The sequence below is a fragment of the Cavia porcellus genome, unplaced genomic scaffold, assembly GCF_034190915.1.
Source record: "Cavia porcellus strain 051 isolate PalLab524CR breed Dunkin Hartley unplaced genomic scaffold, mCavPor4.1 scaffold_5, whole genome shotgun sequence".
Classification (NCBI taxonomy): domain Eukaryota; kingdom Metazoa; phylum Chordata; class Mammalia; order Rodentia; family Caviidae; genus Cavia; species Cavia porcellus.
The window spans coordinates 105,888,754-105,960,842 of record NW_026947488.1 but is presented as its reverse complement, the minus strand read 5'-3'; the positions used below and the strand labels follow the sequence as shown (position 1 = coordinate 105,960,842).

Below are 72,089 nucleotides of genomic sequence, written 5' to 3'. Positions count from 1 at the left end.
GAGAGAAAACAAAAACCTCCTGACCACTGGAGTCTGGCTTTCTCTCTCATGGACTCGTGGCATGGGGGCATATAAGCATCCTAGGTTTGGAACCTTGAGGGGGCATTAGGGATGCACAAGTAGTCCATTGGTCTTTGTTTTGCACCATAGTTAAATTCCTAGGTGCAGGGAAGTTGGAGTCACAGGTAAATTCCTAGGGGTGGGGGAAGATAGGAGCTCCTTGGTTCTGCCTCACTGGCTACAGTGTCCTGTCTCAGCCAAAACTCTTTCAGTAACAGTACTGATTCTTGTGTATGTATGAAGCTAATTTAGCTCTTCAGTAATTCTCATGTTAAATGCCATGAAGACCCAATGGAAATTAATGCAGTGGGCTGTTGCTTCACTCTGTCAGTGTCAATGCAGTAAGTTTAATCCTAAGATTAAAAATAAATCTTCATATAAATTTCAAAACACAAATATGCATCAAAATACAACCAAGGTCCTAGAGACCTACAGACAGCTTTCAATAATATAATAGAAGCCTTCTAGAAACTGACAAAAATACACAGTTTTTCTAATGAAAAATTGTTCAAGCAGCCAATAATGTAGAAACTTTTCTGAACAAGTATAGGTGAATCTTCTCTTTAATAAGATATAATGTACTGCAATGCCAGTGTCTAGTTCTGGCTAAATAATACACTCAAACCAATTATTTTACATTTATAATGACTGATGTATACAATTTTAGATATTGCCAGGACTACAATCACTGTGATTTGTATTAATCACTTAAAACTGCAGGAGAAGGAGCAAATTTCAGATCTTATATAGTATAGTCATGTTAATTTGGCTCATGTTAATTGTATAGGGTAATGAAACTCTTTACCTACTATATGTGTGGTATGAGTTTGTGTTCTCTAAATTTAAAGAATGAATTTTAGGAATGATGGAGTTTAAGAATGGAACATATTTTTTGGGAGAAGGAAAGCTTCTGAGAGACAGAAGGGGTTCTGAGTGGGTTGCCAAAGACTCTGTCCTTTTGAGGAGCTTGTACAGGGTTAAACCATGAGGTCAGATGGGTCACAGGAGGGGAAAAATAAGGAATTTTCAAGATTAGCATAAGGCAGGATAAGACTGTGGTCAACCAATAAAGTAAATTGCTCAGGTAAAATTGATTAAATTGGAAACAAATGGGAGAACAAGTCACATACTAAGTGGGCCTATTTAAGAGCAGGGACACTTCCTGTAGGGGGTTGGGATGGTGATTGAGTTCCTCAGGGTGATCAGAGAACTATTTAGACTGCTGGTTCTTAGCACTTGGTTGTATTTCCTTGCCTTTTCTTTTGAGATTTAGCCTACAGCAGGAGGTGATTGTCTCTTCCAATGCTCCAAGGAATCTGAACTTACTTTCTGGCTCCATTGAGGGCCCAGCCCTGTTGTTACAGGCAGCTGAGTTAGTTAGAAATATACAGCCAGGGAGACATAATCAGGTCCTAGAAGTGGCCAGTGCAGAAGCCCAGACACCTTGTAGCAATGGGGGAGCAGATGCCTATTGTTATGGGCCAGGCCTCAAGACAAAATTTTTCTTTAAAAATGCAGATCAAGCAAGTAGATTCATGCAAAGATTTTGGAACATTTAGCAGATGCTTGATATTCAAATGGAAATAGGACAAATATAATCTTGCCCTGTTTGATGTCAAATGCACCAAGTTTGTTGGCTCACAACATTAAGGAATGAAGTTACAAACTAAAAGAAGTTCAAAAAGTTTTCTGGGAAAAAGAGAGAATAGCCCTGGATTTTCAGGAGTGCTCTTCAGTGTTTAAGTCACAGACCTATTGTCAGGGATCATTTATGCAGCAAAGTCACAATGTGGCTACAGCGTGAGTCCCAAACTACAATCAACCTATAAGCTTGTAGTGAGTGGCGTAACTAATATTATTTAACCTGGGAAGAAGTCACCCAGAAAAAGTATGTTGAAAGAGCAAAGGCATTTTGTGGGAACAATAGTCCGGTTGTTCTGGTCATTGAGTATGGTAATTGATGCCTATTTTGACTTCCTGGAGGTAGTAGTGGTAACTGTAGTACATTTCAAGCTATTCTTTTTCTCTTCAGAAGGCATGTAGACATGGTCACTGCATCTTCACCTTTATGTCTGGCTTTCTTCAGCTGAGCTTGTAGAGGGATTGTTGTGTTTCATTTTTTATGTTGACTCCTTTGAGGTTCCAATTCCTCTCTGACTGTACATCAATTTTTCTCTACTTTGACCTCTTGTAGTAAAATCACAATACCATTTGACTGGATAATGTGATGCTTATACATTTAATAAAATATTATTCAATAGAGGCCAGGGGTTTAGCTCAGCAGGCAGAAGCACCTGCCTGGGAAGTGCTAAGTTGTGAGTTTGATCCCCTGTACCTACAAAAAAAAAAAAAAAAAAAAAAAAAAAAAAAAAAAAAAAAACACCAGAGTTTTAAACTGCCGAGAAAGAAAATAGCTTCATTTGTGAAGATGTATATCAACAAGAGTTTTAATTAAATATGTCAATGATAAATTAAACATTGGTAATAGTCATATATAGAATCTGAAGATATTGGGCTGGGTTTTGAGCTTAGTGGTCAAAGCAATGTTCCAAAGCCTTTACATGAAGCCGTGCTTGCTCTGAGTTTAAGATTTTGATGGGTTTTTGGACCTCTTCATTCTACCAAATTGTAGATTTATTGGAGGAAGGAGGTCACTGTTGTGCTATAGCACAATAGGTACCATTCCTAACTCTGTATTTGTCACAGCTGCCAGGATTCCACTACATGGCCAGCTGTCCGCTGCAACCTCATTCCATAATTGCCAATTTAGATCAGCTTTCATTCAGCTCTATTATTTTTGTTTTCCTTTAGTAGTCTTTCTCTCTCCCTTTGTTTTTTACTTTTCTCATTTTTATTTTTTTGTTTTTAAAGATGTAGTCTCACTTTGTAGTTCTGGCTGGCCTTTCACTCACTGTGTCAGTAAAATATTATTGACAGGTTAGACTGTCCTTGAATACATGGCCATTCTCCTGTTTCTGCCTCCTTAATGCTGTGCAAAAGAGGTGGGCATCATAACACATGGTGTTGTCATTTTCTTCCCTTCTTTTCAGCATTATTCTTTCATTTCAGGGGCACTGACATTTAATCCAGAGGTTTGCTTCTGTCAGTAATCTTTCTGCACCTTGAGGTGAGTTTGTGAACAACAGTATTGGAATCCAAGCATCTAGAGGGCAAATTTGGAATTTAAATATTTGAGCTCAAAACCACTTTTATACAGACCTCCTTCCCCATTTCAGAATCTAAAGAATTGGCTCTGAACTGGAAAGTTAGGCATTTTTAAAAGAGAGAATCACAGAAGACATCCCATTGGAAATAATTTAGTAGAATCTTAAATTAATTTTTGGTTGACACTTGTATCCTGCTTCTTTTTCTAACAGGTTACTTTTTTACTTGGGTATAGCTCCTTTTGCTTTTCTCATGAAACTTATACCCTGAGTGATTTTTCATTTTCCTGGGTCAAATACAGGGCACTAGATAAATGCAGGGTGCAAAATGGCATCTGTTATGCCAGGCTACAATACAGCTGAGCTACAGTGCCAAGCCTCAATATTTTCTAGGGTCAAAAGCATATAACATTTGAATATTTTACTTTTTATGATGTTCATCCTTATAGTAAAGTGTGATCTATAGTCAGGACAAGCGAAGCTCACCAGGACTCTCATTGCTTTCCACTGGTCTTTTTCTCATCATCGTTAAATACAATACTCTCTGAATTCTTAATACTAATGCTCACATTTGATTCATATTCCTACCTGTGACATCTCCATTTTCTGCAGTAGTCTATCCTGGCATCCTGGGCTCATAAGAGATAGAAACACATCTTCTGATTCCCTACACTCCAATGATGATATGTGTTATATTGGACATTTTTCCCTTAAGGGAATGGCAGTTAATGAATACATGTGTATCTCATGACTGTTTCTTCAGGTTTCAAATAACACCAGAAATTCTTTCAAGTTTTATGTGCACACCTGTAATCCCAGAACTTGGGACGCTGAGGTAAGATAATCAGTGTGAATTGACTGGACTAGGGAGTGAATCCACAGTCAGCCTGAACTGCATGGGGAAATCCTGTCTCAAACAGAAAAAAATATCCTATTATTGCAGATATCCTTGGGAAGAAGAACTCAAAAGTTTGAAACTCTTAAGATCATACCTATTATGTTTCATCTGGTGAGTATAAGAGACCAGTAAAACTACCTTCAAGGGTATGGAGAAAATGCAAAAATTCTTATTACAAACTGTCATATAGATGTAATGCATTGCCCATCAAAATACCACTAGGACAGCTCACAAATGTAGAGAAAACATTTGTAAAATTCATCTGGAAACTGAAATGCTCTTGTTCGCCAAAGACATTGCTGGGCCACAAAGGCAAGTCAGGAAGCATCACAATTCCTGACTTGCTATTATACTAGAAAGGTACTATTAGAAAATCAGCATAGTTCTGGCACAAAACAGACCTGAGGATCAACCAAAACGACTAGAAGATGGAAATAGAACTACAAACACACTCTGCTACTTTGTTTTTGAAAAAGGAGCCAAACATGTTCATGGGAAGAGAGATAGCCTCTTCAATAAATGGTGCTGAAGAAAATGACTTTTCTCATACTGAAGACTTAAACTGGAGACATGTCTATCACTATGAAACAAGCAAAAGTCAAACTACATTAAAGATCTAAATATTAAAACAGAAAAACTAATGAGGCTTCATGAACAAAATACAAATTTTAAAGAATCAACCACCTGGACCCCATCTTATTAAAAAATATTTCTACATCAAAAGAAATCACTAACAGAGTGAAAAGACAATGCCCAGAATGGGCAAGGAATATCAATTTATGATAATCTGTTCAATATCCTTTTCCAAAGTACTATAATTTTCAATATGTAAGTCCTTACTTTCTTCGTTAGGTTCTTTCCAAGTATTTTGTTTTCTGGGAGGCTATCTGTAAAGGATGTGGTTTCTGTAACTTCTCTCTTGGTGAGTTTATTGATTGTGTATAGTAATGCTATTGATTTTTGATTGTCAACTATGTCTCCTGCTACATTATTGAATTTGGTTATTAATTCTAGGACTGTTTTGGTGGAGTCTTTCGTATCTTCTATTTAGAATATCTTTGAATAATGGTAGTTTAATTACTTTCTATTATATATTTATTCTTATTTCTCTCTTTTGTCTATTTGGTCTGCCTAATGTTTCCAGAGCTATATTGAATGGGAGTGGTCACAGTAGTGATCCATGTCCTTTAGATAACTGTAAAATGAAAGTTTTCAGTTATTCTCTATTTAGTATGATGCTGGAATTTTTTTTCTCTTTGGTTTTTTTTTTTATCTTTTTCTTTTTTATCGGTACTGGTGATTGAACTCACGACCACACAATTGCAAGGCAGGTGCTTATGCCACTGAGCTAAATGCCCAGCCATGTCACTGTTTGATTTTATCAGCTTGAGGTAAAGGTCATCTGTCGTTATTTACTGTAGGGTTTTTATCACAAATAGGTGCTTGACTTTATCAAAAGCTTATTGTGCATTTATTGAGATGATTACCATGTCACTTTTGTTTTAACTATATTGATATGACATTTAAATTTGTTGATTTGCATACTGAAACATCCCAGACTTCCTAGGATGAATCCAAATTGATCAGGTTTTAAAATCTTCTTGATGATTTGCTACATTCACTTAGCTAGTATATTGTTAAGGATTTTTGCATCTTGTTCATTAGGAAAACTGTCCTATAGTTTACTTTTTCTGGTTGTGTCTTTCTCTGGTGTTAGTATCAGGGTAATACTTGCCTCCAGAAATGAGTTAGGGAGGACAGCTTCTCTTTCAATGTCATTAAACAGCAATGGCCTTAAATTTTTTTCTACATTTATTGTAGAATTCAGCAGTAAATCCATCAGGACCTAGACTTTTTAATGTTGGTCATTTGCTTTTCTGTTGTCATTGTTTTTCTTTTTTTAATGTGCTTATGAGATAGGCCCTCATTATTCAGTTCAGGTTGGCCTTGGGCTCAGTTTGTAGTGTTGTTATTCTGAAACTCACAACAATCCTTGTACCTCAGCCTCCCACATTCTGAGATTACAGGATTGCACCACCATGCTCAGTAGCTGATAAATTTTTAATTAGATCTTCATCCTCATTTACTGATACTGTATTTTGTAGAATTTTTATATCTTCTTGATCAGCTTTGGCATTTCATATACTTCTAGGAATCAGTGCGTTTCTATATTTTCTAACCTATGAAAGTATAAGCTTTTCTAGTAGATATTGATGATCTTCTGAATTTTCAAAGGATCTGTAATTATTTTATTCTTCTGATTCCTCAGTGCATGGTTTTCCATCTTTAATTTTTTCTTTTATGATATGGTTGTCCAAGGGTTTATCAATTTTGTTTATTCTTTCAGTGAACCACCTCTTTGATTCATTAATTATTTGTATTGTTTTCTTGTTCTGCATTGCATGAATTTCTTGTCTGGTCTTATAATTTCCTCCCTTGTATGGGATTTGTGTTTGTCTTGCCATTCTTCTTCTGGAAGAATGAGATGCAAGATTACATTATTTGTTTGTGTTCTTTCTATTCCCTGATGTGAGATTTGACTACTATAAATTTCCCTATTTGGATTTCTTTCATTGAATCCCATAAGATACAGGATTTTGCATCTATGTTCTTGTTAGGTTGTAGGTATTTTTAAGTTTCTTCCTTTATTTTATGTGTCACCCATTGGTTGTCTAGAAGAGTGTTATTTAATTTCCACATAGTTAAGCAGTTTTTGCAACTACTTTTACCATTATTTCCCAATTTAAATGCATGCTTAAGAATACTAGCCTTAGGCTGCAAAGCCAATCAAGTAACACAAGGATTAAGTTGTTTTTAAACCTCCATTACTATCAACTCAGCATGTCTTCTAAACCAGTCAGATGGATGGTGGTGGGAGGAGGTGACTGTGGTGCTCATCTCCCAGCCAGTACAGTGGTTATCTCACAGGAAGTGTAAGTTACTTTATTATTTTTCTTCAGAGAACCAGAATAGCTTCCACAGAATCACAACATGGGCACATTGGCTAGTTTCCCCTACCATTCCCCATATGACATCCACCAGGTCACAGCAAGGGCCTATTAGCTATCTATTTCTCCTCTCAGGCCTGGGATGGCTTTGGATTGTTAATTTTTTTCTTCAGGATGACTTGGTGGAGACATATCATAAAATCTGCATATCTGTGTGTGTGTGTGTCCTACAGAAAATAATTCATATGTAGGTCATTGATTGGAGTGGAAATAATTGTCTTGAGGAAAGTTGTGTCATGTAAGCGGATTTCACATTGGTGAACCAAAAAATATGGTGGAATATAACAACTTTTGTATAAGTGAATTGTCTTAAACAGGTTTGATATTTGTTCCTGTCATCATCCAACAATACCAGATTTCAGTGCTGAGGCTTTAAAACAGATATGTTTTATGTTTCATGTTGGGCTCTTTTCCTAGAAACCAAGATGCCAAAAAGGTGTACCAAAAAGGCTCTAAGAAATGAGAAACACAGCATGGTCTTCAGGGCTGCAGGAGGATAGAGATCCTTGGCATAGCTCCTTACTATGCTAGCCAGCTGGCCAACCTCATGCAGGCAGGAGTTGAGTGGACAATGGAAGAAACCTGAACAGGATCTTGGGAGAGGTTCAAGAACCACTCCAAGCAACAGACGATGGTAATTGCAGAGAACTATCCCGCAAAAGTGTGTAGGTGGCCTCAGCTGTGGCCTATCTTGCCACTTGAAGCATCGCTTGATTCTCATTTCAATCATGCCTGTGCCACATCACAGCCCTGCATGAGTATTCAGCTTCAATGGCTCCAACATATCCCTCCTTTTTGTTTGGTTCATACACAGATGGGTGACCAGCTGAAGATGGAGAATTTGTGTTACAGCTCCCACTACTGCACAGTCCATCCATCCATAATGGTAGTCAGTTACCAGCATAGATAGCAATTGTCAGATGATGTTAGTGATACGAGATTCACCAACAGACAATATTCTAGAATTGCACTGTACCTCCCAAGTCCAGACTTTTCTGCAGAAGGTTCAAGAACAAGCTAACATAAGGAGTACAATAAGGACAATTGGTTCGTTACTTCCTATCAAGGACAGTTCTTATAACTATTCATAGCTCCTTATATCTCTTCTGTCAGTGTCCGCCACTTGGAAGAGTCATGGCCATTGCTTGACCATGTTGATTTCTGTGAAAACTTAGGAGATTTTTCTGGTGACTCATGACTCTCCTTAGGCACACCTTGCTTCAAAGGTCACTTTTCTCTGTGGTCTCATCATCTTCCTGATCAGAATACTATGTACTCACTGGTTATTTTCTGATGATGAAAGCAGGATTTCTTTTACATCCTGAGTCTCCTCCAAGCTTGAAGTGCTGTGGACAAAATATTGGCTAACCATTTAGCCCATCTGTGTCTCTCATTTTTGGTCCTAAACCTTAGCTGTTGGACATCCAGAAGAAAAGATTGATCACAATACAATACATTAGAGGCAGTAAGCTTAACATTACTATTTTATCTAAACATGAAACACCTTAGAACATTAAGTGAAATGTATTTTCTACTAGCCATGGATATTTTAACATTTGAATACCTACAGTGTTAACAATGACATATTTTACATAGTAAATCAGAAATCAGAACTGTACATATTATTGTATTATGACATCCTTGCAATAATCTGAATTTCTCTTTTGACATAAAATATCCATTTTAATCAAACACCCTTATCAAATACCCAAGAAATATCTTATGTATCATTGACCAATTTATTGACCTTTAGTGGAATGTGAATCTCACAAGTCTTTGGTATTAGGAGAGGTATGAACATGGGAAAAAAGTCTGCTACCATAACCAATCCCCATTTTACAATCTTGGAGGTCTATGCCTCCAGAAATATGAATATATCAAATACATCATCAATTAAACAACAATAACTGTCATAGCCATGTGAAACCTTTACATAGGCATCTTCAATCCAAAAAATATATTAATTCTTTGGATAGTGAACAATGTGAACATTTTGGAGTACATTTCATAACTTTAGTTAAGGTGTCTCCTATAAGACTATGGAGATCATTGAGGTCTTTGATCAGTAAACAAGCACTGTTTAAAAATGTTACCTGGCAGCTAGTTTATGATTTATCAAGCAGAGCCTTGTCCAGCAATCTCAGTCCTAAGGGACTTTGTTTATTCATCCTAATGATATCATTTCTAAATAATGAGACTATCAAGTCAATGATAAATAACAACACATTCCATTCATATACCCTGTCTTTGTGACATTCGGAACAGTTGGCAACAAAGATAAAAGCATACTTTATAAATTAACTGCCAAAATAAATATTTGATTATGTGATCCAGATATGGAAAAAGAGAAAGATTACTGAGCTCAAAATGAAAGGATCAGATGTTCACAGAGTGGACAAGTGGATAAACATAGACAGACAATCTGTGCAGATTCAAACAAACACAGAAATAAGCACAGAGCTTTTGGGGGTCCGTGAGAACCCTTTAAGTTCCTCAGAGGCCATTTGTGTACTTGTAGCATACCCCTTTGTTAAACTAGCTCATCTGTTACATCCCATGCTCCCAGTCCTGGAGAACCTGTACACCTCCAGCACTCAGGGTGTTCCCAGATGTTCTGGGACACTTGAGCGCTTCTGTATGGGCATAATTGATTTCTCCTTTACAGGTTTGAACAATCACTAGCTCAGCAACTCCCAGAAACTGCTTACAAACTGACTGAACAAACAGACAACTGATATATGGACAGACTGACAAACATAATATCAGAGTGAACTTGAGCATATCTTGAAGCCAAATTACAATACCTTCTTACAAAGTTAGAGTCTACAACTTGAATTAAACTGACTGATGTATTAATGACTAATTTATTGATCAATTTCTTGACCAGTCAGTTGAATTTTTTATAGTCCAAATAGTTGAGATCCTGTATAAAAGGAACTGAGGCTTGAATCAGGGAGAGCTGAAATGGAGGAATTATGACGTGGAACCTGTGGTGCCAATGCATTCATGCAGGCAAACACAATGAGCAGAAATGGACACAACACCCTGGCAATAACAAAGAAACATCCCCTCTTCCCCAGTTCAGCAGGGGCAAGAGCCTCTGTCCACAAGGGCCTGTGGGTGTTTTGTATAATACAAAAGGCTTTGTCAGAGCTATGTTCTGGTAAAACAAAAAGGTGGGGCTTTCTTTAGTGTTATCAAATGAGGGTAGATTACAAATTAATCTCAAGAGCAGCCTGAACTGCATATAGAAACACTGTGTTGAAAAGACCCTGCCCAAAAAAAGAGGGAACAGAATATTCAGTGCTTGATCAGTAATTATCGTATCACACAACAGGTAGGGCTTAATGACTACCTGTATGTAAAAGAAAAAAGAGGAGCATATTGAAGTCAAAGAGGAGCCTGTGAGATGTAAAACAGGGACATTAATTGTGAGCCTATTGCTAAAGGAGAGATAACAAGAGAAGATAAGTGTGGGATAGCATTATGTACAGATAAAGAGGCAGTAACTAAGTTAAGGACTTGGGATGAAAAAATTTGCAAAGCAAGGATAACACAGAGAGCTCACTGCATTGACAAGAGGTTTTTGCTGGTGAATACAGGTGTTTCCAAGTATTATAAAAACATATGTTACAGCTTTATGAAGGGGGGTTCCATCACTAAAGACAATGGGGGCACTATTTAAAGGGCTACTAACCAAATAAGTTTGAAGAGAAAAGGGAAGTAAGGTAAATAGAGACAAACAATGATCATGGAGCATATCAAAAGAAATGGAACCAACATAGACAGCCAAAGCCACTTCCAGAGGCCTTGATTTTTTTTTTTTTTTTGGTCCCCGGAATCAAACTCATAACTGTGCACTTGTAAGGCAGGCGCTCATGCCACTGAGCTAAATTCCCAGCCCTGAGGGAACAGCAGAGGGAACAGCAGAGGACAACAAAAAGGAAAAGTCAGCCTTGGTAAGTGGTAAGACAGTATTGATTAAATCAATTCCAAGGACTATCGGTGTTCCAGTACATCCTCAAGAGATGAGAAGGAATAGCACTGACAATGGGAAATAAAGCATTTCCAGGCGAGTGGAGTAAAATGAAACCGTCATCGCCAGTGTGCTGCAAACCTGAAAAGGAAAGGTTGTCAATGGTTACAGAGAGGCTTCAGCATTCATCTCCCAGGGGAATAGCAGGAGCCACCACAGTAGAGCCAAATGCTTGATTTCCATGAGTAACATGACAAGTTTTAGAGGAGACAAGGCAAGGCAATTAGTTGGGTTACAGATTAAAAAAATAGTTGAATGGGTAAGAGAGATCACAATTGAAGCAACAGTATGTCTGTATAACCTGCATCAATGATACCAAGGATAACAAAAGTGCCTCTTTTTTGATGCAGGTGAACAGGAAAGAACTGGCCAACTGTCCCAGGAGGTAAAGGATCATGAAAAAGTAGTAGGAATCTTCTAAAACATACCAGGGAATTCCAAGCTAGTGTCAGGTATCATAGACACATCTTTTCACCCATTTTTGTAGCCTTGGTTTGCATTTTTGTATGTTAGTTGCTTTTACAAGATAGAGGCTACTGCCTTTTTGTCCACCTGGCATTCAATAGCTTTATTTAATCTTCTATAAAAGCAAGGCAAGGTTCAGTGTCCTCCTGTTTAATGGTACTAAAAAACCTTGTGTGTCCACTGCTTCAGGGATTCTTTTTCAAGCTTTCAAAGCAATTTGAGGATAATAGCCTGAGGGTGACAATGAACATGTTGACAAATATCTGAAAAATCTCTCACCCCTCATAATTCAGCAGCTCCTATATATATATAGCAATCATTATTATTTATAGCTTGCATGTCCTCAGCACCAGTACATTCTTAGCCACACCTGATTTTGGGCTGGAGTGATAATAGTACACACTGAGACTTTCCAGTTCAAAAGGATTATTTCACAGTCATGAAGGATACCCTTAATAATGCCAATTACAAAAGTACTTTTAAATCCATATTCCTTGACAGCCATTTTAAACTCTTTATCTTTCTTGTTTTTGTTGTTTGGAACATGGGATTGAACTCACAACCTTGTGGGTGTCAGGCAGCCACTTAGGCCACTGAGATTACCCCCTGCAACTTTTAAATCTTTAAATAGAGTACTGCAAACTTTCAAAGTGGGGCTCTTTTCCTGTTGATACAAAACAGGTCAAGAAATTAATTTGCCATGTTGTTTACCTTCTTTCGCCATCTTTTGCCTGGGAGGTCCAAGAGGTGAATAGTTGCCCAGAGGGTTAACAGGGTTTGCATATTTTGGAGGCTGCCACAAGAGGTAGTGAGAAGCAGCACAAGTGAGGCATCCAGGAAAACCGGGAAGCCAACCATGTGCTGTCCCATGTGCCTGCCTGCCAAATGTCACAGCATCCACGCAAAGATACCAAATGTGCAAGACAGAGATCAGAGCTCAAGGCTCCTCAATGCAGCAGTTTACGTATGTTTTTCCCAATCTGCCACAATGACCACACCAACCTCAGAATAACAAGGAGAATGATCATGAATTTCCCACATGAGGTGTACCAAACTATCCTTGGAAGTAACATGGCGGACCTTCCTAAGGAATTGCACTTTGCATTATATTTCTGTTGCACTTCAGACACAGAATTCTCCATGATTTAATGGGTCAAGGGATTTTTTTCAAAGAAAATGAAGGATTTTCCAAAAAAAGTAAAATAGACATGCTTTGGGGGCTGTATTCCACCCCAGGAACTCAGCAAAAGTAAGTTACACTCTACATCAGACATCTCCACTGTAGAGTCCCTGTTCAGGCATCAAGATTTTGGGTTCCATTCCTGGATCCACAGCCCCTCAAACAGGTTCATGGGAAAGGCCCAAAACAATGAAACAAGTGACACAGTCTTTAGGACTGCAGGAGAAGTAAAAGTCTTGGCAGAGCTCATAAGTCTGCTAGCCACCTGGCTGAATGATGCTGGGTAGCAATATTTAATCAGAAACAGAAAGGAGTTTACTGGCAATGCAGGAAACCTGAGCAGGATATTGGGAGGGGTTCAAGGATCTGTCATAGCAACAAATGATGCTAATTTAGGGAAACTATTTTGCCCTATCTTTCTCCCTGTGATGTCTCCTCATTCTCAGTTTAGTCATGCCCAGGCCATGCCACAGGCTTGCATGTGTATTCAGCTTCAATGGCTCCAACATTTTTGCACATAATTATATCAATCACAAATGCACATCACTCAGGTCTCATTCATCACTGACACTTTCTCTCACTCCCAGACATGGCCTTTCAATTTTACTGAATACTGATAGACATTTGGCCTATCTCATCCCATTTATGCTTAGTCACCATGCTCAACAGAAGAGAATTTCTCAGTCTGAGCCATGAGATGCTGAGGACAGAGTAACACTTTTTTTTCATCAATACTGTCTCTCAGCATGCATAATATTTTTAGACCAAGTGAGCATGAAACTCATACAGGTGATAATAAGGAAAAATTAAAAGTGCAAGATTCTGTAAGAAAACGAGAAAAGGCAGTGTGAAACTCTTTAGCTCAACTCAAGAATAAAATTTCACTTTACCTAGAGTTGTTTGAATAACACAAATAGGTTAATGAGACAATTTTAATATAGTATTGATGGCAGAAACAGTAGTTCGAATCAAAGACGTGAGGGTCTGCTGAACATAGAGACATGGCATTGTTACACGCTGTGTAAATGTAAACCAAAAATGAGACGGGAGGCTCTGAGAAACCTATCCCTCTTGTGCTTGTAGAAGTCTAGTAACATGTTGCAGAACCACTTAGGTTCAAGGCCCATTCTAGATGGAAGAGGGAGAGCCTATAGTTGAATTTCCATGAGTTCAGATAGGTCTATAGAGTTGTAATAATCAATTATTGGGAACTCAGATTGTGCATCCTAAATTTTTTTCACATCAACAAAATCAGTAAAAGATTTGGGAGACTTGAAAATTATATTTTTTCAAAACAGAACAATTTAAGCAACACAGTATTTCACCACAAGACAACCTCCATATGTCAGTAGCTACCATAATTTCTTTCCTTGAAATACTTTGGTATACTTTCATATACAATAATATCAAACATAAAATAGTATAAAACCATTAAAGAGAATGAAATAATTACAGGGCATTCAAATAACAGAAAATGGAAAATTATTATCATATTATTTCATTATCCATAAAAGATTTGTTTATACTATCACACATAAAAAATCCAATAAGGTAAAAAGATGTAACCAATGGAAACAGAAGAACAAAAGCATGGCAGCACTTCAAAGCAAGATGATATTAAATTAGCAGTGGCTATTATAATGTCTTGTTTTCTTAAAAATAGCTGTTCATACCATCACAGATAATAAAATCAAACAACCCAGGATAAAACCATTCCAACTAATGAATGGGAACATTATAAGTCTCCAAAGCAATGTAATGGGTAATCATGATTACCATAAACTCTTGTTTACTCTTAACTGGTTCTTACATTAGGGAGAGTATTTATACATGTGAGTACAGTATTTACACATGTGAGTTTGATTTATTTCACGTATGAGTAAGGTTTCAAGTTGCATCCATTTATTTATAAATATCTCAATGTGATCATTCTTTATAGCTGAGTAGTACTCCATTGAATTAAAATACCACAGACTTTTATCCATTCCTCAGTTTTCGAACACTTAGGCTGTTTCCAAGATCCAGCTATTACACATTGTGCTGCTATAAAAATGGGTGTACATATATCACTGAGGTATGATGCTTTCAGTTCTTCTGGGAATATATCTAGAAGTGGAATTGCTGGCTCAAGTGGGACTTCCTATCCCATCTGTTTGAGAAATCTCCATACTGACCTCCATAATGTTTTGACCAGCCTAAACACCCAAGAACAGTGCAGGAGAGTTCCATTTTCCCCACAGCCTCCCCCGCATTTGTTGTTGGTAGTTTTCTGGATCCTGGCCATTCTTTCTGGAGTGAGATAGAATTCAGTGTGGTTTTATTTTGAATTTCTCTAATGAGTAATGATGAGGAACTTTTTTTCATGCATTTATTTGCCATTTGTATTTCTTCATCTGAGAATTATGCATTCATCTCAAATGCTATTTTTGGATTAGATCTTTGAATTTTGGCGCTCTGATTTTTTTAAATTCTTTGTATGTTTTAGACAGAAATCCTTTGTCTTAGGGATGGTTCACTAAGTTTTTTCCCAGTTTCTGTTTTTTTTTTTTTTTCACTATGCTGGAGATTTCTTTTGACATGCACAAACTTTTTTAATAAGATGTGATCCCAGTTATTGATTCTGGGAAGTATTTCCTGTGTGTTTTTGATTCTTGTTCATGAATTCTCTACCTACTCCTATGTCTTCACAATTGTACCCTATTTATCTTCCAACAGATTTAGTGTTTCTGTTATAATATTCATATCTTTGATCCAGTTACATTTTAGTTTAGTACACTTTGATAGGCATCAGTCTAGATTTAGTTTTTGGCCTATGGTGAGCCAGTTTTTCAAGCACAATTCATTAAAGAGACTGTGGTTCTTCCAGTGAACATATTTGGTCTCTTTATCAAAGATAAGGTGGTTGAGTTTGTTTTTAGTTGTGGTCGTATCTTCTAATTTATTCCACTGATATTTAGATCTGTTTTTATTTCAATACCATGTTGATTTTATTATAATTGCTTAGTAGTATAAGTTTGACTCAGGGATTTGTGATGCCTCTTGCCTTTTCTTTGCAGCTTAGAATTGTCTTTGCTATTCTAGGTCTCTTCTGGATCCAGATTAATTTTAGGAGTGATTTCTCTAGATCTATGAGGTATGTTGATGCTATATTCATTGGGATTGCAGTGAACCTGTATAACAGTTTTGAGAGGAAGGGCATTTTCCCAATATGTAGTCTTCCTAAGCATGAACAAGCGATGTCTTTACATTTTCTGAGATTCTCTTCAATTTCTTTTTCAGGATATTATAATTTACCTTATATAGATATTTTTTACTTCTTTTGTGAGACTAATTCCAAAGTATTTCATTTTGGGGGGGTGGTAATGTGAAGGGTGTGGTTTCTCCTATTCCTCTCTCAATGATTTTGTTGTTAGTGTATAGGAATGCTATTGATTTTTGAGTATTGACTTTGTATCCAGCTACTTCGCTGAATTTATTGTATCTAGGAGACTTCAAATGGAATTTTGAGGGTCTTCTATGAAGAGTATCATGTCATCTGCAAATAATAATAATTTAACTTCCTCCTTTCCTATCTTTCCCCCTTTAATTTAATTTCTGTCTATTATCTCATTGCTCTGGCTAGTACTTCCAGTACTATTCTGAATAGGAACAATGATGAGGACATCCTCTTCATTGTAGAGGAGATTGGAGAGTTGCTCTATGGGCTTTGGGGTGTATTATTCAGAGACAGATTCTCTGGGGACTGGCAGAGGAATCAGGCCCTTTTAGACATCAGGGCAGGAACCAGTTAGTACCATGAGTACATGAATATACATAGAGCTACACCATGCCCAGACACTTTTAAAGGCACTGACCATGATCCAATGACCAGGAAATATGTATCTACTCCCCTCTTGACCCTCCACAGTAGTGGGGGCTACCCTGAATGCAGATCATGTATCACTGACATTATGGTACATGAGACCCCCTCTTGGCTTCCCTAGACATGGATGCACAACAGTGGAAGAGGAGCCCAGAGGAAGCACAGAGTACTGGGTGGCAAGTCACTGCGCAATCTAACAAATGAGGAAAGGTGGAACAGGACACATCCCTCTGTCCCCTCACTTCTAACATGTTTATGGAAGACAACCCTTGTTCCATAGCAGACATTTTCCATCCCCCATGAAGGTAACATACCACTGGGGAGCACTAGACAGATGTGTGTACAGCTTTCCTGAAGAAGGGAGAGATGGTCACACCAGTGTCCACAGACTCTCCCATGGAGTCATCTGTCAGTGTCTCAGGGCTGGCAGGACCAGCACTGCTTCACTGGTGGTGGAGATAGAGTGAACTCAGCTCTCCACTGCTGGAGCAGCAAGCAGGTGTCAAGCTCAGCAGGTTGTCTTGGGTGAGCAGTTTGGGAGGGAGGATCAGACCTCACACTCAGCTCCCCTCACCTGTCTCCTCCAGAACCACAGCCCTGCTTCTTAGCTCTAAGCAGCAGCTGCAAACCCACATGGACCCTCCAATGCAAATCCACTTCCTGAGCTGGAGCACTGTGAACCCACTGAGGCAGAAACAAGGGTGAGAAGGACTGGGTATAGGCTTGAGGGTATGTGAGGAGGACAAAGCTAAGGGACCACCCTGCAACTCTGAGACACAGCAGTCAGTGGGTGGCTGCAGTGTGGGAAACTTCCTGATAGTGGATTTTTGCACAGAGCTGTCTCTTACAGGCACTAAGAAGTTTATTTGCTCTGCAAGGAACATGGGAAATTGATGATCTTTCCTCCTTTTGCTGTTGAAGGGTTGACTGGACACCAAGCTCAAGGACCAGCTGAAGAGTTTGTACCCTGATTCATCTCCAGTGCCTTCATCAGCTCTGGGACCACGGGAAGAGGCAGCACCAGGAAACCCATCTCTGTCAGCTCAGATGTATGATTAACAGTGGCTCCACAGCCATTGTCAGCTCCTCAACTCCACTGAGGCCAGCTCCTGCTGAAAACATGCTCCTCCACTATTTTTTTCCATTTTCTTGCACTTACCTCTATACTCTTTTTAAATATTATGGCATGAATTAATTTTAAACAAATTATAGGATTTCATTCATTTTAATTAAAATCCTCAGGGAAGTGGCACTATCACATTCTCAATGTGTACAGCCTTCATTTCTACCCAGTTCCCTAATGTTTCCCCCAACTCCATTCCCATTTGGACACCATTCCCTCTCTTCCCTGCCATCCCAGCCACCAGTAATCTTTCTGCCTCTGTGATTTATTACCCCAGGTTTTCACATCAGTGCATTACAGCTCTGTTTGGCCAAGCAGTACTGGAAGCGATTAACTGATATTTGTCTTTGATAAAGGGGACTATCCAAGATAGACTATAGGATATAAGAAAAAATTAAATACATTCATCTTTGAGGTTGGAATTACCTTTCCATTTGTTTTGTGAGATATGAGACAAACTCTTACAATTCAAAAGGGGATCTGCTCATATGTCCAACGAATGTATAAAATACACAGTATCCCACTGCAGACACATTTAGGGACACATCACTGAGATGTGCTGTGTCCCCATTTGACTTGAGGTTTTAAGGCAGGTGGGGAAGTGCAGTGAGGAGAAAATGGAGGGTCAGAGCAGAGCCCTTTCCCTCAGCTCCTATCAGACCTCTAAACAGATCCCTATACCTCGTTTAGCTAAGCATAGATGTTTCTTCCACATGGAGAGCTACACAACAACAACACAAAAAATAATAAAGAAAAAGCTGCATAACTTCTTAATTTTCCTTTCAAGATTGTTGTTTACAGCACTGATAGAAGCAGAAAGGACCTGGGACCCTCCCTACCCTGCAGGTAGATGGTGCGGGCACCAGTGTGGGCCAGGACAACCAGGGGAAGCTGCAGGGATGCTGAGCTAAGTCTCTCTGTGCCCACAGGGAAAGAGGCCAAGGAATCTGGTCATGAATTAACCATTGATGCAAGATTAATGTGTGTGAGGAAGGTCTCAGTTTTTACAATGAAATATCTCTGACATCAATGTGCATACACACAGAGATGTGTGTGAGGCAGAGTGACAGATGAGAGTGAGGCAGAGCCTGGGAGACTTGCCCATCAATTAATGAAGTGGAGCTGCAGAGGATGGATAATGTGAACGCTCTTCTTGGTTTTACTCTCAAAGCTCTTTATTGTACAATGACATCTTTGGGTGGGGAAGTGGCACAGGGAAGTAACAGGAACCTGGAGAAATAGATAAATATACCAAGATTTTCTTTTTTCTTTTTCTAAATATGGCATTTACAATAAGAGAGAATATATTAATGACATACAAATAGTTCTCCACTAGCAGAGTCATCCATGGGCTTGTCACTAGCAGACTCAGAAGACAGAAGGGTGAGGGAAGGGAAGGGAGGTCCATATAAAGGGGGAAATGGGGTTTAACCTTAGTTGAAAAAAATGTCACCTGAGACTCCTTACTTAAATCAAAGAGAGATGCCACCACTTCCCAGTGTGTAGGGGGGAGGATGGGGACACAGCACAGAGTACAATGCTGGGTTGGAAGAGGCACAGGGCTCAGCTGTGGGAGAGGGAATCACAGTATCCCTACAGGGCCACTATGTCTCTACTTTTTTTCCTGCAATTAAAAACTAACAAGAAAACAAGACAACTAACAGGTGAGAAGAGTCTCTGTAAAAGGAGCTACCAGAGACATGAACAACAGAACCATGTTAAATTTTTAAAAAGTATTTACATGTCAGCTGTTTGGACATTGGCTAGTTCTGTAGGAAATGTGGGAAGCCATGTACCACTCAGCTGCTCCACAGATATGAATGGTCTTGCTGTAGGATCTACTCATTAAAAATCCTTCTGTGTAGAAATATGAGGACTTAAGCTGAATACAGTCACTGAGATAATGGCATTGACACAGGAGAGGCACAATGTCTCCTCTTCTCCTGGAAAGGAAGAGAACTTGAAGATTGTGCCATTAGCAGCTCTGGGAATGTCTACCAGCCTCAGTACTCCTACAATGAGGTGTCAGGGTGGCCCCTCCCACAAGTCACAGACCACGGGTAAGGTGGAAGCAGGAGCGCGTGTGGAGCATGCTGTGCACGGTTGCTGGAGAGAACCCTGCCCTGGCACCATGCTCTCAGACTACGGATTTCACTATGTGTTTACATAAAATCCCATCATGATTTCAGGATGGGTGGCAGCCTCTTGTCTACTGGAAATTATTTTTCAAGTTTGGGCACAAAAAACCTTAGACAATGTGCTTAGCCAGTTGAGCAGAAATGACATTATTTGGAAAAATCTAGGAAACACATTTTGCAGTGGCAGATTCAAGCTACTGAAGCCCATATTTTGGGGATAAAAAGACATGAGTCAGGGTTTGCTGTACAAGATGCTGAGAGGCACAGTAATGTGCCCAAGTTCACATTCTGCTTCGTTTCACTCATTCTACCAAGCTGCAGAGTAGATTCTGAGCATCCAAGAACTTAAGGTTTGAACTGCAGTAGAAATCTGTAAAACTTCAGGGAAGTGGAGAGTAAAAACAAAAGAAAAGCTTTTTTGGCAAAATGCAGTTTTAAATATATGGTTAAATAAATTTAAAAAAACCCAAAATGGAAAAGAACAAAGAAGAAGAAAAGGTAATGTTAATGCTGTGTTTGTTCCAATGCTGCAGCCATAGTCAGAAAGGAGAGGAGTGAAATTTGCAGACTGAAAGGGTCACTGTGGTAAACGCACTTGGCCTAGGAGGCTGACGGTGTGTAGACACACTATGCGAGCAACACCCAGGCAGTATCAGGCACCTGGTGGAGGCGGACTTAGGACTGATGTGGCAGAGTCTTGGCTGCATCCTGGCAGCTCTGCCTTGTTGTCCCTGCAGGGCTGCAGCATGGATGTGGTGGGGGAGAGGAGTGTAAAGCAGGTGGTCCTGGGCTCCTCTGCACACTGCACACTCCGTGTTCAGCCTGGCAGCAGGAAGATTCAGGTCCTCCTCAGTGGTAAAAGAGACTCTGAAGAAAAACTCTTGTTGTCCTCTGAGAGTTATTGGCACAGGTGAACCAGTGCTTTCTAGGGTAGGAGGGCAGCGCCACCCCACCATGGAAGGGCTCTGCATGTGTTAAGGTTTTAAAAATTAGTCATAAATGATGTGTTGTTTTTCTGAATAACAAAACTCCTTATTTTATATATCTATAAGGTGACGTTTGAAGTTTCTGTACTGTGCATATCCTTCATTTTACATTAATGAAAATTAAGTCATCCGTTTTCACTCATCTGTTTGAGAAATTACATACTATTTTTTTCTTAACTAGGTTGGGTACAAGAGAAGAAATAGTGAGTTGGACACTAGCAATAATTCACTGGAAATTAAAAATTGAAAAACCACAAAAGCATCCCTCCGAGGATGAGTGGTCTGCCACAGACCAGCTCCTCTCTCCTGTCCTCACCTGCTGTGCTGGCCTGTGTCTCTTCACTGCTGGGTGGAGAGAGGGCCAGGCCACAAGCTCTCTGTCATCTCAAGTAAGACTGGGGAGATGGCCTAGGACATGGCCTTCTTTCAACATTTTTAGTGCCTGTAAGTTTATAATTCACTCAGCAGCTTTGCTGTCTTAGGTTCATGGCCTCTAACTTTTCACATCTTAACTCAGTAAGAATAGAATATGGGAAACTCTAAATCTCACTTTTTGTTATGAAGACTTAGCAGTGGATGTTCCAGGAAAAATGTATACATGTTGAATTTCATAGTGACAGATTTCACACCTGAAGTCTCCACACTGAGTTGGAGCCTGGAAGAGCAAGTCTACGGGGTGCTCAGATCCCTGTGGAGATCTGATGTCAGTGGAAAATGGTCCAGAGAGATGTAGAGGACACTGTGGCACCAGGGGTAAGAAAGGCCCAGGTCCAGGCCTCCTGATCCACAAGTCAGCTTCCAGCAAAACAGCATACACTGCACACTGGGCAGAGGAGGGCTGGTGTGGCCCTGCTCCCAGAACTCCTTCCTGAAGGCCCTAGGGCCCTTGGCTGACTCAGGGAAGCCCTGTACGAGGTCAGCCTGTTACAGAGCCCACCTTGACAGAATGTCTTCCACCCAGGTACAGATTTCAACTGCCGCATGTGGACTCACCACAGCTATGGAGCAGGACAGGTGTTTACAGGGAGCAAATAAGGAAATGGGGATACTGCAGGCAGGACAGAGTATGAAGCCTGAAATAAGATAGGGGCACCTGACCAGCTCTGGTTTCCTTCAGCAGTAAACTCCCAACAAGAACAGTATGAATTAAAGACTAAGTAACTGAAAGGAGTTACTGACAAAAATATATAAAATACAAAATAAATGGCTGCATCCCTAAGTAAAATGAGATGTGACCCTTAATGGGAATGTGGTCTCCTTTGGTGTCACTGACCCACACCCATAAGAACAAACACAATGATGAACAGAGCAAAAATGAATATAGGCAATGGGTCAACAATCAAAACTTATTGATAACAACAACAAAACCAGGATAAGGCAAATGACCCAGTGAATTTTTTCAAGTGTATAATAAAAAATAATCATTTTTGATTCTTCCAGGAAATTGAAGAGAAAAATCCAACACCAACTTCTTTTAGATGACAAAGTCACCCTGAGATTGAAGCCAGAAAATAATGTATTGAAAAATAAAATAAAATACAATAAATGAAAGCATCCCACTGACCAATATTCCTAATGAGCATGAGCAAAATTATTCAACTAAATACTTGTCAGCTAAATTTGCCAGCACATGCAAAAGTTAAGTACCACGATCAACACTCGGCTCAATCTCAGTGATGCAAGAACTGTCCCACTGTAAAAACCATTCAGTGTCACTTGTCACTATCACAGAATGAGACAGAAGTAACCTCTCAATAGATTTGGTAAAATAGCTTTGAAAAATACTGAGTTTCAACATTTTCTCATTGTACGAACTACCCACACACCATGTATTGGAAGAGTGGACCTCAGCACATCAAAGATCATGCATGAGAAGTCCATCCCAGACATTGTGCTCAGAGGCTGACAAGATGCAAAATTTTCTTCTCAGATCAGGATCCAGACATGGCTTGCAATGCCTTTCAATACAGTACTCCAAGTCCTATCCCTAGAATTTACTCAAGAATAAGAAATCAAAGGCTTCCATACCAGAAAGGAAGAATTAAGTATGTTCGCTGTTTCTGAGGACACAACCTTTCACAGAAGAAACTTATATCTCACTGAAAACTTTTTAGAACAAATTCACAAATCATATAGGGTGCAGGGTACAAGATCTGCATGTCTTAAACAATTCATATATATGTGCTTCAAACAAACTACAGCCTCAAATACAAAGAACACAATTCACTTCATCAAATAGAATTAACACTTAGGATAAACTTAAAGAAACTCACCTGTTGTTTAAAAGTTGTAGAAATTGATGCAATCAGTGAAATAGCACTAACAAAAGAAAACAAATAGCATGATGGTGGATAAAAATAACTCATGTTGTTATAATATATGTGCATCCCAGAGCAACCAGCCATTTCAAAGCATTCTTGTCAAAATACCACTGATATTTTCCTAGAAATCAAAAAAATCAATATCAAAATTCACAAAGAATCACAACATCCTCTAGCCATGTAAAGAACATTAAACTTAGAAGTACCAAAATCCCTGCTGTCAAGGTATATTTTAAAGTGACAGCAGTCCAAAAGGTCTTATACTGCAATAGGACTGCAGATTAAAATGACTAGCCCAGATACAAAAGAACTCATAGAATCACCAGGAATTTGGTATTGTATCTTCCTTCCATTCCTGTCCTTTCCTATATTTTCCTTTTCTTTTTCTTGTCAGGGACTCCCTCTGTCACTCTGGCCTGAGCTGAAATCAGAGTGTGTTGCAGGCTTGTCTGGAACTCCCAGGAATCCTGCTGCCTCGGTGGCCTGAATGCTGACATGACAGGCATTTTCACCAATCCCTGCGCAGCCAATGAGTTTTTAAGAAAACCATGATGAAACCACATCTGGTGGTGTGGCTTGTAAACTTACCACTCTGGAAGACTAAAACAGGAACATCATAAATTCAAGGAGAGACTCACCAACTTAGCAACTTATTAAGAAACTCCTCAAAAAAGCAAGACTTTTAAAAGTGGAAGGTAATGGAACTAAATACAAAACCTCTGTATTCAATTCTAGAAACTAAGTGTAAAACCAAAACCATAACCAAAACAAAAATTTTGGAAAGTAGGAGGGGAAGGCCAAAATGTTTTACCCTGGCCTGACCTTCTGGAGAGCAGTGGGCCCAAGTAGCTTTAATGTTCACATCTTTCTTGGGATTTGATGTCAGTCATCAATTGCCATGAGTGAATAGAGAAAAAGAGACTGTGCTTCAAGGATACCAAGCCTCAGTCCCCAAGCAGAAGACATTTGGAGTGATCTCCTGAATCCCAGGCTGACCACTGTTACTGTTAAAAAGCAGTGACTCTACTAATATTGTTAATGGGATTTTGAGTATTGCTCACTATGAAAGAAACTGTGGATTAGGAAGGTAGGAGATAGCTTAACTAGATGAATTCTTTCTACAAAGAGTATAAAGATCAAAGCCAAGTATTTTATTCCATGAATACACAAAATTACTGCCAATTGTCAATTCAGGATAATGTACACCTGTAATTCCAGCCCTCTGGGAGGGAGAGGAAGGATGAGGAAGGGTTTAACTCTAGCCTGGGAAACTCGGAGAACTGGTGTGACCATGTCTTAAAATCTTTTTTAAAAACTTACAAAAGTATGAAATTATTGTTCATTAAGAAATCCTGGAAATCACTGTGCAAGGTACATTAACCACTCTTATTCTACAATTATTTTATCTTTCCATAGGCATAAAGAGTATGTTTTATATGGTCCTTATTTTTATTTTAAAAATGTAGCAATCCCTTCATCAACTTCTGATTCTAAATATAAATTTAGGTGATGATAAACAGCAATGATCATATTCTCTTCATACTGAGCTATGCAAATCCTAAGAAGGTATATTCAGTAGCATATTTAGAGTCATCTCAGTAAAACATTCAAAAAAATTGAAACAATGCAAACCTGGTAACACATCAATGTCTACATGATGGTAAACCTTATTCTACGTGTGCTAACTAAAGTACACTTGCTAAAAAAACTCACATATGTTTTTATTCTGTATTCACAAGCAATTTTTGACTTTATATTTTTAATTGTTTTTTCTTATTCTTCCTTTCTCTCTTTCTTTCTATCATTCTTTGTTTGAGACAGGGTTCTGCTATGCAGTTGAGACTGGCCTTGATCTTCCCTTGTAGCCCTGGATGACCTCAAACTTACAACAATCCCCCTGCCTCAACCTCTGAGTACTGGACTGACAGGTATGTACCAACATCGCTGACTGTGTGTTCCTTTTTGAATTTTCTCCAAAAAATACTTACTCAGAGTTATGTGATATTCTTATATTTTCTCAGGATGATTATACAAAATCAAATCAGAAACCACAGAAAATACAGTTCAAAATCTTCACCAGCATATAACATAATGTAAAATAACATAGCATAACACAGTATACCATAATAAAACAAATCAAAATAAAATGAAAAGAAACCACCTAAGTCTGCTAAACAACTGCTTCCAATGATACTTTAAGAATTTCTAAGTTAGCCATAAACCAGCAATATGAATCAGTAATTTCACATTTAAGTAGTTTTTCTTTGAAAGTCTGCATTGACTGAAGCCCATGTATAAGAATGGTTATGGCAACTCGTTTTCACGGGTTGACCCAGAAGCAGAAGAAATTGCCATCACAAATTGGTGAAGGGTGCATGAACAAGTCAGAGCTGGTTTAGTTCAGCCCCCAAATGGCATGTGGTTGCAGCACACTGGGAGCCCAGCATGGAGACACTGCTTGGAGACCAACCAAAGAGCATTGTGCCTGATCAGCCTCAGGGCGATCACCTCTAGGAAAGGTAAACTACCTAGCAGGGACACAAAGCCCATGATCCGTTTGGGATGGGAGGACAGGAAGTTATACCTGTTGCTATGAGACAAGTTCCCCAGGAGGCATGTGCATGTGTCTTTCCTCAGCATGGGGTGATAATGTCCATGGGTTTGGAAAGCCACCCCTTGTAATCACTACCTGCTGACCCCCCCAAAGGATGTCAGAGTGCTGAGCACTACAGTGTGTGGCTGTTAAACATCTAAGGATAAGTAATCGTTCATATGCATGTGAGAGTAAAACTTGCTAGGAATCCTCCCCTGGACATATGGGGGTTATAACATGAAACCTTCACATACTTTGGGAAAATAATTATGGGTATTGTGGGAACTTCTCCATACTGTCTAATGGAATTGAAATGAAACTAACATGAAGCCAGGAAAGAATCTCATCCTAAAATTTGACAGATCTCTAAGTGAAACCTAATTCTCAATGAAAAGAACTTTTGGATGGAAATGTGCACTTGGCACCCAACCTGCCACATCTGAGGCATCCACATGTTTGTTGTATTAAAAATTTCAAAGTGAAGAAACTGTAAAACCACACACAATTTTCTAGTTTTTCACTTGCCATTTCTAAGGAACACAATAAAAGGAAAGTGGGCATCAGAGGGGGCAGTGCAGCTATGGACCCCAGCACATGACACAACTTCCTTGTCAACAGGTCTAAACAGAACTCTGAAGGCTCTGGTCACCAGGCACCTTGTTCTGGCAACAGCTGACCTTCACAGGCACTTGGTTCAAGAGAGTGACCAGTGAATATACTGTGGTGCTTTCCAAGGCCTTGAAGCCCCAGCCTCAAGATCCCACATGGGAAAACAACATGGGAATGAAGGAAAGGATGGTTCACTGGGCCAAGATGCTACAGGATGCTTACCAGGAACTGACCAAATATTTGTCAAGGGCAGCATAGGCTTCCCAAGAGACCAGAGACAAGAGGGAGCCCAGGACAGGTGTCTCTAGGCTCGGCCATTTGCCACTCAGAGACACCAAGTACAGGACAGGTACATTAAGGCCTGGCCAACTCTGTGAGTTCTCCTAAATATTTCCCATTCCAAATCATCAGTGAAAGGGCTCTGAGGACAGACAACAAGGGCAGATGCTCTGCAGAAGGGGAAGTTGCTGGGATGCATAAGCCTGTGCTCCTGTCAAGTTCCCACCTAATACAGGGCAGCCTCGAGGAGAAGGGCAGAGCTCATGTTTATCCACAGCCTCCAGAGTAATCTTTTGTCCTCCTGGGTAGACATCTGGTACAGATCTGTCTGTCTTTAAGGAACATAGGATATCTGGGTTCACAGGGTGAAACCTGTGGTGTCTGAGTCTCAGTCTTCCTGTTGGCAGCTGGGCACTGCCCCACCTGAGATGCATACAGGACATCAGCATGGAGATGGACCCTGGAACCTGTGTGCCACATTCCTGATCCAGACATGGTACCCACAGTAACAACATATATCGGCTCCGGTGCAGGCTGTGTGAGCAGAAGGGACTATATGGAGACCCACAGATGACTGAGAGGAACTTTGTGTCAGATCAATCCTTCCAGCACTTGCCTCACCCAGGGCTCTTCAAACACTGGGCCCATGGTCCTGCTCCAAAGGAATCTTGACTCCAAGTGCTCAACTACCATATACTCTCTACTCAGTCTCTACCTTGTCACAGGCAAGGTCACTGTACACATATCAGTAGAGCAGGAGAAAGGGGACAGGCAAAAGTCATTTCATTTCTTGTCATGATTGAATTCTGCCATTGCACCTTATTGTCAGTCCTGGGCCTGGTGTCCAAGGACAATCAGTGAGCTGTCTTTCCCCCGCTGTCTCCAGATCTTACACAGCATCACCTTGCTAGAGATGTGCTCGCCTCAAATGTCATCCACTCTGTCCATTTCTCTGGCACTTGTCTCATAGGAGTTTTCAGGCTCTGCAATTACTATTGCAGGAGCCTCTGGGCAAAATGAGCACAAAAAGAGATCAGTGAACACAGCTGCTCAGCCTCCCATGGCAATGGAAGAGGAACTTAATTCTTTCCTGGGAAATTTTCATCAGAAAACTGGGAATATTCTCTGTTGTCTCATTAATGGACCTCAACATCCAGAATGAGCCTCCTTTTCTCGTCTCTAAAATGGGGGCTTTTCTTAGGACTCATAGCATTTGTTCATGCATAGACTTCTTTTCAACCTCTCTATTGAGGTGATCTGAGCATTCTAGTATTCCTAAGTGTCCCTTGTGAAATGTAACTTTTAATATGAGGATTCCTTTTCTGCAAGGACCATCCTGTAAGTCCATTACCACGAGCCTCTATGGACCAATTGGAGTGTGGGCTTTGCTTCATTCCCAAACCTTCTTGAGATGCCACATGCAAGACACCAATTCCATATCCACCCACAGTCTCACCACATTCTCAGAAGTCAGGCAGCAGAGAGCCTGGCAGAGGTCTGTACAGGAACCATGGTGCAGGTAGATTGGCCTCACACAGCCTGAAGGAGCCTATGGAGCTGGCCTTCTGGATAGATCCATCAGATCTATCCAGATCCCTGGACTCCTCCAAGGATCACATCTCTACCCCACAAGCACCAAGGCTGAGAAGGGGAGTTCTCACCTTAGCAGCCCAGTGGGACTTGGCCACCTTTGGATTCAGGTCCTGGCCATATGCAAGGGCCTCAATCAACCCTAGTTTACAATGCTGAATGGGTGGGGTCTGAGTGGATTGAGACCTTAGGGTCACTAAGGATGAAATGGTGGCTCCATGCTCAGTGTGGCCTTGGCCCCATGAAGACCTACTGTGGAGGCTGTGATATTTCTGATGGATGATCTTCCATCTCATTCACTGACCAATACTTGGTGGTTGCAGTTCTATTCATTGGAAAGACTGGAGAGTAACTTTGTGGACTTCAGGGTTTGTTCAACACAGGAAATCTTAAGGACAGCAAATTTTCCATGGCTGTCAGATGTCATGGAAGAGCAGATATCTGTCATTAACTCACAAATGTACATGAAGACACACTGTGTGCAGACACTTTTCTAGGCATTGACCATAATCCTATAAGCACAGCCAGTGCAACCACTGCCCTTTTGAGTTTTGATGTTCTTTGGAAACCACAGAGTCACCCTAGACAGCAGAACAGATATTGCTCACCTCATGGCCATTGTTCTGGTCCCCAGGCCTCCCTAGATGTGGGGACAGACCATAAACAATGAGGTATAGAGGCTAAGAGAACTGGGCAATGTTTCACTGCCTGAGCTAGAGACTTCAGCGACACAGGACAGACACTGATTGATCCTTCACTTCTCAGATATTTATGGAGAGGCAGCCCTGAGCACTTGAGTGCAAAGACAGGGAAGATTCCACTCTCTGTGTTCACCACACTGAATTGCACTGGGGACAGGCGGGGAGAAACTGTGTTAGGATTCCCTGTACAAAGCAGAGGTGTGATTCAATTGAGCCAGAACTCCCACCCACTGAGACTTCTGTCAGCCTCTAAGAGCTCCTTGGGCTGTAACTGCCCAATTATGGCTGGGTGAGGATGGGGATGGATGTTGTACTGGACAGGAGGCCCATACACCTCTCTGTACAAGTGAGCTGTGCAGACATTGTGGCAGGAAAGGCCAGGCCTCTCACTCTGCTAGCTCCCTGTCTCCCCAGGTTTTCTGTGCTTGATGCCCCCTTGGAAATGTATGCCCATGTGGATCCTCAGGCTGAGCTTCTACTGGAACATCTGGAGCCTCCTGAACCACCAGGGACTGAGCCCTAAAATAAGTAGCCCTGGAGTGTGGGATGTGGGCTTTTGGGAGGTGATGGCCTTGGAACTGAACAAAGTGCCCATATTCTTGGTGACTCAGGAGCATGACACCCTCAGCAGCCAATGTGTGAATACAGTCAGGGAGGCTTTGCTGAGGCAGTATTGGTGCACATGGCTGCCCCTGACAGGCAGTGGGAAGGTTTTGCTCAGGAAGCCCAATGACAGTTGGTGATCTTTTCACTTCCTGCAACTACAGGGCCAGGTTAAGCCCATGCAGAAGTTTCACCTGCAGACCTTGTGCCAGCTTCACCTGCAACTCCCTCGCCAGCTGTGATCCCAGAGCAAGAGCCAGCACCTGGATTCCTTTTTCCAGCAGCTGGAGATCTATGCCTCCTGGTGCCTCCACTCAGGAGTCATCTCTTGAGGTCTACCTGTGGGCAGATCTTGACCCACACCTTCCATTCCCCTCTTTTCCAGATTTACTTATTACTGTATTCACTGCTACACTTATTTACCAGAGATATGTTAGTGATAGAACAAACAGAGAAAATTTAAGATTTTAATGTTGTTTAATATAATCAGCTTGCTGGCATTCAGTGCATTCTCAATTTGAAGCTAATTTCCCCAAGGTCCACTTCCAGAATATATTCTTCAAATGTTTACACAATGGTGTTTTATTTTCTTTCCCCTCTTGCACCATCCCAGCCAACTCAGATTGTATGTTCTCATAATTAACCTATATTACATTTCCCACATCAGTGCCATAAAGTTCAATTTGGCCAGAGAATGCTGGTAAAGACTTTCTAGGGTTAGAGTTAGGTTTAGGGTTTGGCTAGACTTTTAAGGTTAGGGTTGGGCTAAGCTCCCAAATATTGTATCATTACCCACTGTATCGGTCATAAAGAAAGGACAATCAAGACAAAGCAGCACCTTGTGTTGCCAATGTCTTAGTCCTGAGATGTGTGCTCAATGCACAAAACTTTGAGAACAGTCACCGGTTGTTGGATTGTACCACTGTGCACAAGATGGGGCCTAATTTCCATTCTATGCATCACATATGCAATGGACCTATCACCAATGTAATCAGCATACATGGTATGTAGGTACTAATAAAAATGTACAATAATCTGTAAGCAAAACACAAAGCAAGAAAATCTATTCATACATGTGAGAAAAAAAAGAGCAACTGATGAAAAACCTCACACAGGGAGGACACACTCTAACTGGCCAGCAGTCTGTCCTTCATGTAGATGCAAACTTGTAGAGCAAAGCATCAGCTGTCCTCAATCTACATCCTCAATAGTGGAATTTCTGGGGCTAATCTTCCTATCATAGCAATATGCACTATTATACTTTTGTCTATGCACTATCTAACAGAGACACATAGAGGACTAACTGTGCTGAGTACCAGAGATCTACAGAAGCAGCTCAATTTTGGGGAGACAAGTGAACCCACACTGCCAACAGCTGGTGTTGACTGAGTCATGGAACAGAAAGTGAAAACCAAACACAGTAAAGTCTTCTGGAGGAGCCCTCAGTCTGGCTCCCAAGTCCTGCCTTTGTAACTCAGCTCAGACCCCTGATTTCTAGCAAAGTGGTCAAAACTGCTGTCTCCTTTCTAGCCTCAGGATACAGGATACAGGCTCAAAAGTGGGTCTAACAGTAACAGCTGTTGGTGACCCTTGCCCCTTTGTAACAGCTGTATTTGAGGAGAAAGCCCCTTGTCTTCCTCCTCCTTCCTCCCCTGTCTCTCCCACTAAGTTTTGAAGGCTAAGCTGCTGCCCAGCTGTCTGGGAAGAGATGCTCAACAGGGCCTTCAACACACTTTTAGCAATATACTTTTATATGTGACATACCGTGTCACATACAGACAGTTTTCCAGTAAATTATCATGAGATGGAAAGATGTAGTAAAATGTGACAGTTAATTGGAAGGAGCCCTGCTTTATACACCAAGATACCCACATTAATGTGGTGGGGAAGGAAATGTTTGGGATTCTTGCCCCACTCCATGGCCACTCAAAACTCAGCTGCCCCATTACTGACCACACCCCACCACACGTGACTAAATTCTCATGTACACCAGGAGTTGAACACTAGATATTTCCCTCATGATCCAATGAGGATGAAAGTGAGAATACAGTAGTGCCTGGCAACTAGCTGGCCAGAGAAATAAAGGAGATGACAATGGCCATGGCCACCTTACCTGAGGGTCAGACACTGAGAGGTACATTATGCACATTTGAGCCTTGGGCCATCTCCTTTCCAGGTGCTGTCCACTCCTGAGGGGCCCAGAGATAAACCAATAACAGATGACAATTCCAGGCCTTATAACATGGTCATTTGGTCTTGGGACAGAACAGAGATGTACTGTAACATTTGGGAAGAATTTGTCCCCAGATACAGTTGTGCTTGGGCACCCTTATTTCCCTTCCTTCCAATGTGTGGTCCAGATTTCATGGTCCTGCTTCAAGGTCTGGTGCACACAGCTTTTGTTCCCTGGCCAGATCCAATTCTGCTCATCCTACAGGAGCTATTTCAAAGTTACTGTTTCTACTTGGATTGTGCCAGACAGGAGCATCTGCATTTGTCTCCCCACATATCCAGATACACATGCATCACATGGCAACTCACAGTTTAGATCAGCTCCTTAGATGCTCCAGAGATTGGAGTTTCCAGACTGACCTTGAGATGTCTATTCTAAGCACCATATTCTGAGAACTTCTTGAGCTGTGAGCCAACATTAAGGGCTTCTAGGAACCTCAATCCTAGGCCTTGGGCCAAGTGCAACACAGGTTTGATTAAGCTTGTTCTAGGTGATAACCAATACTTGTGGGAACAGGATTCTCTCTGGGACAAAAAAGGATGGAAGGGGCATAGAGTAGCTCCTAGGCCAGCCAGGGCTAGCACAAGCTCAGCTGTGTTATCTTAGACAAAGAACAGAATATAGAAGGAGGAGGGAGGGATGCATGAGAAATGAGGGAATGAAAGAAGGAAGATTAGGAAAAGGTCCCAAATTACTAAATGATGGACAGCTGACTTTGTTACCCACCATAACTTTTAGGTGACAGCAGACATCACTGACACTGGATTTTGGGCAGCTACACACGCATTGCCTCCTCCTGTGACTCCATTCAAACATCCAGTGAAGATTGGAGTGGACAAGGAAGGCCCTGGGTATACAGAGTCTCGTAGGGGAATGACAAAAGAATGACCTTGTGGGAGGATGTCCTGGGCATGTGGCAGTGGTACACACTCTGTGTTGCCTAACGTGGCTGCCATTCATAACCAGTGTCCACTGCCACCCTGACCCAACACCCCCAGGCAGCGATATCCCTAGCTATTCAAGAGGGCCATCCCTATATCCGGACAGACGCTGGGGTCCACACATATCTGAGAAGGGCTGCCCAACTCTATGGGTTCCATAGCACCTGATCCTGCCCTTGCTTTGTGCTCTCCCTCAAAGCACTCAGCTACAACGTGGTGCCACATATTAAGAACAGATGGCTTGCAGAGTACATGGGGAGCTGCTTTCAGGAGGGTTTGTGCTGGACATGGGTTCTTCCTACCATGGGTTAATACTGTGCCTGGTTTTAACACACTATGATACACAGGAAAAAATGAGTCTCCATGTGTTCAGGGATCAAAGGAGGCTAAGATATGCTGGCAAGTAGCTCCACCCATGTGAGAAAGGGGCCAATGGACCCTATTGTCCTGACCTACAGCCTGGGACTGACTCACCTCAGACCATGGTCTGACCAAGCTGCTTGAGAACTGCACGTCTGCTGCTAGGGGAGCTGTGTTCCACTTCCAGGTCAAAACATTTGGGAATATTAATGCCCTGTGAGGTACAGAGGAAGGATGGAAGTGGGGCAAATGTCCATCACAGGGCTTAGGAAGTGATCACCAAGACACAGGCATAAAACTGGGTCTACATTCTTAAGCTGTATCCCAACAGAGGATTGGGCTTTTGGATGTGATGATTGTCTTGGAACAGGGCACAGGGAGTTTAGTTTTGTGGGGTACTAAAGTGCCCTGTGTCTGTGGTATGATATTTTCTCAGAGTTAGGGAGGTGAGTGGGTATTTTAGTGGGTAAGATCCCCAGGGAGAAGAAACCACACAGAGCCAACATTAGCAACAGTAGTAAGCAAGCATTTTTATTATCCAGCCTGTATATATCAGTCATCCTCAGGCATTATTTCTTGCATACTGTCACAAGCCTGAGCACATTCATGGCTGTCTATGTTAACTCATGCTTATATAACTGTGTCCATGGTGTGCACATGCCAATCGGTTGGGTGAGGTCCATACAGGTCCTCATACCCTTTGATATTGAAACAATATGCAGTGGTTTTTCTCATTCCACCAACTCAAAAATCAGAGAAAATGTGCTTATTGTAAGTGACTCATAGGGTGGACTCACGTATGCAAAGAACACGACAGCAGTAAATGTACAGCATAATACCACTAATCCTACCGCAGTGCAGGTTATGGCCATGCAAAGCTAGGTGGATCCCAAGGATTCCCACCACTACATGAGCAGGTCCTGCTTCAAGGAATCAAAGGCACAAAACTCCAAGCCCATTACTTTTTTTTTCATTTTTTAATTTTTTTTATTTAAAGAAAGAAAACAAAATTAAAAGAAACAAAATACAAAAAAGCAAAATGGTATAGAATATAGAATTCCAAAAAATTAACATCATAAAATGACTAGTTGATACATTACTTATTGTTGTCTTAAAAATAGTTGTTAAAGTTACAAAAACAAAGCATAAAATGTCACTGAACACTGAAACATTGACAGTGCAAACCCTCCTATTCAGTGATCTAACAGAAATTTAGTAATATGGTCATCTATCTTACATACTATACATACCATTATATCCTTTAGAGCACTTTTCTTCCCTTTCTTTTTAATAATATCTATTATACTTTTTTGGGAACCATTACTTTGTCAGTTTTTATTATTTTTTACACTAGAGAGACAATGTGACATTTTCTAATGTGAGTCTTATTTATTTTACTAATGAGAATATTCTTGTTACCTTCATTTACCTATAAAGGCCCCAGGATCATCCTTTTCTATAGCTAAGTAGTATTCCATTGTGTAAAAATACAATTTTTTCATCCACTTGTTGTTGATGGGCAGTTTGGTTGTTTCCAAGATTTAACTATCACAACTGTGCTCCACATATGGGTGCACATATATCACTGTGACATGATATTTTCAATTTTTCTGGGAAAATACCCAGGAATGGAATAGCTGGATTAAATGAAACTTCCATCCTAGTTTTTTGAGGAATTTCCACATTGATTGTGATAGTGCTTTCACCAGTCTGCATTCCCACCAACAGTGGAGAAATTCCTTTTCCCCTCCATGTTCCCCAACATTTGTTTCCGTTTATTTTTGATGGCAGCCATTCTTCCCAGAGCAAGATGAAATCTCTGTGCTGTCTTAATTTGCATTTATCAAATGACAAGTTATGGTGAACATTTCTTCATATATTTGTTTGCCATTTGTATATCTTCATCTTAGAACTGTGTGCTCATCTCTGATGTTCATTTTTGGAAAGGGTCTTTGATGTTTTTCAATTCTTTATATGTTCTGCATTTAAGTCCTGTGTCTTATATCCAGATGCTTTCTCAATCTGTTAGGTTTATTTTTCCTCATTTGTCTGATTTCTTTTGAAGTATAAAAACATTTAGTAATATGACATCCCAGTTATTGATTCTTTGAAATATTTCCTATGCACTTTGTGTTTTATTCATGAATTTTTGGTCTACTCCTATATATCCAAGATTTCTACCTACCTTGCCCTCTAGTAGATTTTTTTTTAATATTTAGATCCTTGATCCACTTGGATGTAAGTTTAGTGTATGGTGATAGTTATGGGGCTAGTTTCAGTCTTTGGTATGTAAACTCAATGTTTCCAACAGAATTTATTAATGAGGTTATCTTTTTACAGTGAACACATTTAGCCCCTTTGACAAATGTAAGGTGGCTCTGTGTCTTTGTAGTAGTAGTGTTCACATCTTCTAATCTGTTCCATTGATCCTCAGGTCTATTTCTTTGCCAGTATCATGCTGATTTTATTACTGTGGCTTTGTAGTATAGTTTCAAGTCAGGAATTGAGATGCCTCCTGTCTTGCTCTTGTTGCCAAGAATTGTCTTTGTTATTCTAGTTTTCTTCTGTTATCAGATGAGTTTTAGAAATATTTTCTCTAGATATGTAAATATATTAATGTTGATTTGATTGGGATTGCATTGAATCTGTGTAACAGTTTTGGAAGTGTGTCCATTTTCTCAGTGTTGGTTCTTCCTAACCAACAGGAAGAAATATCCTTTCATTTTCTAAAATTCTCTTTAATCTCCATTTTCAGAGTAGTATAATTTTCAGCATATAGTTCTTTTACATTCTTAGTTGATTCCTAAGTATTACATTTTGTCAGATGCTACTATGAAAGGCTATATTTCCATAACTTTTCTCTCATGGAGTTTTTTGTTTGTGTGTAGGAATGCTATTGATTTTTGAGTGTTAACTTTGTATCCAACTGTGCTGCTGAATTTGTTTATTACCTCTAGTAGTCTTTCAATGGAGTTTTTGATGTCTTCTATGCAGAGTATCATGTTGTCTTCAAATAATGATAACTTAACGTCTTCTTTTCCTACTTTTTACTCGTTTTATTTCTCACTCTTGTCTGATTGCTCTGGCTAGTATTTCCAGAAGTATATTGAATAGGAGTGGTGATAGTGGACATCCTTGTCTTGTTCCTGATTTTAGTGTGAAGGCTTTCAGTTTTGTTCATTTAGTATAAAATTGGCTGTAGGTTTTTCATACATTGTCTTTATGAAATTGAGGTACATAGTGTCTATTCTGAATTACTGTAGGGCATTATCATGAACAGGTGTTGTATGTCTTTATTTTCCATTTGTATATCTTCATCTGAGAACTGAGTGCTGACCTCTGATGCCTACTTTGGAAAGGGTCTTTGAATTTGGGGGCTTGACATTTTTCAATTCTTTATATATTCGGCATAGGAGTCCTTTGTCTTATATCCAGATTCTTTCTGACTCTGTGGGGTTTTTTTCACTTTGTTTGATATATGTTTAAGTACAAAAACTTTTTAGTAATATGTTCCCAGTTGTTGATTCTTTAAAGTATTTCTTGTGTGGTTGTGTTTTATTCATGAATTCTCTGCCTACTCCTATGACTTCAGATTTCTACCTACCATGTCATCCAGTAAAATTTTGTATCTTTTTTAGTATTAAGATCCTTGAACCATTTTGACTTTAGTGTATGGTGATAAGTATCAGTCTAGTTTCAGTCTTTGGCATGTAAACTCAATGTTTCCAATAGCATTTATATATGAGGCTATCTTTTTCCAGTGAACATGTTTAGCCCCTTTGACAAATGTAAGGTGGCTCTGTGTCTTTGTAGTAGTGTTTGCATCTTCTAATCTGTTCCTTTGATCCTCATGTCTATTTCCTTGCCAATACCATGCTGATTTTATTACTGTGGCTTTGTAGTATAGTTTCAAGTGAGGAATTGAGATGCCTCCTGTCTTTCCATTGTTGCCCGGAAATGCTTTTGTTATTCTAGGTTTCTTCTGTTACCAGATGAATTTCAGAAATACTTTCTCTAGATCTGAAGGTAATGATATTTTGATTGGGATCGCATTGAATATGTATAACAGTTTTGGAAGTATGCCATTTTCACAAAATTGACTCTTCCTAACCAAGAGCAAGAAATATCCTTCCATTTTCCAATATCCTCTTGAGTCTCCATTATCAGAGTAGTATAATTTTCAGCATACAGGTGTTTTACATTCTTAGTTAGGTTGATTTCTAAGTATTTCATTTTTTTAGATGCTGTTGTGAAAGGCTACATTTCCATAATTTCTCTCTCATGGAGTTTTTTGTGTACAGGGATGTTATTGTTTTGTGAATATTGACTTTGTATCCAGCTATTCTGCTTAATTTGTTTAAATGGTTTGTTACCCCTGTAGTCTTTCAATTGAGATTTTGGGGTCTTCTATGTAGAGTATCATGCCATCTGCAAATAATGATAATTTAACTTCTTCTTTCCCTATTTTATTCCTTTTATTTCTCCCTCTTGTCTGATTGCTCTGGCTAATATTTCCAGAGCTATATTGACTAGGAGTGGTGGTAATGGATATCATTGTCTTGTTCCTGATTTTAGTGTGAAGCCTTTCAGTTTTTCTCCATTTAGTATAACATTGGATGTAGGTTTGTAATAAATGGTGTTTATGACATTGAGGAATATAGCATCTATTCAGAGTTACTGTAGGTTTTTTTTATCATGAACAGGTGTTGTATGTTATCAGAAGCTTTTTCTGCATGCATTGCGATGATTACATGATTTTTATTTTTGGCTCTGTTGATATGATGTATTATATTCACTGATTTGTGTATGTGGAACCATCCCTGCATTCCTGGAATAAATCCTACTTGGTTATGTTGTATAATCTTCTTGATGATTTGCTACATTCTACTTGCCTATATTTTATTGAGAATCTTTGCATCAATGTTTATTAGTGAGATTAGTCTATAGTTTGCTATTTGGTTGGACCGCTATTTGGTTTTGGTATCAGAGTGACACTTGCTTCCAAGAATGAGTTAGGGAGGACTGCTTCTCTTGCAGTTTCATTGAAGAGTTTAAGAAGTATTGGAGTCAGATCTTCTCTGAATATCTTATGGAATTCAGCCCTGAATCCAGCAGGATCTGGGCTTTTCTTTGTTGGTAAGTTTTTAATCATGCTTTTTATTAAAGTAGCTGATATTGGGTTATTCAAAATTGGTATATATTCTTGATTGAGCATTGATAGGTCACATGTTTCTAGAAATCTATTTCTTCTGTTTTCCACCCTATGTGAGTACAGATGCTCAAAGTAGGTGTTCATGGTGTTTAAATTTCCATGGCACATATAGTGATTTCTCTTTTCAGTCCTTATTGTGTGTGTTTTTGCTTGATAAGCTTGGCTAGAGTTTTATCAATTTTATTCTCTCAAAAAACCAATTCATTGATTCATTTACTCTTTATACTGTTTTTTTGTTTCAGTTTCATTAATTTCTTCTCTAATCTAGAAATTTCCACTCTTCTATGAAAGTTGGGTTTGATTTGCTCTTCCTTTTCTAGAAGCTTGAGATGTAGCATTAGGTTATTTATTTGTGTTCATTCCATTTTCTTGATGTGACTACTTATTACTATGTATTTCACACTTAGGACTGCTTTGTGTTCCATAGGTTGTGGTATGTCATTCTGCATTGTTATTGTATTATAAGTATGGTTTTATTTCTTCTTTAATTTCATCTGTAACCCATTGGTTGTTCAGAGGTTTTTATTTAGTATCCATGTATTTATGCACGTTATGCAGACTTTTCGCCACTGATTTCCAATTTTAGTGCACTATGGTCCCATAATATGCATGGGATAATTTCTCTCCAATTGCATTTACTTAAAAGTGTTTTATGGGATAATATACTGTCTATTTTGGAGAATATCCCATGTAGAGCTCTGAAGAATGTATGTTCTGATGTGGTTGAGTGCAATACTATGTAAACATCCACTAAGCCCATTCACTCACAGTATGATTCAGTTCTGTTATTTCTTTGCTGACTTTTTGTCTAGTTGATCTAACTCTTTGTGACAGTGGAGTGTTAAGGTTTCCTATTACAATGGTGTTCTTGTTTGTTTAGTTCTTCTTGTCCATTAGGATTTATCTTACATAGTTGGGTGCTTCTATATTTGGTGCATATATACTTATAATTGTTAGTACTTCCTGTTGTATTTTTCAATATACAAGTTTGTAGTGGCCTTTATTAATTCTTTTAATCATTTTAGGGTTGAAATTCACTTTGTCTGCACACAGAATAGCTACCCGTGCGTGCTCTTTTCTGGTTTCCTGTTGCATGGAAACAGTTTTCCATTCTTTGATTTTTAATCTGAGTTTCTTTTTGATTCAGATGTGTTTCTTTTATGCAGCATACTGTGGGATTCTATTTCTTGATCCATTCTGTCAACTTGTTTCTTTTGATGGGTGAGTTGAGCCCATTTACATTTATGGATATCACTGATATGTGCTGGCTTGAATTTGCCATATTGTGTTCCTGTTTTTGGCTTCCTGCTTTCCTCCGTTGTTTAGTTTTCTGTCCATCCTGGTGATTTCTTTCTGTTGTTCTGGAGATTGTGGTTATTTTTATCTCTATCTAACATGTCTTTCAGTATTCTTTCTAGGGTTGGTTTGGTGGACCTGAATTTCTTCAGTTGTTCTTTATCATGGATCTATCTTGTTTCTCCATTAAATTTGAATGAAAGTTTTGCTGTATATGTCATTCTGGGCTGAAAGTTGTTTTCTTGTAAGGCATGAAATACTTCACACCAAGCTGATCCTTAACTTGAAGACTTGTGCTGAAAATTTTGCTGTGATTCTAAGAAGCTTTCCTCGATAGATGAATTGTGTCTTTTTTTCTAACAGTTTTCAGTATTCTGTTTCTAAGCTGTGTGTCTCAATCTTAATTATTATATATCTGGGTGTAGATTTATGTTAGTTGTGACTGTTTGACAGTCTGTATGCATCACTTTTTTGTATATCAGACTTTTACAGCCTTTGAGAAATGTACTACTATTATTTCTCAGAATAGTTTAGTTACATCATTAGTATCAACTCCTGTACCTTCACTGATGTCTATTACTGTTATGTTTCTCTTCACATCATCTTGAAGCTACTGAATTGTTATTTCATGTTGCTCTGTTGTTTTTAGAAGTTCTACCCTATCATGATCACTATGTATGCACTGTCCTCAAGCTATCTTCATCTTCTTATGAATAGCTTTACCAGCTTTCAATAGATTTTTGTCTTGGATATCTCTTTGCACTTATTTCATGGATTCTGCTTATTTTCTACGTTATTCATTCAAAGTTTCAATCAATTTCCTATGCTCTTGTCTTTTTTAAATCTATTTCTTCTCTAGCTATGTTGTGCAACTAGTTTAATAAGGTTAGTATTTCTGTCTTTACATGGGACATTCTTTCTAATTTGATTTCCACTATGGCCTCATGGATTTCTGTCTTTACTTCAGTTGCTATCTTTCCAGAGATTTCTGGTATATGACTTTTAAGATCCTCTATTTCAGTGTTACCTATACTTGCCCCTGATTGACTAGATGTTTGAGATTGCATTTTGCCACTTCACCTTGTCATTTTCATCCTTGGGATACATATTTGGTCTTTCAATCCCAACACAGTGCGGATTTTAGAGTCCTATTGTGTGGTTGATGTTTGTGCAATTGCTGGGTACCAAAATGAAGAGGAGAGCCCATCACCTGAATTCCTCATGCAGGGCCTGTTTTGTGAGTCCTATATTCTTCCTGGACTAACTACCCTAAAAGAATAGATCTAGGCAAACTCTTAGTTCTTGCTATTGCTATGTCTTTAGGTTGTTGCAGGTCACCAGATCTCCCTGTCTATAGTGTTTGTGTCAGCTGAGGCCCTATTGTGGCACTGGGTGTTTTATAAGCTCTTTAATTTTTTTCCAAGTGAGGGGAGGCCTTATTGGTACACTCCTCATCTTGTCTGATGTTCTCTGTGTGGAGTGTTACTCACTCTCTTGCCAGGTTTGCCCAGGGCTTGTAGTTGGGGGGAGCTTCATTTCTGCTCCTATTTACCCACTGCAGACCTCTATTTTAGGGGCACACTCACCACACTAACTGGAGCCTGCTGACAGCTTCTGTTTGTGTGAAGGGTTCCTGAGTTTCTCATTGAGCCAGCATGGTAATACTCTGTAGTCCAAGGTTTTAGGAGAAAGGGTCAGAGCCTAAGGTCAACTGTAATACTAAGTCCAGGAGGTGGGGGAGTTTCTGACTGTGTGGACCTGAGTGGCATTCCAGTGTGTCCTTGGTTGTGAGGTTGTGGGGCAGACCCATGGTGGCAGTCCGGGAGTCTCAGGTGAACATCCATTTATTGTAAGGCCTCTTGGTCTTCTCTCTGTTGGTCAGAGATATAAATGCCATATTCTACATGAAAGACACTGCAAGTAACTTGTTGGGCTATGGTTCCCAAATCAAGGCTCATGTGCTTTTGCAAAACCAACTTTCACATTTGATAAGTTTCATCCATGAGCAACACCAGGCCTAGCAAGTAAAGTTAATGGTGTGGGCCTGCATTAACAAGGATTTAGGTCCATGATTTTTGTCCTTGGTAGCAACACAGCCACTAGAGGAAACCACTAGGCCATCTTTACAATATGGTGGTACCAATAGAACAGTTTCACAATATTGCAGTGTTTCCATAATAATGGGTTTGATGGCGTTGTGGATATATGGAAATACCCAGGTGGTGTCCTGGTCAGTGTAGGGATAGTTATTGCCAGCCCTAGCTGACACAGATTTAAGAGGCTTCCATAGTAAACCAATCAGTGGGCACCACCCTAATGAGCTTGCCACCCCAAATGTCTGCATCATTTTTCAGTGATACACAGTTACACAGGTGAAGACATATCCACACCACAATGGGGTGCCCCAATGCTGCATTTACCTGTTGAGCAAAAGTGGAGTTGAGTCTAGTTATGCTCCTTAGTTCCCTGTTATCCATCCTCAGACACTGTACATAACAGGCCCCAGTCCCTGTGGTGTGGTCATGCTCTCCATATCAGGACCTTGCTGGTCTAACATCAATGATCCCAGGCTGCTGCTGTCAACAAGTTTATCAAAGTCTGCTTATCTGCTCACAGGTTGTCCTTTTCACATTCTGTAGAACTTGTCACATAGAGGCAGTGCTGGCTAGAATAAATTTGGCACATCTGCTGTGGGCTCAACTTTGTGTATCAGCCCCATTTTCCCATAGCTATAACATCCATATTGGGACAGTTTGACTCACATTTTAATTCAACTGTCTCGCCAGCTCCCATATTCCAGGGCTATATAGATTGTATATGTGTATCATGGGTAGAGAGGAGCAGTCCCTCAAGTCCCCCTCCTTGGGCTAGGGGCTCCTCCACATCCACCTTCTGTCAAGTAGCAGGCGTGAGGGAACTCACAGAGACTGTCCTGGTCATGGGGCCTTACCCTCAGAAGGAGGCGGAGCTCCCTGGTTCATGCAGTGTGATTTCAGCAGGAGCCTGCAGTGATTCGAAGGCCTCGGTGGGATCCACATGTCTATCACTTCTGAAGGCCTTCAACATACTCTTGGAAGTCATATGGACCCTTCCCAGTCTGTACATGTCTCTTAACATTATCAGTAATCAGGTAAGTGAATATTCATCTCACAAGGAAAAACCCTGCTCATGTATTGAAGAGCACTAAGAGCCGACTTTGTTTCTTAGGTCAAAGTACACTGGTATTGGTGAGGAAGGAGACTCCTTTTGCATTGCTAGTGGTATATTCACTTCAGAAATCATTTTGGTAGTTAATTTAACAGTAGCACATCTGACTACCTTAACATTCTGTGCATCCATTCCTATGTCATGAAGAGAATTTCACAAGATATTCACATCAGCTTTGCTTTTATAACTGAAAACTACAATGTGAATATCCAATAACATCTAAATGAAGAAACAAACTACAGCAAGCTATGAATTGAAATTCTAATAAAAATATAAAAACACTGTGCAGTAACCTCGGAATGATTGATTGGTGAAAGAAGGCAGAGAGGACAGATTTTGTCCAGTCATTACATACATTTGCAAAATATTAAAAGATACAAGGCAGGTCAGTCTGTGCCTATCTGATACATGAGATAATACTCTATTCTAATAAGAGTTGCTGTGGATCAGGAATCCCGGAAGCTTTTCTGAGGCTGCTACCATAGTAGTTTGATACACAGAGCTACATACTCACCGGACATGCCCCTCGGGCAGGATTTGCTCTCAGGCTTTATCCTTTGTCTACAAGAAGGACTCAGGACAAAAGCCTAATGTCTCCTCTGTCTGATTTCTTTTTCTCACTCAAGGTTCATCAGCCTCTCCTCAGGGAAGCTGCAGAGATAGTAGTGACTTCTTTGGAGCCAGAGATCCAGAGATGAACCAAAAAAAAAAAAAAAAAAAAGAAAAGAAAGAAAGAAAAAAGAAAAAAAAAAAACCACCATACTGGGGAGAACAAAGGAAAAGATCAGGAGATTGGTCACAGTTATTTTGTGTGAACCTAAGTAGTACCATCACATAATCTGTGCCATATTCAGTTATTTAAGAGTGAGTCAGGAACTGAGGAGAGCGCTCATGATACTATACTTGCTTACCATGCATGAGGCCTTGGGCTCAATTTTAGCACTGCTAATGCAAAATTAAAATAATAATAACAATAAGCCATAAAGTTAGGACCATAGGGCTGGGGATTTAGCTCAGTGGCATAAGCACCTGCCTTGCAAGCAGGCAGTTTTGAGTTCGATCCCCAGTATCTATATAAAGGAAAAAGACAAAAAAAAAAGTTAGGACCATAATATAGGGAACAGGCTACTCACGATATCACAAGATGAACTTTCAGCTACTGAGTAGGAGCACAGGCCATAGGCCTGGTGGCTCACACAGGTGTAAATATAGGAGCTATAGACTTAGATATGGGGATGTAGCTCCATCCATAGTGCTTGCTCAGCCTGTGTGAATTCCTGATTTGAGTCCACAGCACCAATACATAGAAGAAATTGAGATGCTTAGGGAAAATACAGATGGCCCACATGGTCCACAAAGAAATCATGCAGGAAAATAGGGAAAATATAAATCAATGCATTTCCACACCCTCATGAAACCACCAGGGAAACATGTCCAGGTGATCAGTCTAATTTCTGTGACCACACAGCAGGAGCCAGCATTGTGTGCACTGTGTTCCACCTCCATCCTACCCTTTCCTGGATTTCACTTCTAATTCTGTGCTCTCTGTATATGTGACACCAGCCCAAAGATTTTACAAATGTTATCTCACATCACTGATCATGTTCCCAGGTGACAGATTCCAGAATGACCTCCATAGAGAACACTAACACATTGGGAAGCTCCTGAGAGGCATGGTGTCTTGTCTAGGTTGACATAAGAAACCAGAGAAACAAGTTTTATCCAAACCCCTGACTTTTGCATCAGAGCTGAGACCCTGCCTGCACTCCTGTTTTTTCTTAGCTGTGGGAAATATTTGCATCCTGCCAAGGGTCCATCACTTGGGTGAAGAAGCTGTTGTTTATTGTGAAGGACAATGGAGAGTCATTCTATGGGATTCCTTATTATCCAGAGCAGGAATTTTTGTGAGATATCATGGTCCACACAGAAATCATGCAGGAAGCTGCTGGGTGCATTTAATTATCAACTTACTAGGCTCTGATAGATATAATGACCAGATTAAACATAAACACGGTTGTCTTGTGCTTTAATGTTGTACAGGCCACACAGTCACCCTGGAGAGAATACCATGTAATACCCAAATTACTGTGAATGTGCCTAACTTCCTGGCTTCTGTACATGTGAACACATAATAGGGTAAATGAATTTCCTCTAAGGCACACAGAATGCCGTGATGCATCATTATACAAAGTGAAGATGGAGGAAAGGCCAGAAGAACCCACACTCTCTGTCCACTCACTTTGCACATATTTATAGTACAGCACCCCTATAGAGTGACCATGAGTTACGCTGCAGATACCACTTTTGCTCAGAGACAACAGGCCCCAAGGGTTGGAAAGGGAGGTATGTCAGGCTTCCCTGAAGAATGGAGGACAGGTGGTCTGAACACTATTAGGGACGTCTGTCAGCATGTGCAGACCATCTGGGCCAGCACTACCCCATTCAAGGCAAAGAAAAGGCTGGGGCAGGGCTCTGCAACTGCAGGAGTAGGTTGATGTCCAAATCTATAAGATGCCCAGTTGAGTTGGACCAACCTGAGCTCACTGAAAATGAGAACTGCAGTCAGGGGGTTTGGCCTGGGTCTGTGGCGTTCTAGGGAGTGCATGGGACACTTTACACAGACAAAGACTCCAAGATTTGGGGCCTTCTGCAACACTGAGACATGCAGAAGTGAGCGGGTCAAAGAGGAATGGGAAGCTTTCCTGGGGTGGATTAGTGCACAGAACTGACTGTGACAGGCACTGGGAAGTTCTAGGGCCTGCAAGGAACAAGGATAGTTGGTGATTTTTCTCTTTCTGCTGACACAGGGGAGTACCTGTGTCAGCATGGAGCTCAAGTCCCACATGCAGAGTTTATGCTTGATCCATCTCCAGTGACCTCACCAGTTTTGGGATCAAAGTGAAAACTATGGCCAGGCAGCCTGTGTTGAGAAATTCTAGAGCTGAGGCTTTTACTGGCTCCACAGCAAGCATCCTGAGCTCCACTTAGGGCCACTCCTACAAAGCACCTCCCTTTCCTTTCCCCTCTCCTTGTACTCCTTGTATTATTTTAAGTTTACATTTCCACAACTAAGTCTGTAATTCTTTTGCACATTAAATTCTAGTACAATATACCTTTAAAGATAAGATACCATTTGCTTCATCATGTTCAATTCAGTAGCATATAAGTACATCATCTATTTGTACAATTGCCACATCTGTTGATTTCTAGGTCTCTACTCAGTTTTGGACCCACCCATACCCCTGTCCTCTCCTGCTATACCCCACCCACCTCTGACCTTTTTCTCACTGCAATTTAGTACTCTGGGTCTTTAATAATCATTTATCAGATTATGTTCAGTCAAATTTTACTGGAAGACACTGGCTGCTGTTGCCCTTTGATAGAAGAGAAAACCCCAGGTAGACAATTCTATCAGGAAAATGTAGAGAACATTGTGTACCTAGTCATCTTTTTATTTTGGAAAATGTTCCCATGACTTCAGTGATAGGAGGGAGCTAGAAATGTCTGATTCATTGCATTTGAAAAACAGAAACAAGTATAATCTACAAACTACAGCAAGAAACCTTTCCTTACAAGACATAGTCAGACAGATAGTTTGTGATACAGGTGGAAAAGTGGTGTCATGAGTTCATTCTGTGAGAGATGAAAAATTCTTATAAATCAAAAGAGAATCAGCACAGGTGGCCAACAAGGGCAGAAAACACTGAGCCTCCAAAGCTGATTCATGCAGGCACACATCCCTGATATGTGCGATGTCTCCATCTGATGGCAGGTTTTAAGGCAGGTCCTGAACAGCACTGGGGAGAACTTGGTGGGCAGTGCAGAGCCCCATCTGGCAGCTCCCATCAGAGTGCTATGACTTACAGAGGTTTATCACTTACAGAGAGCTGCACAACTTTGAAAGATTTCTTTTCAGGAGTTTGATTCACAGCTGTTTGAAGCACAAAGGAACTGGGACTATCCTTATCTTCCATGTAAAGGGTGTGGGGCATCAGTGTGGGCCACAGGATGCAGGGAAAGTTGGGGGGATGCTGAGATTGGTCTCCCTGCGTCCACAGGAAAAGAAGCCAAGGAATCTGATCATGAAATAATACATGGGTGTGAGAATAATGATCTCGGTTTTCAAAGTGAAATGACTCTGACATTATGGGGTTCTGCCCTAGATCCCAGATCTCCCAAAATATTTTATGGTGGAGGTTAAATAAAAAGTGAGAAATTATATGATTTGTAGGCCTCCACTTTGGTGGTAAAGACAAAGGATTCTCTGTGTCAGTCCACTTATATTAGGACCAAGGACAAAGGGCAGAGAAACTGAGGAATGTACAACCAATGAGCAGGACCTTGGGAGTCACTTCAAGGATATCTCCAAGTAATGAATCAAGTCAATTCAGTAGCACTGTCTTATCATGAAGACATGGTAGAAGTGAGACTGTAGGAGTAATCTTTGCATCTGCAGTCTCTACCTAGTTAATTGGTGTTGGAGCCAGACTGTCCACAGCCTTATCTTGCCTTTTGAGGTATCTCAGGCCTCACAAGCCACTACAGGCCTCAGCCAGGACCTGTGATTCATAGAGGTTCACTTACTATGAATCAGTTCCTGTCTCCAGGCAAGGGGTCTGGGCCGAGGACAGATTGACAGCTAAACATAGAAAGCCAATTAGTAAAATTTAAATCCTGCTCAGAGCCGCTTCACCTCCTAGTGGTTTCCAACATGACATCAAGGTGCATCCACACATAGACATGTAAGAATCTATGTCCAAGAATGGTGTCTCAACACTGTAGTTACTTGTGGTTACCCTGGCTCAAAATAAAAAAGAATTTTAAAACAGAAGTTAGTCTAGTTCAGTGCAAGGCCCTTGTCATAGTTTATGTCTGTGGCCCCCAGGCCTCATGCGTTTCTATTACGCATTTTTGACTGGTTCATTGTTTATCCCTTGGACCAGGGGTGTGAGAGCTACACTGACCTAGGGGTGGAGCCAGGATGTGATTTAATGGCAGAAAGAAGGCCTGTCTTGCTCTTTTACCTGTTTCCTCCTTGCTGTTTGCAGCAGCCATGATCCTTGGCCCTGCCATGCCAGCCTGCCTTAAAGCAAAGTGAGTATGGACTGAAACTTCCAAAAATTGTAAGAAATAAACCTTTCCTTTCCCAACATTTGGCATCAGGTATTTTGTCTCATCAACAAGTATAAAGTAACTAAGACAGCCCTGCATTCAATTCCTAGAATTCAGTTAAGGAAAAAACAAACAAACAAACAAACAAAAAAACAAAAAACCTGGGAGCAAGGGGAAGGCCTGCAGAATACCACTGCTTGGGCTTTCTGAAGAGCAATGTGCCCCAAGTACCTTGAGCCTTCACACCTTTCTTTGGCAGTCTGATTTTTAAAAATGATCAGTTCCACGAGGGATGGTGAAAGGAGGATGTTCACCCAAGAATACAAAATCTCAGTCACGGTGGAGAAGAAATTTTGAATTGTCCACTAAACATTATGGCGACCACAGTTAGTAAAAAATTAGCTTTCAAAACTGCTAAACAATGGGATTTGCAGTCCTAGTCACTGTGAAAGAATTTGTAGATTAGTAAGGCAGGAGGTACATTAAATAGATTGATTCTTTCTACAAAGGAGCCATAGATTAAAGGCACATTTTTATCCCATAAACATACATAATTATTGTGAATTTCTAAATAAGGAAGCCTGTACCTATACTCCCAGCACTCTGGGAGGACCACAAGTTTAAACTCAACCTGTGAAATTGAGTGCATTATTTAGACCCTGTCTCAAAAAAAAATTTTTTTTAAAGTGCAGGGGCATATAGCCCATGCAGAAATCCCCAGGATCATTAAACATAGAATATAAACTGCATAATATGAAACTGCATACCTCATACTAGTTTCATACTATGCAGTTTTAGAGTAGTTATATAAATTATTCTATAGTATATAAATATACTATAGTTTCATAGTATATAAACTGCATAATATGAAATAATCTATTTATAAGGGTTTTCATACTTTTTATTAGTATCTATTTGTGCTACATTAAAATAAGATAAGAGGAAAAAGGGTTTGTTCATTTTGTTCAGAGATAAGGTCTTGCTATGTACTGCAGCCTGACCTTGAACTCACCAAGTATTTCAGGCTGGTTGGCATTCCCTGGAGGGTTAGGCACCTGGGTAATCCTCCAGAGTGCTGGGATTACAGGCATGAACCACCATGCTCAGCAAGAAAATATTTTTTAATTTTATTTTAAAGAGAATGAAGCCAAATGAAACAAAACAGAATAGAGTCAATCAAAATAAAAAGACGAACATGGTACATGACTTAAAAGCAAAATCCAACAGTAGGTTGTGTGGCCTGTCTCTCAGTCTGCACAGAAAATGACTCAACATCTTGCTGAACTCCAAATTTTCCACGATAATTGGACAAATACCTAGATTTTGAAAGATGTAAACATGGCTTCTTTAGGCACCAGTTCGTGTCAAGTGTCAGGGAAAGAACAGAGAACTCTCAATTAGTATTTCCAAATTCTGGAATTTATCCCATGAAAAAACGATATATGCTCAATGCAACTTTTCTAAGAGGAACTAGACTTTTGTACATGGTCAGTAACAGGATAACTAAGTAAACCTCTACCTATGCAAATAATATAAATATTCAACACTATGCAAATATATCAATGATATGAGCAAAACTGGGTAGTAATGGTTAGAGATAGCCGAATACGGGCAAGATGTGTATTCTGTAGCAAGGTTCAATTACGTGGGTGAATTATTTTTATTTGTGGTTTTAAATTTTTAAACCCTACTGATCACACTTTGCCTTGTTGTCAAAGCCCCTTGCTGCATTCAGTCTCCTCAGAAAACCTAAACACCCAAGTGACACCAATATTAAAAGAAGCAGAAACCCCTTATCAATGGAAGGGACTTGAGCCAAAGCATGTGCAGGTAGAATAATAACTGCTATTTACTATAATATCTTGGTCCTCTCTCAGTCTCTGCAGGGAGGAGCTCAGAGTGGAATGAAATCGTCGTTTGGGCGGTAAATGTCCCCCGCTCAGCACAGCCAGGTTCAGTGACAGCAGAGGCCATGTGAGACCTGAGCGGCCTCCCGCAGGTCCCACTCCAGGACCGGGCTCCCAGCAGTGCCTGGCGGGGGTCAGGGACTCCGGACTGCAGGCCAGGCCTGGCTGTGCCGACCCCTGAAGGAGAGGAGGGGGGAAGGGAGAGAGGGGCCTTGCGGGCTGAGGCCGGGTCGCCCCCAGAGCCATGCCCGCTGCCCTGGGCCCGCGACCCCGACGGCAGGACTCCCCGCCGAGGCACCTGCGCCCGCTAACCTCGGGGCCAATGGGCCACGCCACCGCTCACAGCCGGCTCCCGCCCGCCTACCTGGCCCAGACCCCAGCCCCTGCCCCGCCGCAGGCTAGGCCACTGAAGAAAGAGCGTTCAGGTCTCCAGAGGGCTTCTCTATCGGCAAAATGGCGACTCCGTGCACAATACCGGCACCCACCGTGAGGGCGAGGCCAGGGCCGGCGCTGGACTGAGTGGGATGTGCAGGCGCAAGGGGAGGGACAGTCTGTTGCAAGGCCAGCGCAGGTTGGGCCAGGTGGAGTGTAATCTTCGCTTGAGGCCAGTGGTGGGGCTCAGCGGCTTGGGAGGCGGGGCAAGGGGCGTGGAGAGAAGGTTGGGACCCAATAGGTATGTAGTCCTCCTGTTGTGGGCAGGGGGGCGGGATGAGGAAGGGGGCGTGGCTTTGGGGGATGGGTCAGGCTGAAGCAAGTTGTGGTTGCAGGACTCTGATGAGGCTTGTGGGAGACTTAGCCCCAGGCCTGCAATGACAGGAAGCAGAGCAGTGGACTGAGTCTGAAGCTTGGAATTTATGGATGTCTGGACTCAGACATCTACCCTGGCTTGACCTTAGGCACAGTGCTTCTGTTCTGGGAGCCTCAATTTTCACTATTTTATTCTCCTATTATTTCACTTTGAAATATTGAGGGTTTATTTCCATTAAAAAAACAAACTATTATGAATGGCAATAGTCATCTCTTGGCACTGCTGTGTAGATCCAATGAAGAGCTCTTCCCATGGTTCCTAGCATATAGCAAGTGCTCAGATACAATTGTTATTTGTGTTGTTGCCCTTCTTTTATTACAGAGAAATGAGTGCTTTCGGTATCCATCATCTGATTTCTTTATATCTTAAATGTATCTTTACATGGGGCTGGGGATTTAGCTCAGCTGCATAAGCGCCTGCCTTGCAAGTAGGGAGTCGTGAGTTTGTTCATTGGTACCAATAAAAAAAAGTATCTTTACATGTTAATATAACATATTAATATGTAACACTTATAGGTGTCAGGCCAGGGCCCCTTTGAGACGCTTTACATATGTTAATTCTTACAAGAGTGTGAGTGAGGAATTATCTTCATTTTCATAGCTGTGTGAGCCTAGACACCAACATTAAATACCTTTTCCAATAACAAAGCAGTGGGCAGAATTTTAACACAATGGGCCCAAAACCAACACCTCTGTTAACTAAGCCATAATTAGCACAGCACCGCTGCAGTTCTGCTTTGTATTTTTCACATGAGTGAGGCATGAAATTGTTCAGGGGAGGTATCACAAGTAGCTAGAGGCATTTTGTGTTAGGGTGCACTAGAGGATCAGATTTAATTTGTGTGTGTGACAGATAAGGATTTACAAAGCAGGCTTAGGACGGCCATCTGCAGAGTCCGGTGAAGAAGAACGCAAAAGGGCCAGGTGCTCATTGGAGATGCAAAAGGTCTGCACACAAGTCTAAGGCCTGGAGCTCACAGCAGAGTCCTGGAAGAGTCTCTGGCAGGAAGCAGAAGACTCTGTGCTAGGAGCCTGGAAATGACACCTAAGTTGATGGCAAGGACTCAAACTCTTCTGAAGAGGCAGAAGCCAGACTTTCTCCTTTCCATTTTTATTGCCTCCAGGATGCACTATTGGTTGCCCACCACACACAGGGAAGGTCTTCCATCTTCAATGAGTTAGTAATACACACACAAACACAAAACTGTGATAAAACAATCACCTAGGAGTTCTTTGCTTGTTGGCTGTTAGTTTTTGAGACAGGATTTTCTTTGGAGTTCAGGCTAGCCTTCACCTCACTGTGTTGCTCAAGCTAGTCTCAAACTCAGATTTTCCTCCCTCAGCCTGCCAAGTGCTGAGTTTACAGGTGTGCACCACCACACCCAGTTCCTCCTTCATTTGAATGCACTTATTCCATCATTCTTGCCATTTTCTTCTGAATCAATTCTGGAAGTGCTCTTATGAGGATCTTCAGTTTTGCTGTTGTGGCTGCCTCAAGGTCTTGAATCAGTTCAAATTATTCACCTTTCAATGATCATTTTGATTTTGGAGAAGAGTCAGAAGTCACAGGGTCCAGATCTGGTGAATGAGGTGGAAGAAGACACACCATAGTGTATATATGAGCCGTTCTTCCATTGGATGGCACTCAGCAGCAGTACTCACTATATTTTTATCTCAATTTGTAAAGACACTTGCAAAAGAGGACTTCCAAACTGCTCCAAAAATTACAAGAACAAATGGAGAAGTGTGTTTGAAGCAAGGAGGTGTATTTTATTTAATTTATTTTGCGAATGTATTTCTTAAGGAGGATTAATGAGTATGTATCTCTTATTGTAGAAAATTTAAAGAATTTGAATATTAGCTGTATATTTTCATCAGCCCTTGTACTTCTTCCTTGAGGTTATTAAGTAAACATCTGCATATTCAGTGTCATTTATACAAAATGATTGGGAAAAGAAGTGTTTTGAATTTCTGATTTTTTATTTATTGGAGAACTTGCATAGACATAATAAGTTGTCTTTACGATGGGACCGAAGTCTAAACATGAAATTTATTTATAGTTCATATATACTTAATACTCTGAGCCTGAAGATAATTTTATACATTATTTGTATTAATTTTGTGATTAACGTGTGTATTGTGTTGTTTCTCTGGTGTGGGAAACTGAAAATGTAGATAAGGACTAAAATAAAATAGATATTTGAACATTTTCTAATGAGATGGGGAATTATGGATGGAGGAGGAAGAAAGGAAGAAGGGGAATGAAAAAAAATGATGAGGAAAGAAGGAAACAAGCCTTCCATAAATAAGGAGGGGAAGGGAGTTGAAGGAAAGGTACGGGAATGGAGAAAAAAAAGATTCATATCATGTATGGTACAAATTTCCCACGATTAACATGATCATTATTTACATCTAAAATGTACCAATAATCTTAATTAAATAACATTTTGTGTTTGAATCAAAATTTCCTTTTGTGGAATTTCTCAATTTGGCACTACATCAGTACTCAAAAGTTTTGGATTTTGAAGCATTTCAGACCTCAGGTTTCAGATTATGAATTTTCAGCCTATACTTGGATAGTGATTTGATAAATATCCCCCTACCTCAGTAGATCATAAGCTTCATGCTGAGAGTATGAGAGCAGTCTCTTTGCCTCTACTGGTGTCATAGTTTATGTCAGTGCCCCTCCCAAGCATCATGCAATAATGAATGTGGCCAAATCCAGTATTTCTGATTGGTTCATTGTCTAGCACTCAGATTGGTGGTATGAGTGCTACACCTGCCCAGGGGTGGAGCCAGCATAGAGTGGAGGGAAGAAGGCATGCCTCACTCTTTTGCTGTTCATGCTTGCTGTTTGCAGCCATGATTAACTGCTTCCCCTCAACCATGTCACTTTGCCTTGGAGCCAACTGAGTATGGACTGAAACCTCTGACCTGTAAGAAATAAACCTTTCCTTCTTGCATGTTGGGTGTCAGGTATTTTGTCTCAACAACCAATGAAAAGTAACTCACACAACTGGTAATCAGTGTTTCTCAATACCCAACTCAATGCCTGACACAAGAATGGTGTGCTCTTGTTGACAGAAAGAAAACCAGCAGTAGCACACAATTATAGATTTGTGTCACACAGAATTTCACTCCTTCCAAGGCTCTGCAGTGAAATGAGGTCCCATCAGTTTTCCTCTCTGTAGGCACTAAGCTTGTCATTTCTTTTGCTTTATGATAGCAGATAATGCTCCTCTATCCATGTTCCATTCTCCCTATGGTCTTAAAAATCAATTGTAAGCTGTTATACAATCTCATGATGGGCATGGAAGTCAGGACCTCCTGCATGCTAGGCAAGTGCTCTACCCTCAAGATACGTTCCAGTCTTCCCTTTCTTATTGCTGGACTTTAGGCCATGGGAATGTACTGCAGTTTTAGCCCCAAGCTGACTGAAGTTATTTGACAGGACACTGTAATCAATAACTACCCAACTGAGCCCAGTAAAACGAGAAAATTGAGTGCCAAGTATAAAATTTTGCAATAAGGCACTGAGTTTGGGAATGCCTTGTTATACAACAATGGCTAATGAGCAAGATAGGAGCATGAGAGGCACTAATCACAATAACCAAGGCCAGCAATCAGTCTAGGTATGTGGCAGCAAGAGAATGGGCAAAGCAAACATGGCATACGCATGTGCACACACACACACACACACACACACACACACACACACAAACACCCTGTTCAACCATAAAAAAGAATGAAATCCAGTCATATGCCGAAAAATTCAGGGAAATGGAGGATATCATGTTAAACAAAATAATTCAGACAGACAAATATTGCATGTTTTTTCTCATATGTGAAAACTAAAAAATAAAGTAGAAGAGGGGTTATACAGGCCTGGTAGGAGAGTTAGAAGAGAGCGAGAAGATAGGAGAGGGGTTGACAAACTTGACCAATACACAGTATATGTATATATGAAAATATCATAATGAATCCCCTTACTCTATACAACTAGTATTTGTCAATAATTATAATGTGTAAAAAGGAAAATAAATGGATGAAATTTTAAAGCGTGTGGGCATTTACATGCTAATGCATATGCTGCATAATCCCTTGCTAATCGCATGCTCCTGGGTGGGGCGGGTGTGAAGGTAATAGGAGTGCAGTGATTGTTGGGAAAACATCATTGGCCATATTCAAGGCTCAGACACTTGCATGTGGAACATGAATCAAGAGTCCCAAGGCTAAGAAGCTAAATGACAGAAGGTCACCTTGCCCCAAGCCATGTACTATAGCAAAATGATCCCCTGCCTTCATATGGCAGGGAGGTAGCTGCCAGACACCAGGAACAGGGTCTACATGCTGACTCTCCTATTGTAGAAATGACCTTGAATAGATCTGGTCACTTTTACACACTTAGTTTTCTCACTTACAAATGATCACTTATATTAGCAGCAGTATAGAGAATGGAGAGGAGAAACAGCATTTCCACGTGTTCATGAGTTAGAGGTGGCCCGAGGGAACTGTTTTGCAGCATCTTCTTCAGCCTTGCATCTCTGGCCATCAAGGATGAAGAACAAGGCTCTTGTTTCCCTAAGGAAAACAAGAGGACAATGGGTGGTCCTGCAGTAGGAGTCAGCAGAGGCCTAAATCAGGTCACCATGCTGGGGAGCTTTGAAGTTTCATCATTGAATCTTCTAATTTTTCTTTTTCTGTTTGTCTCTCAATCATTGTTTTGGTAATTATGGTAATATTTGCATATTTCAAAAAGTACAACAAACAAGGAGAAAAATTAGAAATATTTGCTCTTTTTCTATGTAGAGAGGCAACTATCTTTGTTACATTTTTTAGCCTCTCTTTTCCTGTTAACAATTTATTGTAGATGTGGTTCCAGGGTGATTAATTTAGGTTTGCATGATGGTAACAGGAATCAGTGAAATAGGAATTTAAAATTCTACCAGGCATTAAGGACAGGAGCCCCAAAATGGAGTCAGGAAGTCCAAAATGGAGCCTGCTGAGTTGTGACCTTCCAGGGACCTTACAAAAACATCTGCTGACTGTCCTGCAGTTTTTTGGGACCTGTCAAGAGCATGATCATGCAGGACATTGGCTGAAGGGTACATGGGCTGTGCATGGGCACTGTGTGAACACTTGTTGGCCTGTTTTGTGGACTCAAGGAAGATTTTGTTGGGTGAGGTCACAAAATTAGAGAATGTACATGTTGAAGACATCAGCAACAGTGGTAGGCAGAGTGGAACAGAGCAGAAAACCACTGTTCTTGATGTATAATTCTTACACAGGTTGTTATCTCATATTTACATTCTTGTGCAGTGCTCTAACCTGTTCATATGAGTTCACCTGTGCTAAGTCATGGTTACATAACTGTACCCCACTGTGTGCCTGTACAGACAAGCAGGGTCATGTCCTCAGTTGTCTTTAGATGTCCCTGAACTGTGAAGCAGTCTGAGTGGTTCCCCACAACAATACATAGATTGAACCCTGAAAAGTAGGTAGTCTTCCATAGGGTAGCTCTTTTCTAAACTCATTAACAACTTCTCGATAAAGGCTATCTCATGGGTAACCTACTCAGAACCCACTTCTTGCTGGTGGAAACTTTACTCCCATGCCTTTACATCTATCAGAGAGGAGGAGGATAAGGGGTAAATTGCTTGTGAAGTCCCCAAAGACAGCAGGGAGGCAGACCTCAGCACATCAGCAGCATCAGGCAGCAGGCAGGGAGAGTTGTGTCTTTATTGTTCAGCCTCCATATATGTTGTTATGTTTACATTCGTGCATGTTGGCCTCCCAGTGGTGCCACAGGCTGATGACCAACCTTCTACCACAAAGACCGCTGAGGGACAATTACAATCCAAAGCCTCACACACACAAACAAGAAGCGTTTCTCATGTGTGCATCACCCAGAAGCCAACACTGGTGTCCAACTCATGTCGCCTGCACTTCCTTCCCATCAGTGGAACACTGCACTTCTTACAGCAGAGGAAAAAGAATTTTTACTAATTATTCAATGTCAAGCACAAAAAATAGATGTCTAAATAAATGGTACATGGGAAATCGTGTTGCAATTCAGGTGCACCCCCTCAAGGCAGCCCCATAAAACAAATGCAGTGAAGTTTGTTGTAGATGATTCCCAGAGTTATTTTCAGAGACAGCTCCATGATTACACAGACTCCTGAGTCACATGTGCATCTGACTGGTAGTTAACAAGTATGTTCCTGCATGACAGGTGTTGGAGGAGTGAGGATATTCATTTGTTCTCTAAGTCTAGGGAACATCCTTCAGTTTCACCTTCAGCGGGTTTGCATACTGTCCTGTAGCCATTTCCTGACTTACCTCAGAAAGTCTTAGCTTTCCTGATTTTGTTTTATTGTCTTTCACAGCCCTGACTTTTAAGGCTTCTAGTGGGTAGTGACATGTGTCACTTGCATTCGTGTCTCACAACTATTCTCTCCTTGCCCAAACCCTAGTCAGGATCCTCTGGTCACCTGACAGTGTCTGAGAAGTCTCCACAAAGAGGAGATAGGGACCTCCATTCATCCTGGGCCTGGTGCAGAGGTTCCAGTCTTGTCATGGAGGAGAATTGCTATGTATCCCTAGGAGAGCCTCAGGTAAATTTGGTAAGCAGATTCAAAGATGCAGGCAGTCAGAACAGAGTGCAGGTGCTCAGAGAATGAGGCCCATTATGGGCTAGGGCTGGGCAGCTTCTGTGTTATGGGGGATGGAAATCTGTGGAATTTGTGAATCTATAGAAGGCAGGGCCTCAAGTTACAGGCAATAGGCAATGGCCCATTTTCTAGGTAAAAGGCAAAAGAAGGCCCAGTTTAAGGCCTTATTTTATCTTGAAGACAGTGGATTTTTTCTCAGTGAGTTTCTTGGAAGGAAAAAAAGACATTGTAACTTTGGATACATTTGTATCCTGAAGCTGGGATTTCCCAGGAACCATCTCTGGCTATACCTGGCCTTCACATTTACCAGTCCTCTGGACACATCTTCACAAACCAAATTGTGCTGTCCCAGCAGCATTCCACTGAGACTCTGGGTTCTGCATTCTTTACCTTAAACAAAATGCATTTGTAAAACTTCCTCCAGAACAAACACTCACATGGCCTAGTATAGCACAAAGTCCCTGGGGTGACCAGAAGTTAATCTAGTTTAAGTTAATCTCTTATCCATATCTGGGTCAAATGGGACCAGCAATCCTTGTTTTTTGAGGAATCTCCACACTGATTTCCACAGTGGATGCACCAGTCTATGCCCCCACCAGCAGTGGAGAAGCTTTCTTTTTGCCCACAACACCTCTAGAATTTCTTATTGGTTGATTTTTTGACATAAACATTCTTTTCCGTGTGAGGTGGAATCTCAGTGTTGTTTTAATTTTTCACCTATATTTATTTCATATTTCTCACTCTCAGTTCATTTTTGCTTCTGTGTTCATATCTGCATTGTTCAGTTTTAGCAAGTGTCCTGCTAAGGCAGTTGGCCACAAGCCTCCATCCCTGATATCTGATCACCCTTAACATCCAATTGGCTCCTCATCCTCCACCATCACACAGCTCACGCCTGTTCAGCCTGGCCTGCCCTCTGCAAGCATCCCATTAGGCTGTCAGGAAACAGCTCCCTTCCATCTGCTGCTCAATCTTAGTGTTGTCAGCTCCCTGACCTGACCTTGGCCTGCAGCTGTACATCCCTAATTTTCCTAGGTGCATGTGGAGTTCTCTGTCTTCCACTGTTGAACTCCTCACAGTGACATCTGCCTCTCTCAGGATGGTCCCCATATTGTGAGAAACTTTTGACAACACAAACAGGGCCCAAAGTGGTGGCACAGAAGAGTGTGGCAACTTCCTGAATGAAATAAGTCAAGAAAAGACCTGGGACCAGCTGCCTACTGCTTCCATGGTTGGTTGTACTGTCCCTGTCCCAGGACAATTTTTGTTGAGATCAGGAGAATCTCAGGTACAGAGTTAAGACTGCATATGTTTAGGGCATACAAAAATAACAAGTGCTCCCTGTCACACAGTGTACATCTAAAGGTTAAACAGCGGTAAAACATATTTCAACATCTCTTTAAAGTTCGTCATGGTACTTAACGTTTGATCTACATCTACTGGAATTTATTAAATAAGCATTTTGTTATTGCATAAATAAGATATAATTGTATTGGTTAATAACTATATATATATATATATATATATATATATATATATATGGTCGTTAATGCTCTATCCTAAATTTATTAGATTTCTACAGATGTCTGTTAAAAAATCTAAATTTTGCCTAAAGTGTAAAATCTAAGTAAATGTACACAAAGTTTTTATATGGCATTGAAACTAATTATTGCCAACCTCACGGTATGTCAAATACATTTCTTGTATCAAGGATGTAGGGTTTTATATGATATAGCATGTGAGAAAGACATCTTATCGTATTGATGACTCTAAACTACAGTTGTAGGTGAGATCTGGGGTATGTAGGAGAGATGGCGACCAGAGGAAAGTGATTCGGTTGATGACTTTGTCCCAGTCCATTTGTGTGCATATGCGGGTTTGGTTGAGAGAGATGCTGTTTGCACAAGGTCCCTAAAGTGATGTTTGCACGGTGACAGGGCTTGGTTGGTTGGCTGGCTTTGTCTTCTGCAAAAAGTATTAACCAGCATCCCTCTCACTCAGCCCAACTGCACCAGGAGCCCTCTCTAGTCCAGCATTGTAGTTCACAGGACGGCCAGAAGGTGGCAGCGGAGCAGCGAGTCAAATTTGACAAATTTGACAAGAAAGCAGCAAGGAAAGTGCAGCTTTGGTAACAAGGAATAATAATGGAAAATGTTGAATTCAATGAATTTTCATAAATGAAATGAACATTCACCTTTCATGCTCTTTTCTGGCTGCTTCTCCTCTCCTCCCCCAAGATAAATCCTATCCAGTGATTAGTTTGTCCTGTTTTTATCCGTTATACATGTGCATGTTCATTTATATCCATATATGTACTCTTACAGTTTGTGTTTTTTGAGGGTCTGACTTTTTCATTTATCTTTATGTTTGCGAGATTTACACACTGACTCATTCACAAAGCCATTACATTTATGACATGCTTCGTGTAGTTGTAGATGTCTTTCTTCTCATGGCTCTGTGTTTCTCACCTTCATTTGTTCCTTCTCCTGGCTGCTCTTTTCTCCTCACAGGTTGATTGCCATCTTGAACTGTATAGTGAGACTCTGTCTCAAAAAGACAAAAAACCATTAAGTCAATGAAAACACTGGGGATTGCATTTGTTACTGTGGATCATCTTATGCTTTTGGGCCACTGTTTTCAGCTTTGAATTATATTAAATCTGATACATGAAACAGACCAACAGATGACTTGAGTATTGTGTGTGTTGCTCTGAAACGAAAGTAGTATGAGCCAACCTTTAACAAACTATCAGTGTGCATGCAACAGCCAAGGTAAAACTAATTGTGTGAAAGCATACCAAATGCAAACCTTCACTTTTCAATAACAGGTTGTATCATTGAAAGCTTTGTGATTGTGTTTTTCTCTCAAGTAAAATATTTCAATGGATGAGCAGTTTTTTCTAAACTAAAACTTCAGTTCAGTATTCAGATCTAGTTGCAGTGTAGGCAGTGCAATAAATAAGTGGGGTTTGGCTTGCAGTATGGGCCCTTGTTCTCTAAAAGGTTTCCCCTAACTGATCCAGGAAACCTAAAGGATGAGGATTCCATGCCCAGGTCTCCTGTCTGGCCTCTTGCACTCACTGGGGTCCCAGGCATGGACAGGGCATTCAAACAAGGTCTGATTCCTCAGTTCATGCAAGGCAGATCCCAGCCTGAACATCAGTTCACTGGAAACTGTGAGAGTCAGCAACTAAGTTTGGGACACAGTCAATCAGAGTTCTGCTGAACTTGTAGGAGCAAAAGCTGATTCATCTACCTCTTTCCCCTAAAACATAGAAAGTGGAACATCCACACATTCACCCTGCAAAGGGTCAGCTTTGTGGGGCATCTGGGCTTCACTGGGGAGTGGGGAACTGCAAGGTGTGGGTCACTAGGATACTGGTTTCCATGGTGTAGAAGGGGACAGTCTCTAAAGAGTTCACATCACTGCAGAACTGACCCTAAATTGGGTGTGGCTTGGATCCAGTCCCTCTTTGTTCCTACTGCCTCATGTGTCACACAAACCCATCAGGTGGAGTGTACCCTGAGGCTCCCCATACCAAGGGTCAGGGACAGCAGCTTGATTAGATTCTGTGACTGCTCCCTGGCCCAGAGGATCTCACTGAGAAACCCAAACCACATGTCCTGTTGATGTGGTTGTAAAATGGACTGACTGCTGTAGGGAACAACATAGCCATCCTCTCCAAATTCTATAGAATTGTTCTACGATTCAACAATTCTAAATGTGTTTATACAGCTTAACAGAAATCAGGAGGTCAAGCAGATATATGCATTCCCATGTTCACAATAGGATTATTCCTGAGAGCCAAAACATGGGGGAAAAAACCCAAATGGTGGATGAACAAAAGGTGCTATGTATATATCCTGCAATATTATGTTAAGGGAAATAAAACAGAGAGAACAGGAAATGTTATATGATTCCAAATATGTGATGGCCGAGAAGAGTCCATTTCATGGAGACAGACAGTATAATGGTATTTCTAGGAGTTGAAGGTAGCAAAATGATGCTATTGTTGGGAGGGTTCACAGTTTCTGTTCAGAGACAGTTTTGGAGCAGGACGGTGCTGATAATTGCACAAGGTAAATGTTCTTAACTCACTGACAAAATTAGTGGATTTTGTGTTGTGTATATTTTAGCATATTTTCAATAGTAGATAGGAGATGATAAATTGGACAGAAGAGATGAGTGAATTCAGGGACAATTTTTTGACACCCTGTTCACATTTTGAGGAGTAATACTCTCCTGGGTCCTGATCCTAACACACATCCCATATATCACTCAAAAGACAGAACTTACAGTTAAAACTTCCCATCTCCTGACTGTGCACATCAGATTCTTCACCTACACTCAGTAACATGTCTCTGATGGCTTCATTCTAAGCAGAGGTAGGAGAAGAAGCATTTGCAAAAGATCTCCATGACCAGTGATGTCCTCAGGAGGCTCCCACTCTACAGGTCTGTAGTGGGGTTAGGGCCACTCCTAATCTGCTTTTCTTTCTTTATCAAGGCAAAATTCAATCTAAAAGTCAGCATCTGTCCTGGAGCAAACAGCTCAGAGGCAATTCATGCCCTCAGATCTGTGAGACCCTTACCATGCCTGGTAAAGAATACCTTCACCATCCCAGGTGGTAACCTAGGTTTGTTAAACTGTCATTCTCCATTTTGCACGCTCAGCCATGAAGCACTATTGTGCTTCCTAAGGATTTGCCTCTTCTGGATATTTATACCAATGGAAGCGTAAAAATATGTAAATATTTACATTTGATAAAAATTTAATTTTATTAGTCACAAGTCTAAATCATGAAGAATACATTTAACAGTATGTTTGTACACAGCTCATTAGTTAAATGCATAAAAAATTGAAAACAATTCCCAAACCTGACCTGAAAGTAAGTGTGAAATTATGGTAAATTCTATAAAAGCTGTGTAGGTTGAAGCACCTATGTAAACATAAAAACAATTGTCTTGGTCAAGTTTTCCCATTAGTAGAACACAGAATCCAAGACCCACAACTTGGAAAATTGGATATTTAATCTAGCTTATGGTTTCAGCAGAGTCAGTCCTGCCTGGTTTTAACATATTTTAGACAATAGATAGGATATGATAAAGAGGACATAAGAGATGAGTGGATTCAGGGACATTTCTGTGACTCTCTGTTGACTTTTTGATGAGTAGTGTGCTCCTGGGTCCTGATCATAACACACATCCCATATATCACTCAAAGGACAAAATTTTCAGTTGAAGCCTTCAGTGTCTTGACCATGCACACTTGTTTTTTCACCTACATTTAGTAACATATCTCTGATCCCTTCATTCTGGGCAGAGGGAGAAGAAGAAGCATTTGGGAAATGTTTCCATGACCAGTTCTGTCCTCAGGAGGCTCCCACTCTACAGGTCTGTAGTCAGGGGTAGGGAGACTCCTCATCTGTGGTTCTTTCTTTATTAAGGTAAAAGTCCATCTAAAATTCAGTATCTGTCGTGGAGCACACAGCTCAGTGGCATTTCATGCACTCGGGGCTGCGAGACCCTTACCATGCCTGTTAAAGAACTATTCCACCATCCCCAGTGGTAACCTAGGTTTGTTAAACTGTCATTCTCCATTGTACACACTCAGCCACAGACCACTACTATGCTTCCTAAGGTTTTGCCTGTTCTGGGTATTTATATAAATGGAATTATACAAATAAGTAAATATTTACATTTTAGAATAATACACTTCCATTACTCACAAAATCTCTAAATCAGGGAAGAATACATTTAACAGCATATTTGTGTACATCTCATTTAAAAGGGTAAAAAAATTGAAAACAATTTCAACATCTAACCAGAAAGTAAGGGTGAAATTATAGTAAATTCTATAAAAGCTGTGTAGGTTGAAGCACATATGTAAACATAAAAACAATTGTCTTGGTCAAGCTTTCCCATTAGTAGGACACAGAATCCAAGACCCACAGCTGAGAAGAGGAGAAGTTTAATCTGGCTTATGGTTTCAGGGGAGTCAGTCCTGCCTGGTCCAAGGCAGGGATACCACAGCAGGAGGGTGTGATGGAGCAAAGCTGCAGAGTTCATGGTTGCCAGGAAGCAGAGTGGAGGCACAGTGCCAGGGAGGAAGGGGCCAGAGACCAGACGGTGTACGTACCATCATCCTTCTATGACCCATACAGATGAGCCCAGAAGTACACTTTACTAATCCCTTGGACAGCTCTCAAGCCCATCAAGTTGACCATGAATATTAATCATCACATAGCAAAAATTTTGTAATATTATAATTATATGTTATTTACATATGTGCATATATACAGTATATTGAGGTTATTTCCACTTTTAAAATTCTAACCAAAGTCAAAAATGGTGCATTTTGTGTAATAGAAATAAACTTTCCTTAGGTAAATTTTATAAAATCAACCCCAAAAGATAGAAAAATGTAAGAACAGGATTTAAAAATACTCACAGGAAGAGCCAGAAATCTTAATTCTGTTGTGAAGAACTACTCTGAAAGACAGTTAAACATTCAAGGAACGAAATATTCAACTTCACACTGAGTATCTTCCCCAGGGAAATGAGTGCTACAGCTATACAAACACAAGAATGACTACAGCAACTTTACTTTTGAGATCAAAACTGGAAACAATACACAAGGCCTCAGCTGATGGATGCATGAGGATTTGTGGTTCATTCACACAGTGGGATGTGATGGCTCGGTCACTGACAGGGAGCAGAACATGAGAAACCTCACATGGTTATGAGGATAGAAAAAACTCTATTAGCTCCCCCCAAACAAAAACAAAAACACTCTGTAGGGTGGTTACAGACCTGTCACCTCTAGAATATATAAAGTGATTCCCAGAGACAAAAAGCAGGTGCTTTGCTTAGGAGAGAAAGAAGCAATTGTAAGGAGCCATAAGGAAAATTTGGACATGACTTATGCATCACCACTGGGTGATGGTTTTCAAGGAGCTCATGGAGGGCAAGATTCCTAGGGGATGTTTTGTTGGTTTTTCAGTTTTAGTTTTGTTTTATTTTGGTATTTAGGAACCAAATTTAGGAACCTATGGTTGCAAGGGAGCACTTTGGCGCTGAGCTATATCCCTGGCCCATATCAAGATTTTTATAATTTTGTACTTTAAACCTGAAAGTTCATTGTATGTCAAATATAATGAAATAAAATTGCTTTTAAAACACATCTCATCTGAGCTACCCACCATAGATTTTGTTTACTGATAGATTTACTTACAAGCAATTTTGTTTATTTATAAATTTATTTCTAAACAGTTTTGTTTATAGATTTATTTATAAGAAGTTTTGTTTATTTATAGATTTATTTATTTTTGGCTATGCTGAGGTTTGAATCCAATGCCTTGGTCCTTTTATCATAATTTATTTCCAGACAGGGCCTTACTAGGTTGCTAAGTTGTTTAGATTGGTCTTGAATTTCATCACATTTATTAGCATTTTTGTATACTGAAATGTAACAAGGATAATTAAATTGTGTAGTCTCAAGTAAATCAACAAATAGAACTTAACAAACAATAGCTGGATGTTACAGTACATGCCTGTAATACAAGCACTTAGGAGGCTGAGACAGGAGGATTGTTGCAAGTTCTAGGCCAACCTAGTTTACATAGTGAATTGAAGGCCAGTCTGAACTACATGATGAGAGTCTCAAAAAATAAATTAATAAAATAATATAAATAAGATAAAGACATGGACTAAGGCAAGTTATTATCTTCTAGTCCAGAGCATGGGCATCTTCAGAGGATTAACTTTAGAAGGTGTTATGGTAGGCCGGGGGAATTAGCTCAGCAGCATAAGCGCCTGCCTTACAAGCAGGCAGTTGTGAGTTCGATCCCTAGTACTGATAAAAATGAAAAAAAAAAACATGAAAAATGAAGGTATTATGGTTTGCCTATGGGTGTCCCCCCAAAAGCCTCATGAAGTCACAGAGGCAGCTAAACCTAGCACCACTCACTGGTTCATTGTTTGGTGCTGCGATTGATGATGAAAGTGCTTCACCATCCTGCGGTTTGAATTACTGGAGTAAAAGAGGTCTTATGAGCCCATTTTGTGAGCGAAGTGAGAAAGTCTTGTAATTCAAAAGGAAATCACCACCTGTGGACAACAGGTGCAGAAAACACTCAGCCTCCTAAAGATGATGCATGCAGGTACAAATCAATGAGATGTGCTGTGTCCCCATCCAATGGCACGTTTTAAGGCAGGAGCTGAACAGCACTGAAGAGAACATGGTGGGCAAAGCAGAGTCCTGTCCTGCAGCTCCCATCACAGCTATATGTAGACCTGTTCCTAGACCTCATAGGACTAAGAAGAGAGATTTCTCCAACACAGAATGCTGCAAAAGATTTCAAGATTTCTTTTCAAGTGTTTCATTCACAGTACTGCTTGAAGCAGGAAGGAGCTGGGACCCTCCCTAGCCTCCACATACAGCATGTACAGGAGAGCTGTTTGGAGGATGCTGCCCATGGCTGTTGGAGAGAACTGTGCCCTGGGCCATAGAGATGCAGGTCTAGGTGTGAAAAACTCATGGAACAGGAAGGTTTTCCAAGGGTCAGCCAGTGCCCTGGTAGGCTACACTGCAAACCAGTGCTTCCCAAAACCAGGGCCAGCACTGGGAAAGGGAATTTGGGTGCCAGGGTGGCCAGTCAAGTGAGGGTTAGCCCTGCCTGACACAGCTGAGCAAAGTGTATCACTCTGGAGCTGAACCTCCAGCAGGTCCACCTCACTTCCTGCTTCAGGTCTGTCACCAAGGATTTCACAAAGAAGCAAAGCAACACAACTGAACTTTGTTCAGACTAAATCATTTAGCTTTCTTTGAAGAAATGATTGAAAATGCACAAGTCTGAGAAAAACAAGGCTGAGAATAACATTCTACATGTTGTATAAATAAACTGACCCTTTACAAGTCATGAAAATAATGCCCATGGGTGGGTCTGCTATGGCAGACGTGTGAAATTACATGCATGCAGGTTTTACAATTGCAAAAGGAAAACTACAAATAAATGCTACATGTACATGATTTCCCTTTGGCACTGCACTACAGGAAGGAAAATCCCAGCAGCAATCTAGATTTACTGAGCCACATCAGTAAATCCAGGGCAAAACCCACCAATGATTCCATCACACAACTGTGAAGGCTCAATAGCTCTGCTCCCTGCTTGATGCTGCTGCTGGTTGACAATTTGGAGGTGATTCTATCTGCATAAGCCATCGCTGCCTCTCTAAGCTCATGGATGCCAGGTTGTGGATCAGACTTTGTTTACATAAAATCCCTTCATGATTTCAGGATGGGTGGCAGTGTCTTGTTTATTGGAAACTATTTTTCAAGTTTAGGCATAATAAACCTTACACAATGTGCTTAGCCAGTTGAGGGAAAGTCAGATTGTTTGAAGTAAATGCAGGAAACTTATTTGTCAGTGGGAGATTCAGTTGCTACTGAAGCCAATATATTTTTTGGGTAACATGTATGAGTCAGGGTTTGCTGTACAAAATGCTGGAAGGCACAGAAATGTCCCGAAGTTCAGTTTCTGTTTTGATTCCCTCATTCTACCAAGCTGGAGAGTGGATTCTCAGTATTAAAGCACATAGAGTTTGAACTATGGTCGAAATCTGTAAAAAAAATTCTGTCAACTGAGGAGTGAAAAGACAAGGAAATTTTTTTTGATAAAATGCAGTTCTAAATATATGCTTAAATAAACAGAGAAACCAGAAAAAAAGGAAAAGAAAAAGAAATGTAATGACAATGCTGTGCTTTTTTCCAGGGCCATGGCCTCAGTCAGAAAGAGAGACTCAAAATTTGCAGATTGCATGGGTCACTGTTTCAGTACCCCTTGTGGGATCCAGGAGGAGAACCAATCACCATCTCCAGTGAGCCTACCGGTACATGGACTGAGAACGATACATCCTACTTGTTCACTCCCTGGTGAGCAACAGAAGGCTGAGTTCTGAGCACCTTTTGGAAATATGACTGTGTGCAATATAGAAAATATGGGGCATTTCCTTCTATCTTCTGTTTGAAAACAAATGTCTTTAATCTTTTCCTTTGTTATGATTGTTTTGGTCTATTCAATATTCTCTTTTGACTGGTTTTTAAATGTTCTTTTTTTGTTTGATTATGCTATAACTTATTGAGTAGAAAGTTATTGTGAAGATAACGAGATATACTATCGTACCTCTTACTTGTTATCATGGTACCCTGTGGTGAAGTTCTGTACCAATTTAACTGCATTGTCTCCATTTGTTTTGTTGTTGTTGTTTGCTCTTTTTTGTTTTTATCAGTACCAGGGATCGAACTCACGACTGCCTGCTTGCAAGAGAGGTGCTTATGCCACTGTGCTAAATCCCCAGCCCCTTGTCTCCATTTGTTTGTTCTGTCTTGCTATTTTGTATTTTACTACCTTCAAAATAAAATTTTGAAAAAGAATAAATACTAATCATCTTTCATGTGTTTCAAGGGAAGGGAACCACCCCCAACTCCTTGTAGATGATGAAGTCACCCTGATAACAAAGCCAGACCATTATGCATTAAAAATGGTAATACTCTAATGGCCAATATTCTTAATGAACATACACAAAAATATTCAACTAAATGCTCACCAGCTAAATTCACCAGCACATGCAAAATTTAGACACCACAATAAATACTGGGTTCACCCTCAGTGGTGCTAGAATGGTTCCACTTGCACAAATCATTCAGTGTTGCTACATTAACAGCATGAGGCAGAGCTAACCCCTCAAGAGATTTGGAAAAATCACTTTGAGAAATTCGAAAGGTCACCATCTTTTCATGATAAGAACCATTTACACACCATGTGTAGGAGGAATGAATCTCAGCGCACCGAAGAACAGACATGAGAAGTCCATCCCTGACATCCTGCTCAGAGGCTGACAAGCTGCAAGTTTTGCTTCTTGGGTTCTCCCCTCCCCTGCGCTCACCTGACCTCCCCTCCCCTCTCCTCCCTTCTCCTCTCCTCTCCTCTCCTCTCCTCTCCTCTCCTATCCTCTCCTCTCTTTTCCTGTCCTGTCCTGTCCTGTCCTGTCCTGTCCTGTCCTCTCCTCTCCTCTCCTCTCCTCTCCTTCCCTCCCCTCCTCTCCTCCTCTCCTCACCTCCCTTCCCTTCCTCCCTCCCCTCCACTTTAGTTTGCTTCTATTTTCTCCAGTTTTCCTTTTCTTTTTTTGGTCAAGGTCTTCCTGAGCGGAACTCAGAGTGTGTTGGAGGCTTTTCTGGAACTCCCAGGAATCCTGCTGCCTCAGCCTCCTGAGTGAAGGCATTGCAGGTATTTTCAACATTCCTTGCTCAGCCAATGAGATTTTTAAGAGCACTATGATGAAACAAGGTCTGTAATGCCAGCAATCTGGAAGGCTGAGGCAGCAACACCACAAATTTAAAGACAGCCTTAGCAATATAGCCACTCATCAAGAACCTGCATGAAAATAAAAAGAATTTTAAATGTGAAAGGTCATGGAGCTACGTGCAAAGTTCAGTATTCAGTCTGTAGAAATTGAATGCAAAAAAACAAAACAAAACAAACAAACAAAAAAAAACTTGGAAAGCCCGATGGTAGAGAAAATTTTTTACACTGTCCTGGCCTTCGGGAGGGAAGTGTTACCCAAGTAGCTTTAACTTTCACACCTTTCTTGGGGTTTGACTTCAAACAATCATCAAAATGCATGAAGGATAAAAAAAATACAGAATGTGCTTCAAGGACACCAAGCCTCAGTCCCAGTGCAGAAGGCATTTGCAGTGATATTCTGAAGTGCATGATGACCACAGTTACAAAGCAGAGACTCTACCAACAGTGTTAATGGGATTTTCAATACTACTCACTGTGAAAGAAACTGCCAGTCAGGAAGGTGGTAGATAGCTTACTTAGATCCACTCTTTCTGCAAAGTGTCTAAAGATCAAAGCCAATTATTGCATTCTATGAATGCAAAAAATTACTGCTGATTACCAACTCACAATAATGTACACTTGCAAGCCTAGCACTCTGGGAGGGGAGGGGGACTGAATAACGAAAGGTTTAACCCTGACCTGGGAAACTCACAATCTTAGTGAGATCATGCTTTGAAATTTGTAAAAACATTAACAAATTTTACAAATGTATGACAATATAGATCATTTAAAAATCCAAGAAATCATTGTGCACAATACATTATCTAATGTTATTCTCTCATTATTTTGTATAATTTTTTATCCTTTTATAGACTTAAAAATAGCATATTTTATGTGGTCCTTAGTAATATGTACATGAATTACATTAAAATAAGACAAGGAAGTTTTTCAAAAAATATAGTAATGTAACTCTTTGCTCAAATCCTACTTCCATATATAAATTTAGTTCAAAAATGAAAAGAACCATCAAATTCTCTTCATACTAAGCTCTCCAAATCCTGAGAGGGTACATTTAGTAGCATATCTACACTCATGTCAGTTAAAAGGTCAAACAAATTGAAACAGTTCAACTTCTTGGCAGGAGATCAATATCTACCAGATGGTAAACCTAAAGTTCAGTGTGCTGATTAAAGGACATATGTAAGAAAAATTCACAAAGATTTGATTTGTTGATTGATAGATGATTTTTGTCTCTATTTTAACCTTTTTAAATGTATTTTCATTTTGATTTATTTTTTTTATTTTTGAGACAGCATTTTTCTATGAAGTTCAGACTGCCTTGAACTCACATTGTAGCCCAGGCTGACCTCAACTCACAGCAATCTTACTGTCTCAGCCTTATAAATTCTGGAATTACAGATGTTTACTACCAAACCTGGCTCTTGTTACCTTTTAAAATTACCTCCTAAATAAAATTACACAGGAAAATGTGATGTTCTCATAGTTTATCAGGTGAGTTACAAATGAAATCAGAAAGGGCTGAAAATACACTGAAGGAAATTCAAAATCCTCACCAACAGAAAACATAGTATAACATAAAGTAACATAACATAACATAACATAACATAACATAACATAACACAATATAGCATAAAAAACACAACCAAATAAAGCAAAATAAAATAAGAAAACAGGGATAGAGGTTTAATTCAGCAGTGTAAGTGCACACTTGGTCATAAGTTCAATCCCCAGTACCAAACGGAAAACAACCACCTAACTCTGATTTTAAAAAAATGCTTTCAAGGGTACCTTAGAACTTTTTAATTTAACCATACACAGGATTTATAATCTGGCAATTTCACGTCTAAGTATTTTTCTTTGAAATAAAAGTCTGTGTCCACTCAAGGCCGTGCATAAAAACAGCTAAGGCAGCTGGCTTTCCAGTTCCAACCCAGAAACAGAACAAATGGTATCAGCAGATGGGTGACAGATGCATGAACAAGCCACACTTGGTTGGTTCAGCCCCATGAGAGTGTGTGGTGGATCCACCACCAATAAGAAACAGCACAGGGGGAGCCCAGTACAGAGATGCTGCTTGAAGGAGACCAACCAAGAGCAGCGAGACTGAACAGGCTCAGAGCCATCACTGCTAGGAAAGGCAAACTACCCAGCAGGGACACAAAACCCTTGGTGTGTTTGGGATGGGAGGACAGGAAGTGAAAGCAGTGGCTAGGAGACAAGTTCCTCAATAGTGATGTTCATGTGTCCTTCATCAGCATGGGGTGATGACATCTACAGCCTTGCAAAGCCTCCCCTTGCACTCACCACCTGCTGTCTGTCCTCACACAATGTCAGAGTACAGAGCACTATAGTGTGTGGCTGAGGGAAACATCTAAAGATGAATAAGTGATCACTCATAGGCATGTGAGTGTAAAACTTGCTATGAATCTTCCTCCTCTGGACACAAGGGTGTTATAACAGGAACCATTTCATATCCTTCAAGGAAAATTATAGTGGGAATTCTGGAAACATCTCCATGTTCCTTAATGAAATTGACATAAAAACAAAATAAGCCCAGAAAACACAGTCAAAATAAAATTTGTGAAATCTCTACATGAAGACACTGTGCATCTCATCCTCAAGGGAAAGGATCTTTGGGATGGAAAAGTTTGTTTGGCACCCTGCCTGCCACATCTGAAACATCTACATGTTTGTTGCATTAAAATGTTCAAAGTGCAGGAAAGTCTAAAAACACACATATTTTTCTAGTCTTTTAACTTGCTGTTTCTAAGGAGGACAAAGATGAACTCACAATAAAAACAAAGGAGGCATCAGAGGGAGACGATCAACTATGGACCCCAGCACATTACCTCACTTCCTTGGTGACAGGTCCATACAATACTCAGAAGGCTCTGGTCACCAGGCACCTTATTCTGATGACAGTTGGCCATCACAGACCATTGGTTTGAGAGAGTGAATAGGGAACATGCTGTGCTGCTTTCCCAGGCTTCACAGCTCCAGCATCAGGCTTCTGTGTCACTTAACTACATGGGAACCTATGAGAGGATGGTTCACTTGGCCCAGATGCTTCAGAAGGCTCACCTGGAAACACCCAACCATCATGGGCAGCTCAGGCCAGGACTCACCAGACCCAGGCCAGAGGCTCCCAGAGACAAGAAGGAGCCCGGAACAGTTGTCCCTAGGCTCAACCACCAGCCACTCACAGGCACTGAGTTGAGAAAAAGTTCAGACCCTGGGAAGGTAAATTCTTACCTGAGCAGCCCTTTGGAACTTGGCCACCTGTGCATTCAAGTCATGGCCATGAGCAAGCAGCTGAGCCTCAGTTTACAACACTGAAAGTGGGGTGCTGAGTGGATGCGGAG

The 72,089-nt window shown here is 40.5% G+C and overlaps 1 long non-coding RNA gene across 1 annotated transcript; it reads right to left on the bottom strand.

Moving 5' to 3' along the window:
• Positions 1-49,080: 49,080 nt before the first annotated feature.
• Positions 49,081-50,490, bottom strand: LOC134476161 (uncharacterized). The gene is made up of 2 exons (XR_010047707.1): positions 50,249-50,490; positions 49,081-50,061 (listed from the first exon to the last, which is right to left on the bottom strand). It is a non-coding gene; the product is annotated as an uncharacterized LOC134476161 (long non-coding RNA).
• Positions 50,491-72,089: the final 21,599 nt, after the last annotated feature.